The sequence below is a fragment of the Salvelinus alpinus genome, chromosome 24 (assembly GCF_045679555.1).
Source record: "Salvelinus alpinus chromosome 24, SLU_Salpinus.1, whole genome shotgun sequence".
Classification (NCBI taxonomy): domain Eukaryota; kingdom Metazoa; phylum Chordata; class Actinopteri; order Salmoniformes; family Salmonidae; genus Salvelinus; species Salvelinus alpinus.
Genome location: NC_092109.1, coordinates 2,641,401 through 2,704,821, shown reverse-complemented (window position 1 = coordinate 2,704,821; position 63,421 = coordinate 2,641,401). Strand labels below are relative to the sequence as shown.

At 43.2% G+C, this 63,421-nt stretch overlaps 1 protein-coding gene and 1 long non-coding RNA gene across 2 annotated transcripts; one reads left to right on the top strand and one right to left on the bottom strand.

Moving 5' to 3' along the window:
• The first annotated feature begins 30,202 nt into the window (after positions 1–30,202).
• Positions 30,203–51,402, top strand: LOC139552009 (uncharacterized). Its single transcript, XR_011670364.1, has 3 exons — positions 30,203–30,883; positions 31,030–31,126; positions 49,766–51,402. It is a non-coding gene; the product is annotated as an uncharacterized lncRNA (long non-coding RNA).
• Positions 51,403–52,214: 812 nt separating this feature from the next.
• LOC139552007 (immediate early response gene 5-like protein) lies at positions 52,215–54,542 on the bottom strand. Its single transcript, XM_071363343.1, has one exon. It carries the CDS (start codon positions 54,372–54,374, stop codon positions 53,451–53,453), a length of 924 nt encoding a protein of 307 aa, XP_071219444.1. The 5' UTR covers positions 54,375–54,542; the 3' UTR covers positions 52,215–53,450.
• Between the last annotated feature and the right edge of the window lie 8,879 nt (positions 54,543–63,421).

The following is a 63,421-nucleotide window of genomic DNA, read 5'->3' as shown; positions in this document are numbered from 1 at the left end:
GTTTTCCAATGGCATGTTGTGTTAGCTAATCCAAGTTTATAATTTAAAAGGCTAATTGATCAGAAAACCCTTTTGCAATTACGTTAGCACAGCTGACAACTGTTGTTCTGATTAAAGATGCAATCCAACTGGCTTCCTTTAGACTAGTTGAGTATCTGGAACATCAGCATTTGTGGGTTCGATTACAAGCTCAAAATGGCCAGAAACAAATAACTTTCTTCTGAAACTCATCAGTCTATTCTTGTTCTGAGAAATGAAGGTTATTCCATGCGAGAAATTGTCAAGAAACTGAAGACCTCACACAACGCTGTGTACTACTCCCTTCACAGAACAGTGCAAACTGGCTCTAACCAGAATAGAAAAAGGAGTGGGAGGCCCCTGTGCACACACCTCACAAGTCCTCAACTGGCAGCCTCATTAAAGCAGTGGTGGGCCGTCAGGGCCTGCAAGGCCTTCTCTGCTGGCCTAAACATCATCAGAATATATATATATATATTTTTTAAATATATTTTCCCACAAATATGTATTAAATTATTCCCCAGAGTAAGAGTTATACTCTTCATTTCATAGCTTTCCTCTTGGTTGCACTGCTTCCAGCCCCAGGTTGAGATTTGGAGGGCTGGTCTTTATGTTAGATCTTTTATCCAATCATATTCAGCCATCATGTGTTGCCAGGGGTCTAAAATCTGCCCTCAGGCCTTCAGAATCAACAGTGCGGGCGCTTGTAGCTTATAGTGAATGGAAATGAAAATTTAGTGTCAACCAATCAGCTTTAGAGTTGGCTATTGTACGCCTGCTAGCTGGCTCCAGTGTTACACAGGAGCCAGCTAGCAGGCGTAGTGCGTGCACGTCTTTTGATTGGATTACCAATATTGAGAGGCAGGTCCTATGGGCAGGTCTATGCAGATCTAGGAAACTGAATTTGATAAACGAATTAATTCACGTACTACTAAGCTGTTTTTTCAACCCACAATGGCGGAAGGAGGAGAAGATATCGATTTGGTCGAGGATATAATTATAACGCCATTCTCAAGACGAACTTTTCAAGAAAAGTTAGACATTGTAAGGAGAGGTCGCCCGACGCCACAAAGCCTGTCACAGGCGGGAAAGCCACTTTCAAAGTTTCAACTACGAGCGCTGTCAATGGCTCACAGGCTCCGAGAAGCACTGCAAACTGTACTGCTGGGAATGCCTATTATTTGCAAGTGATCGATTTGGTGTTTGGAGCCACACTGGCTTTGCAAACTTGAGTTGTCTAACCAAGGCAGCAACGAGACTCCAAAGTACGGCTGGGCACTTACAAGCAATTGTGCTTTTGAAAACTTTAGAGGACACCAGAGTGGATCTACAGCTCAAAAAACAAGCGCACAGGGCAACGGAGCTGCACAATGAAAAGGTGAAGGGAAATATTGAAAAGACTCATTGATTGTGTCATGTCAATTTGTCAATTTCAAGGTGACGCAACGCCTGGTTATACTGCGTTTCTGTCTAAATGTATAGTGTCTAGAGCCATGGCATCATAATGATGGTAATAAGAGGTGGATTATGTCACGATCGTGTGGAGGAGAGACGGACCAAAACGCAGCATGTGGAAAATAAGCCATCTTCTTTTATTAGAACGACGAAGATGAACATGAAACGAAACACTTATACAAACTATACAAAAACAACAAACGACCGTGAAGCTACAAACGCAAGTGCACACACAAACTACTTACGTTCAACATAGACAATTCCCCACAAACAGCTAAAGCCTATGGTTGCCTTAAATATGGCTCCCAATCAGAGACAACAATAACCAGCTGTCTCTAATTGAGACCCAATTCAGGCAACCATAGACTTTCCTAGATACCTACACTCAACCATAGACACAGCTAGACTACTATACTAAACATAAACCCAACTACTCTAATAAACCCCCTAAACCTTACAACCACCCTAGACACAACAAAAACCACATACATTCCACATGTCACACCCTGACCTAACCAAAATAATTAAGAAAACAAAGAATACTAAGGCCAGGGCGTGACATAACCCCCCCCTTAAGGTGCGAACTCCGGGCGCACCAGCACAAAGTCTAGGGGAGGGTCTGGGTGGGCGTCCGTCCACGGCGGCGGCTCCGGCACTGGTCGTGGTCCCCACCCCACCATAGTCACTACCCGCTTTCGTAGCCTCCTCCAAATGGCCACCCTCCACATTAACCCCACTGGATTAAGGGGCAGCACCGGACTAAGGGGCAGCACCGGACTAAGGGGCAGCACCGGACTAAGGGGCAGCACCGGGATAAGGGGCAGCACCGGGATAAGGGGCAGCACCGGGATAAGGGGCAGCACCGGGATAAGGGGCAGCACCAGGATAAGGGGCAGCACCGGGATAAGGGGCAGCACCAGGATAAGGGGCAGCACCAGGATAAGGGGCAGCACCAGGATAAGGGGCAGCACCAGGATAAGGGGCAGTTCCGGACTGAGGGACGGCAGCTCCGGACTGAGGGACGGATCCTGGCTGGATGACGGCTCTGGCGGATCCTGGCTGGACGGCTCATGGCTGGCTGACGGATCTGGCTGCTCATGGCTGGCTGACGGATCTGGCTGCTCATGGCTGGCTGACGGATCTGGCTGCTCATGGCTGGCTGACGGATCTGGCTGCTCATGGCTGGCTGACGGATCTGGCTGCTCATGGCTGGCTGACGGCTCTGGCTGCTCATGGCTGGCAGAAGGCTCTGGCTGATCCGGTCTGGCGGAAGGCTCTGGCTGATCCGGTCTGGCGGAAGGCTCTGGCTGATCCGGTCTGGCGGAAGGCTCTGGCTGATCCGGTCTGGCGGAAGGCTCTGGCTGATCCGGTCTGGCGGAAGGTTCTGGCTGATCCGGTCTGGCGGAAGGCTCTGGCTGATCCGGTCTGGCGGAAGGCTCTGGCTGATCCGGTCTGGCGGAAGGCTCTGGCTGATCCGGTCTGGCGGAAGGTTCTGGCTGATCCGGTCTGGCGGAAGGCTCTGGCTGATCCGGTCTGGCGGAAGGCTCTGGCTGATCCGGTCTGGCGGAAGGCTCTGGCTGATCCGGTCTGGCGGAAGGCTCTGGCTGATCCGGTCTGGCGGAAGGCTCTCGCGGCTCCTGTCTGGCGGACGGCTCTAGCGGCTCCTGTCTGGCGGACGGCTCTAGCGGCTCCTGTCTGGCGGACGGCTCTAGCGGCTCCTGTCTGGCGGACGGCTCTGTAGGCTCATGGCAGACGGGCGGCTTTGCAGGCTCATGGCAGACGGGCGGCTTTGAAGGCTCAATACAGACGGGCAGTTCATGCGGCGCTTGGCAGACGGACAGTTCAGACGGCGTTGGGCAGACGGGCAGTTCAGGCGCCGTTGGGCAGACGGGCAGTTCAGGCGCCGTTGGGCAGACGGGCAGTTCAGGCGCCGTTGGGCAGACGGGCAGTTCAGGCGCCGCTGGGCAGACGGGCAGTTCAGGCGCCGCTGGGCAGACGGGCAGTTCAGGCGCCGCTGGGCAGACGGGCAGTTCAGGCGCCGTTGGGCAGACGGCAAACTCTGGCCGGCTGAGACGCACTGTAGGCCTGGTGCGTGGTGCCGGAACTGGTGGTACCGGGCTGAGGGCACGCACAACAGGGCGAGTACGGGGAGAAGGAACAGTGCGTACAGGGCTCTGGAGACGCACATGAGGCTTGGTGCGTGATACCGGAACTGGTGGTACCGGACTGGAGACACGCACCTCAAGGCTAGTGCGGGGAGCAGGGACAGGGCACACAGTTCTCAAGGCGCACTATAGGACTGGTGCGTGGTACCAGAACTGGTGGTACTGGGCTGGGAACACACACCACAGGGCTAGTGCGAGGAGCAGTAACAGGACGCACAGGACTCTGGAGACGCACAGGAGGCCTTGTGCGTGCTGTAGGCACTGTCTTAACCAGACGGCTAGCACGCACCTCAGGACGAGTATGGAGAGCTGTTCCCGGTGACATTAAATCTCCAACACGTTCATTCGGACGGATGCCGTGCCTCATGCACCAAACCAATACATCCCTCATAACTCTCTCCTCCAATTTCTCCATTAACTCCTTTACTGTCTCTGCGTCACTCTCCTCCAAATCCGCCCTCACCGGCTCCTTACGGTAAGCAGGAGGAGTTGGCTCACGTCTCCCGACTGACCCAACTAAACTACCCGAGAGACTCCCCCCCCAAGAAATTTTTGGGTTTGACTTACGGGCTTCCAGCCTTGTTTCCTTGCTGCCTCCTCATATCTCCGCCTCTCTGCTTTCGCTGCCTCCAGCTCAGCTTTGGGGCGGTTATATTCTCCTGGTACTTCGCGGTCCAGAATTTCCTCCCAATTCCAATAGTCCTGTGTAGGTGGGTCCTGTTGTTGTTTCACACGCTGCTTGATCCGATTCTGGTGGGGAATTCTGTCACGATCGTGTGGAGGAGAGACGGACCAAAACGCAGCATGTGGAAAATAAGCCATCTTCTTTTATTAGAACGACGAAGATGAACATGAAACGAAACACTTATACAAACTATACAAAAACAACAAACGACCGTGAAGCTGCAAGTGCACACACAAACTACTTACGTTCAACATAGACAATTCCCCACAAACAGCTAAAGCCTATGGTTGCCTTAAATATGGCTCCCAATCAGAGACAACAATAACCAGCTGTCTCTAATTGAGACCCAATTCAGGCAACCATAGACTTTCCTAGATACCTACACTCAACCATAGACACAGCTAGACTACTATACTAAACATAAACCCAACTACTCTAATAAACCCCCTAAACCTTACAACCACCCTAGACACTACAAAAACCACATACATTCCCCATGTCACACCCTGACCTAACCAAAATAATTAAGAAAACAAAGAATACTAAGGCCAGGGCGTGACAGATTAATTCGGGCGGGACTTTGTAGTATCTCACTGAAGGCCCAGGCCCCAGGCCCACGGCACGCCACTGCATTAAAGAGTACCCGCAAAACACCCGTCTCAACATCAACAGTGAAGAGGCGACTCCGGGATGCTGTCCTTCTATAGTAGATATATAAAAGTATTATTCTCACTCTAACCAGCGAAGGGCAGCAATAAGCAAGATAGCGTCCAGTCTGCCGAAGAAGAAGAAAGTTGAAAGGTGATGTTATCAAAACCTCACTACAGAGTTTCTAAACCCAGAGACGCAACATCGTGAAACATCCGGGAATGTTTGCGAAGCAGTCCAAGTAGATCAGGCTGGGGGTTTGAGAAATCAAATCTAATTTTATTTGTCACATGCGCTGAATACAACAGGTGTAGACCTTACAGTGAAATGCTTACTTAAACTTCTTATGGCTGAGATCCCGCTAACGGGATCGATATGACAACAGCCAGTGAAAGTGCAGGGCGCCAAATTCAAACAACAGAAATCTCATAATCATAAATACATGTATCTTATACCATTTTAAAGGTAATCTTGTTGTTAATCCCACCAAAGTGTCCGATTTCAAATAGGATTTTCAGCGAAAGCACCACAAACGATTATGTTAGGTCATCACCAAGCCACAGACAAAACAGCCATTTTTCCAGCCAAAGATAGGAGTCACAAAAAGCACAAATACAGATAAAATGAATCACTAACCTTTGATGATCTTCATCAGATGACACTCATAGGACTTCATGTTACACAATACATGTATGTTTTGTTTGGTAAAATAATATTTATATAAAAAAATCTGAGTTTACATTGGTGTGTTACGTTCACTAGTTCCAAAAACATCCAGTGATTTTGCATAGCCACATCAATAGAAATATTCATCATAAATGTAGATGATAATACAAGTTATACACATGGAATTATAGATATACCTCTCTTTAATGCAACCGCTGTGTCAGATTTCAAAAAAACTTTACGGAAAAAGCAAACCATGCAATAATCTGAGACGGCGCTCAGAACAATAGTCAAATTAGCCGCCATGTTGGAGTCAACAGAAACCAGAAATTACATGATAAATATTCCCTTACCTTTGATGATATTCATCAGAATGCACTCCCAGGAATCCCAGGTCCACAATAAATGCTTGATTTGTTCGATAATGTCCGTTATTTATGTCCAATTAGCTACTTTTGTTAGCGCGTTTGGTACACCTATCCAAACGCTGGTGCTGGTTGACCATATCTTCGGACAAAAACTTCAAAAAGTTATATTACAAGTCGAAGAAACATTTCAAACTAAGTACAGAATCAATCATTAGGATGTTTTTATCAAAAATCTTCAATGAAGTTCCAACCGGAGAATTCCTTTGTGTCTTGAGGAGGAACGGTTTTGGCCTTTCTAGGGAGTTTTTCCTAGCCACCGTGCTTCTACACCTGCATTGCTTGCTGTTTGGGGTTTTAGGCTGGGTTTCTGTACAGCACTTCGAGATATTAGCTGATGTACGAAGGGCTATATAAAATAAACTTGATTGATTGATTGAACCGAACGCAGGAAGATATCATGTGGTATGCGCTTGACCGGGAAATGGATGACTGCCAGTAGTCTGACTCATTCCACTCTTATTCAGTCCCACAGCACAATATAAGCCTCATTCAAGTTTTTATAGATGGTTGACATCTAGTGAAAGCCCTAAGAAGTGAATCTTCATTCATATCCCAATGGGATTTCAATAGGGAATGGGTTGAAAATATACCAACCTCAGATTTCTCACTTCCTGTTTGGATTTCTTCTCAGATTTGTGCCTGCCATATGAGTTCTGTTATAATCACAGACATCATTCAAACAGTTTTAGAAACTTCATAGTGTTTTCTATCCAATACTAATACTATGCATATATTAGCAACTGAGACTGAGGAGCAGGCCGTTTACTCTGGGCACCTTTCATCCAAGCTACTCAATAGTGCCCCTTCAGCCATAAGATGTTAAAAGCCCTTAACCAACAATGCAGTTTTAAGAAAAATAAGTGTTAAGTAAAAAATAGATAAGTAAAACATAAAAAATAAAAAAATTAACTATGCATAGATAATAAACAGAGAGTAGTAGCAGCGTAAAAGAGGGGGGGAGGGGAATGAAAATAGTCCGGGTAGCTATTTGATTAATTTGGCACTCCAGTACCGCTTGCCTTGTGGTAGCAGAGAGAACAGTCTATGACTAGGGTGGCTGGAGTCTTTGATTTGTTTTAGGGCCCCAGTGGCAGGAGTTCTTGGATGGCAGGAAGCTTGGCCCCAGGGATGTACTGGGCCATATGCACTACCCTCTGTAGTGCCTTGCGGTCAGAGGCCGAGCAGTTGCCGTACCAGGCAGTGATGCAACCAGTCAGGATGCTCTCGATGTTGCAGCTGTAGAACTTTGGATCTGAGGACCCATGCCAAATTTGTTCAGTCTCCTGAGGGGGAATAGGCTGTGTCATGCCCTCTTCACGACTGTTTTGCTGTTTGGACCATTATAGCTTGTTGGTGATGTGGACACTAAGGAACTTGAAGCTCTCAATCTGCTCCACTACAGCCCCATCGATGAGAATGGGGGCGTGCTCGGTCCTCCTTTTCCTGTAGTTACAATCATCTCCTTTATCTTGATCACGTGGAGGGAGAGGTTGATATCCTGGCACCACACGGCCAGGTCTCTGACCTCCTCCCTATAGGCTGTCTTGTCGGTGATCAGGCCTACCACTGTTGTGTTGTCAGCGAAATTAATGATGGTGTTGGAGTCTTTCCTGGCCATGCAGTCATGGGTGAACAGGGAGTACAGGAAGGGACTGAGCACTCACCCCTGAGGAGCCCCCGTGTTGAGGATCAGTGTGGCAGATGTGTTGTTATCTACCCTTACCACCTAGGGACGGCCCGTCAGGAAGTCCAGTTGCAGAGGGAGGTGTTTAGTCCCAGGGTCTTTAGATTAGTGATGAGCTTTGAGGGCACTATGGTGTTGAACGCTGAGCTGTAGTCAATGAATAGCATTCTCACATAGGTGTTCCTTTTGTCCAGGTGTGAAAGGGCAGTGTGGAGTGCAATAGAGTTTGCATCATCTGTGGATCTGTTGGGGTGGTATGCAAATTGGAGGGGTCTAGGGTTTCTGAGATAATGGTGTTGATGTGAGCCGTGACCAGCATTTTAAAGCACTTCATGGCTACAGACGTGAGTGCTACGTGTCAGTAGTCATTTTGGCAGGTTACCTTAATGTTCTTGGGCACAGGGACTATGGTGGTGTGCTTGAAACATGTTGGTGTTACCGACTCAGTCAGGGACAAGTTGAAAATGTCAGTGAAGACACTTGCCGGTTGGTCAGCGCATCCTCAGAGTACACGTCCTGGTAATCCGTCTGGACCTGCGGTCTTGTGAATGTTGACCTGTTTAAAGGTCTTACTCACATCGGCTACAGAGAGCGTGATCACACAGTCGTCTGGAACAAATTATGCTCTCATGCATTTTTCAGTGTTGCTTGCCTCGAAGCGAGCATATAAGTATAAGTACGGCTCGTGTCACTGGGCAGCTCGCGGCTGTGCTTCCCTTTGTACTCTGTACTAGTTTGCAAGCCCTACCACATCCGACGAGAGTCGGAGACGGTGTAGTATGATTCAATCTTAGTCCTGTATTGATGCTTTGCCTATTTGTGTGTTCGTTGGAGGGCATAGCGGGATTTCTTATAAGCGTCCGGGTTAGAGTCCATCTCCTTGAAAGTGACAGCTCTACCTTTTAGCTCAGTGCGGATTTTGCCTGTAATCCATGGCTTCTGGTTGGGGTATGTACCTACGTTCACTGTGAGGATGACATCCTCGATGCAATTATTAATGAAGCCAGTGACTGATGTGGTGTACATCAGTACACAATGTCATCGGAAGAATCCCGGAACATATTCCAGTCCCTGCTAGCAAAACAGTCCTGTAGCTTAGCATCTGTATCATCTGACCACTGCTGTATTGAGCGAGTCACTTGTGCTTCCTGCTTTAGTTTTTGCTTGTAAGCAGGATTTAGGAGGATAGAATTATGGTCAGATTTGCCAAATGGAGGGCGAGGGAGAGCTTTCTGTTTGTGGAGTAAAGGTGGTCTCAAGTTTTTTTTCCTCTGGTTGCGCATTTAACATGCTGGTAGTAATGAGGTAAAACGGATTTAAGTTTCTCTGCATTAAAGGAGCGCTGCTTCTGGATGAGCGTTTTCTTGTTTGCTTATGGCCTTATACGGCTTGTTGAGTGCGGTCTTAGTGCCAGCATCAGTTTGTGATGGTAAATAGACAGCTACGAATAATATATATGAGAACTCTCTTTGTAAATAGTGTGGTCTACAGCTTATCATGAGATTCTCTACCTCAGGCGAGCAAATACCGCCTACCAAATAGAGCTATCTTCTGTACACCACCCCTACCTTGTCACAACAAATCTGATTGTCTCAAATGCACTAAGAAGGAAAGAAATGCCACAAGTTAACTTTTAACAAGCCATACCTGTTAACTGAAATGCATTCCAGGTCATCGGATCAGCTGGTCATCAGGTAGTCATGAAGCTGGTTGAGAGAATGCCAAGAGTGTGCAAAGCTCTCAAGGCAAAGGGTGGCTACTTTGAAGAATCTCAAATATAAATTATATTTTGATTTAACACTTTTTGGGTTACTACATGATTCCATATGTGTTATTTCATCGTTTTGATGTCTTTACTATTATTCTACAATGTAGAAAACAGTAAAAATGAAGAAAAACCTAAGTAATGAGTATGTGTGTCCAAACTGTGGACTGGTACTGTATTTTAGAGGGATCATGCAGATACAATGATTATTTCCTTTCTTTCTTTTTTTCTAGGCTGACACGGACAGCATTTAATAATTATCTTTCTCGGAATCACGAGTCTAACATAGTGCAGCATTAGAAGTAGGAGCAAAAGTTGGCTCAGCCGATACAGGATCAGATCGTTTGAAAACCCCGCAATGGTTGAAGTTAGGAGTGGGGATATTGTAACGGTTTTCTTCCTGGGATGAAGGAGAGGACCAAAACACAGCGCGGCTAATGTTCAACATGTTTAATAAAGAATAATAACGTGAACACTACAAGCTACAAAACAATAAAATGTGAAAACCGAAAACAGTCCTATCTGGTGCAGAACACAAAGACAGAAAACAATCACCCACAAACCAACAGTGCAAACAGGCTACCTTAATATGGTTCCCAATCAGAGACAATGACAAACACCTGCCTCTGATTGAGAACCATATTAGGCAAAACAACAAACCCAACATAGAAACACAAAACATAGAATGCCCACCCAGCTCATGTCCTGACCAACTAAACAAAGACTAAAGGAAATAAGGTCAGGAATGTGACAGATATGGTAATCTGACCCCGTGGTTAAGGGAAAGGGAACTCTAGCTATTGGGACACAGATGACATGCCTTGACAAGACTTGACTCGTCTCAACTTCTACTCTTCAGGCTCCTCCACGAAGATGATACACCACATATCCCTGTCAATCAGAACTTCATGGTGCCCAAAACGGAGATCAGGTACTCCACACCTATGATGCGTTTATAGGCTCAATTCTTAACCCCTATAGCCCCTAGGGTTTAGGCCTATTGCTAGGGTCTTGGAGACACCCACTACAGAGACTCCCTAGCCTTGTCCAGTAAGACACTCTTTTTAGTTTTCCATTGCAAAATGTTTTCACGTGTCTTCCGTTGCATACCCTAAAGAACACAACCCAGGTAATCAGCATGCCTCAGTTCATCTTCATGTAGATACGTCTTTATTATCCCAACCCGAGTAAACAAAGGGTACATTTGCAATCTCTCAGGTCCTCCAGAGTATTGACTTGCCATTGTCTCTCTCTTTTTCTCTCTGTGTCTGTGTGTGTGTGTGTGAAGGCGTACACTGATTACGTGGGATTCATTCTGATGCTGAACAAATGAGCGCAGGGGAAAAACACGCACGTTACTATTGTGTCGCCTTCTCGTCAGTTATTGAGTTGTTTGGGAGGTGAAGGGGGAAGGGCAGCTGCAGCCATAGCGAAGCTGTCTATCAGTCAGTGTGAAGATGGCCAATGCCCCCCTATAAAGGGTCTCATAATTGTGTTCTTTCCATCGTCAGGTTGACAGAGGGAGAAATGGGGAGAATGGGGTCATATTATGCCATAATGCCTTTGGCTGTTGTTGGTGAGCAAACAACCATTCGCTACAGAGTTCACACCCTTTGTGTTCTTTTCAGATTTCCTGCCCAAGACTGGTGTCAATACATGGTGAAAGCACCTTAGGCAGCAATTACAGCTTTAAGTCTTTTTGGATAGGTCTCCACTAACTTTGCATGTCACCTCAATAATAATTGCCCATCCTTCTTGGCAAAATTGCACAAGTGCTAATAAGAATCAAACATACCCAAAGAAAAACAGTTGGAGGGTTTGTTTTTGGGTTTGTTTTTGAGGTGTTATGTGTTTATGTTCTCATTTCAGACCATAGAGAAGCTTCTGGCTCTGTTGGAGACTCTGGCCGCTGGATAGATGAGACCCCTCCTAAAGACCAGCTCTCTCGCCCGGGCGACAAGGCCTACAGTGCCTGGCACGCCAATTTCGACCAGGTGAGTGCACGCACACACACCCATGCACACACAGAGAAAGAAAATAAAATAAAGACTACCTTCGTCTTCATTGTTTTTTGCATAAGTGGGAAGCACGCAGGTTCCTTGGATAATGTACATTGAGACAGGGGGTTTCCCTTATATCTAGCTCTTCAGCATAGAAATAATACACACAGTCATAAACACACACACACACACACACATACACACACACACACACACACACACACACACACAGGGTTCATCCTATCCACAGGTGTTTTAATAAAATATGAAGAATTTAAATTGTGTGTGTGTTGAAGATTTTGATGTGGTATGTGGTTGTTTTGCCTTCTTTCGTTAAATACGGTGATTGTAAGTTGCTCTGAGTATCTGCTATATGTAGTGTGTGTGAGAAGGAAGCAGAGGCCCTGGTTGCAGCAGTCTTCCCAGAAAACAAGGCTGCTGCAGCTCCAGAGATAGCTGTGTATTTGAAGGAGGCGGTGGGCAACTCCACCAGGATAGACTACGGAACAGGTAATAATGATACACACACACTAGGGTTTATTATGTTCTAGAGAATCTACCATCTAAGTGCTTGTTTAAAAGCATATAATACCAGCGAAAATGATGCCACTGTAAATGGAGAAATATACACATCAATATAATGTTTCCTTTTTTTGCAATTTAATCAACTTAAAGTTCTGTCACCATACTATTTTGTTGATGTAGTGTTGTTTTAAGGTAGCCTAGGCCTAAGAAGCACTGTTGGCCGACTGGTAAAATATTCTGATTTCTAGTGAAAGTTACATTAGTTTTAGAGTACCTTGACTGAAAAATGTCAGGCAGCTTGTTGGTGCTTTTCTCTCCACTTGCACCTGACTATCGGGGAATTTTGGGAGGTTGTGGCTATTTTTACTTCATCCTAAGCCACTTATTGTGGTGAATGTCAAATAGAACATCAGATTATCCGCTAAACAAACAGGCCTAGGGTAGCGCAGAATCAGCACAATGGACAGCTCAGTTGAGCAATTGCCCGCAAATCTGTCCAGTAGCCCACCATGCCAGTGTTTTCCACAAGCCCATGGAGGAGCCAGCCGAATAGAAAAAGTAGCTAGACCGGCTCCCCCGGGCTAGGGAGGTCCCCCTGGCTTAAAACATTTTTTGCCGAACAAGCTCTATTTTGGTAGCCTCTGGTAGATTCTATTGCTGGAATGTATTTTCAACTAGCAACTATCAGGACATGACACTGATCACGTGTTCACACTTTTACAGTGTTAGTTTCATCAGCTGTTGTACAATATGATATAAAACACAGAAAAACGTAATTTTAACTGCACTGGGACTTAAAAGAATCCCGTAAGAGTCTTCCACAGGCTTCAAGCTTCCTTTTTAGAGGCATTTTCTCAGCTTTTTGCAATACAGGTAGGATTGAAGAATGAAGCAGGTGTTAAACATGGGCTTTACTCCACAGAAAGCAGCAATTACTACATTGTCAACACTTTGATTAAATCAGTAGACATATATCAATATCTTTAATGATGCCATATAAATATGATTAGCTTTTAAAACAATTCAATCTGTTTCCTTTTATCATATTTTGAACCAAAGTGAGGCAGTCTGTCCACTTGCTTACCTATTGTTCCTGCAGTGAGGTGGATTTACCATCTTCTTGGAATGTTTTCATAATTGTATCTGCACATAATCGCTAAAAAGCCTACCAGTATGCATATTAGGGAGCCAAATGAACAGCTCTTGACGATGCAATTTGGTAGGAAACTGACGAGTCACTCACTTTAATACGTCACTGTCTGGCAAGTCCTGATGTATTTCATATCGGAAAAAATAAAAATGAGATCTTTAGTTTACTTGTCCGGATGCGATACCATGGACATGTAATTATGTTGAATGATTTATGAATGGCAAGGATATGTGATATCAACTTTATTCAGTCAGTTCAACACCTTTTATAAATCTAGTCAAGCTCGTTGTTCATCAGCCCGCTTGGGCCAGTTGGCCAAAAATCTACTGGTCTGAACAGATGTTCTACTGGCCCGGACATTGTGTAGTTCTTAAATGCATTGGGGTCATATGTTGGCATGCTTTCTCTATATATTTAGCTATTAATAGGCTACATTTGGTTATTATAATATGTATTCAACATCTGTGTAATATAATTTAGCAAAGCAAGACATTACTCTATTCTTTAGAATTGCATTGTATTAATGTCATTGTCAGAGATTTTCAAGATTTGAAAATGGGACGCTGACCCTTTTTAAGACAGGCATTCCAAAATAGATATCAACATGGCTACAGTCGGCCAGCCAAGATGAACTCTAGGTGTCTTTTTGTAGACTATCAACAGTAGCCAACATATTGCTAGTCTGTTCACTATTGAAATATTACTTTTGCAAATCACTTTCTCTAAAATAAATAAGCTCAGCGAGTAGATTGATGGGCACTTCCTTTTGCTCTGGACAACTTGCGTGTGCTGTGCGAAGGCATCAACTCATGTACTGCTCGGGTGCTCGAGAAGTCATGACTTGCGGGAGCGTGTGGTACTTAAATGAATGGCCAATCATATTGCTCAAAAACAAATAGCATGACATACGAGTGTAGTCTTTAGTGGTTTTCAGTGGTTGACTGCGACAAAGCAGGTAAATGTTGAACTGGAATGAAAAATGGCTACCGGGTCAGTGACTAACGAGATCCACTGGCCCAACTGACACGTTTTTACTGACCGCGAGCCATCGTTAATGTCGAACCCTGCACCCGATGAATGTGCCAGAAAACAATGGATTTTTTTTACTGACCGCGAGCCATCGTTAATGTCGGACCCTGCACCCGATGAATGTGCCAGAAACAATGGATTTTTTAAGTGGATTTTGACTCATCGTTACCACATTATATGTATGGGATGTGCAAATTCATGCTCCCTCCCTCAGTGTAACTGAAATTTGACCGCAAACACCCAGGTACCGAGAGGCGGGACAACCAGTAGACTGTCAAACCAGCAGTGTTTCCCTGTCATCGGTCACTTTGTGCCTGACAGGCTCCTATCCTATCAATAGATTGCTAGAAGATGTATATCGTTCATTCTAGCGGGAGAGGGCTCTGAAGACTTTTTTTCTGACTAGCGAATTGAAAAGTAGCCTAGTTAATTTAAGTGGAAAAAGTACTCGGCTGAAAATGTGTCTGTAATCGGCCTTATAGCCGGCGCTAGTGGAAAACACTGCCATGCCCCCACTTTTGTTAGCGTAGTATCGTGAAACAATGTTGTGGACACTGTGTATTAGCCGTTTTGTGGTTAGCAACAGTTTATATTTGAGCCTCTGTCAGAGATTTTAATGTGAGATGGAGGTTGAGATTGGACATTGTCTACCGTAACTGCGTCGAGCGGTCGCGTGTGGCCTGCAATTACAGTAGCCTAAGAAAATCAATGTATAGAAGCCATGCAAAAAGCCTAAGGCAGGAATCATCAACTAGATTTTTGTCTTGAGTGGGTGTTCAGGGGGATGGAACATAATGACAAATAATTTGTATACTGCAAAATGACCTCAAGAAGCCCAAAAAGATAAATGATTATGTTTTAGTCAAATATTTTAAAACCTTGCTTACATTTTGTATACGATCATATGTTATGCATGGAAATACAGTGCATTCGGAAAGTATTCAGACCCCTTGACTTTTTCCACATTTTTTCCATTATGACCTTATTCTAAAATGTATTCAATATATTTTTACCTCAAATCTACACACAACACCCTACGATGACAAAGCAAAAACAGTTTTTTTGAATTTTTTGCACCCCCCCTCTAAAATAACACATTTTACATAAGTATTCAGACCCTTTCCTCAGTACTTGGTTGAAGCCCCTTTAGCAGCGATTACAGCCTTGAGTATTCTTGGGTATGACGCTACAAGCTTGGCACACCTGTATTTGGAGAGTTTCTCTCATTCTTCTCTGCAGATCCTCCCCAGCTCTGTCAGGCTGGATGGGGAGCGTCGCTGCACAGCTATATTCAGGTTTCTCCAGAGATGTTCGATCGGGTTCAAGTCCGGGCTCTGGCTGGACCACTCAAGGACATTCAGAGACTTGTCCCGAAGCTACTCCTGCGTTGTCTTGGCTGTGTGCTTAGTGTTGTTGTCCTGTTGGAAGGTGAACCTTCACCCCAGTTTGAGGTCCTGAGCACTCTGGTGCAGGTTTTCATCAAGGATCTCTCTATACTTTGCTCTGTTCATCTTTCCCTCGTTCCTGACTAGTCTCCCAGTCCCTGCCTCTGAAAAACATCCCCACAGCATGATGATGCCACCACCATGCTTCACCGTAGGGATTAGGGTCCTTTAGGTGCCTTTTGGCAAACTCCAAGTGGGCTGTCATGTGCCTTTTACTGAGGAGTGGCTTCCATCTGGCCACTCTACCATAAAGGCCTGATTGGTGGAGTGCTGCAGAGATGGTTGTCCTTCTGGAAGGTTCTCCCATCTCCACAGAGGAACTCTGGAGCTCTGTCAGAGTGACCATCGGGTTCTTGGTCACCTCCCTGACCAAGGCCCTTTTCCCCGATTGCTCAGTTTTGCCAGGTGGCCAACTCTAGGAAGAGTCTTGGTGGTTCCAAACTTCTTCCATTTAAGAATGATGTAAGTCACTGTGTTCCTGGGGACCTTCAATGCTGCAGATATTTTTTGGCAACCCTTCCCCAGATCTGTGCCTCAAAACAATCCTGTCTCGGAGCTCTACGGACAATTTCTTCGACCTCGTGGCTTGGTTTTTGCTCTGATATGCACTGTCAACTGTGGGACCTTATATAGATAGGTGTGTGCCTTTATAAATCATGTCCAATCAATTGAATTTACCACAGGTGGACTCCAATCAAGTTGTAGAAACATCTCAAGGATGATCAATGGAAACAGGATGCACCTGAACTCAATTTCAAGTCTCATAGCATAAGGTATTTCTGTTTCCTATTTTGTATAAATTTACAAATATTTCAAAAAATCTGTTTTTGCTTTGTCGTTATGGGGTATTCTGTGTAGATTGATGAGGGGAAATGTTTTATTCAATCAATTTCAGAATAAGCCTGTAACGTAACAAAATTTGGAAAAAGTCAGGGGGTCTGAATGCTTTCTGATTGCCCTGTACTTTGGAACAGATTTTCAAAATTAAAATCAGTTGGAGCTGATTGGCTGGTGTTTCGACAGTAAATAAAGAAATATAAAAGCATATACATTTTGCTCAGAAAATGTTGGGGGTCAAATGACCCTGCTTTCTATTGGGGATTTTATGTTGAGTAAATATGGCAGGTTGCTAGCGTTGTGATGACTGGTCTAATGTATGAATGAAGCCAGAGAGTTGATATGTCACACGTGCATATTTTATATTTTTGCATCTCAGCTAATTTACCTTCATCTTTCTTGGCATATCCTCTCACCAGTTTTGATATGTTCGAGGGATTCTTGGGGAGGGTAGGCTATAGCCATCTTTTTTTTCTCTGATCTAGGCCTACTTGCTGTTTGTAATGGAACGGGAACACGTCGAATGCAGAGCTTTGAATTCATGCAGACTTTGTGTAAGTAAATAGGTCTACGATAAGCAACAACAGCACACACACACTCACTGAACGTTAATGATTGATTATGCAAAAAGCAGAGAAGGCCGCAGAGAAGCCTGATTTTAGACTTTGTATATCATTTAACATTTCACGTCTCCCTGTTCATATAAATTAGGGCTAGACAGTCAAAAAAATTAATATTATTTAGCAGTATTGATTTTGTTATGTTTAAGCAAAATAACACAGCATTTAGCCATAGCAAAATGCATAGAATTGCAGGAAATTAGCTTTAAAACTCCAAAAATGTCTCTCTGCTCCATGGAGAAATGTGTAGAATTGCAGCAAATTGGCTTAAAAATGCAAAAATGGCTCTATACCGCCAAGATGAAAGACTCTAAAATTCAGCCGCACCGACAGGCCGAACCAAACCCATTACCACGCCCCTGCTAAGTTTTCTGGAGCTGCACCCACCCCATGCCAGCCACATCAATACTGAGCCCCACCCGATCAGGACAGGTTATTCTCCGGAAACTGACTCACCCGCATACAGTTGTTCCGAGAGCCAATTCACTATCCCCCATTTAACATACATTTATTTAATTGTTTTTATGACTCCAGAGTAGTAGACTTTATTGTTATTATTATGATTAGTATTATTAGGCTATTATTATTTTATTTATAATAAAGTATTATATTTTTCTATTTAACAAGGCAAGTCAGTTAAAACCTCACTAGGGTACGCTAGCGTCCCACCTGGCCAACATCCAGTGAATTTGCAGAACGCCAAATTCAAAAACAGAAATACTCATTTTAAAAATTCTGAAAACATACAATATTATACATAGGTTTAAAGATTAACTTCTTGTGAATCCAACCACGGTGTCAGATTTCAAAAAGGCTTTACGGCGAAAGCATACCTTACGATTATTGGAGAACATTGCACAGCAGACAAATCATTACAGAGTTACACAAGTCAGAAATAGAGATAAAATTAATCACTTACCTTTGATGATCTTCATATGGTTGCACTCAGAAGACATTCATTTACTCAATAAATGTTTGTTTTGTTCGATAAAGTCTCTCTTTATATCCAAAAACCTCAGTTTTGTTCGCGCGTTTTCTTCAGTAATCCACAGGCTCAAACTCAGTCACAACAGGCAGATAAAAAAATCTAAATTGTATCCGTAAAGTTCATAGAAACATGTCAAATGATGTTTATATTGAATCCTCAGGTTGTTTTTAGCCTAAATAAATCGCTAAAAGTTCAACCGGACAATAACGTCGTCAATATAAAAGGTAAACAAGAAAGGTACTCTCTCGGTCGTGCGCATGAAAAAGCTCTGTGACACTTCATTCAGACTGCTCTTACTCCCTCATTTTTCAGAATACAAGCCTGAAACAATTTCTAAAGACTGTTAGTGGAAGGAATAGGAACTGCAATTTGAGTCCTAAGTCAATGGATACTTTAATGGCATTGAATAGAAAACTACAAAACAAAACAAAATCCTACTTCCTGGATGGATTTTTCTCAGATTTGTTTTTGAGTTGCAGGCAGTTTAATTTGGCCACGCTTTTCATACGGAGGTGAAAATAGTGCCCCCTACCCTAGAGAAGTTTAAGAATAAATTATTATTTACAATGATGGCCTACCCCGGCCAAACCCTAACCACGCTGGACCAATTGTACACCGCCCTGTGGGACTCCCAATCATGGCCGGTTGTGATACAGCCTGGAATCAAACCAGGGTGTCTGTAGAGATGCCTCTAGCACTGAGATGCAGTGCCTTAGATCGCTGTGCCACTCAGGAGCCCCTACATTAACCAAACTGAGCCAAATTTTGGTTCACATAACTCATTTTGGAGCTAGAGGAATTGGACTTGCTATGTACACTACATATATTTTTTCTTGCCCATACACACTCTTATCCCAGAGGCTGCTCCAAGATGCCGCCGGCGGAGAAGAGGTATTTGAGGTGGACTTCTAGTACGACTCAGGAGGCATGCACACCCTCCACCGCTTCCGAGTATATTACTCGCTAATGTTCAGTCTCTGGACAATAAAGTGGATGAGCTCAGGGCGAGAATCTCCTTCCAGAGAGACATCAGGGACTGTAACATACTCTGTTTCACGGAATCATAGCTCTTTGGGATATACTGTCCCCGTCCATACAGCCAGCTGGGTTCACAGTACATCACTTAGATTGGAGTAAAGAACTCTCCGGAAAGAAGATGGTGGTGTATGTTTCATGATTAACTACTCATGGTGTGATTGTGATAACGTACAGAAACTCATTTTCTTCACCCGACCTAGAATACCTCACAATGCCATACGTATTATCTCCCAAGATAATTATCTTTGGTTAAAGTCACAGCTGTATATATTCCCCCTCAAGCCGATACCATGACGGCTCTCAAGGAACTACACTGGACTTTGTGCAAACTGGAAACCACAGTCATGTGGCCACATTCATTGTAGCTGTGGATTTTAACAAAGCAAATTTGAGGAAAACGCTACTGAAGTTCTATCAAAACATTGACTGTAGTACTCTCGCTGCTAAAACACTGGACCACTGCTACCTCCAACTTCCTGGATGCCTACAAAGCCCTCCCCCGCCCTCCCTTCGGCAAATCAGATCATGACTCCATTTCGCTCCTACCTTCCTATAGGCAGAAACTCAAACAGGAAGCAACCGCGATAAGGTCTATTCAACACTGGTCTGACCAATCGAAATCCATGCTTCAAGATTGTTTTGATCACGTTGTCATGACGTTGGCCTGTGGGTAAGGTTTATGACCCCCCCATAAATACCTTTCTCCCTTCCCTCTCTCTTGACTCTACTGAGGGACTCTTAAATAGCCTTTGTTAAACATAGAGAGTCTGGGAACATCAAACAAGTTGAGGGAAGGGAACCATATTTCGGTAATATAACCAGTTGAAAATATGTGTTGGTACTTAATGAATATGATGTCAGTTCGGTTGTCATCTGAGACATTATGACTGATGACAGGACGACATAAACTGTATCTGGGAAAGTCTACAAATTATAGTTATCAGATTCACTTGGAATTGTTGTGCAATTTAAATGCAATTTAAATGAAACTATTTGTGAAAAGATTAAATGTAATTTTATCTTCCAAATTAGAAAATTGGGATTTCATAAGATTAGAGCTCTGCTCAATCAGTGGCCCACCCCTGTGAAGAGACATGGGTTATAAACTATGAAACACACCCTTCTCTCCCTCCACTATATAAGCCCTTGACGGAAATGTAACCTCCTGTTCCGGGTACATTAGGATGACGGTCCAATGTCAGAAGGATTCAGATAATAACTACAGAACGAAGCCAACCTCAGCGTGAGCTTTGGTTGCGAATGGTATGAACTTTGAAATCTTATTCGCTACAGAAGTGATACCTCCTTGCCGTTGAGTTAGTAAACGTGGGCTAGGAGAGGATAGACAGAGTATCCCGTCTACCACCCAACGACGACACTACAACGTATACCGTTCATCACCAGAGGCACTCTTCAAAGGACAAAAGGACTCTGTTGGGCAACACGGCCTTCCATCTACCACCAACCTATTGAAGCGCAGCTCAGAGTAAATATTTATTGCATTTTCCTTTTCCAAATGGGCGGTAATTTAGAATGCATAGGATACTGTATTTACGAGACATAGCTTCTCCCTTTGTTCCTCAAGTCTTCCCGCTCTTTCACCCAACCCCCTTTCTTTGTGTACCAGCTGTCATATCTGTTCCGTCCGCTAGGGACGTTTTCCTTTATGACATAATTTGTAATCAATGTATGATTCATTCTGTGTATATGTAATTCTGTGTGATTAGTCAGGTATTTAGTAAATAAATAATTAAATCCAATTTTGTATTGCTGATTCAACTTGTTCGCCAGTGTTCGTGAAGATAACCAAGAATTTATAACTTTCAGATGAGACTGAAATAAGGTGACGATTAATATTGACTGCTATTGATGTAAAATATTACTAGGTCTTTAAGAGTTTATTCGGAAGATAGCAGCTCTATAAATATTATTTTGTGGTGCCCCGACTTTCTAGTTAATTACATTTACATGATTAGCTCAATCAGGTAATATGAATTACAGAGAAAGGATTTTATAGAATAGCATGTCATATCACTTAATCCGGCATAGCCAAAGACACGACAATGTGGACTGGGATATATTCCGTGTAGCCTTTGAGAATAACATCAACGTATACACTGACACGGTGACTGAGTTCATCAGGAAGTGTATAGCGGATGTTGTTCCTACTGTGACTATTAAAACCTACCCTAATCAGAAACCGTGGATAGATGGCAGATTTTGCGCAAAAATGAAAGTGCAAATCACCGCATTTAACCATGGCAAGGTGACTGGGAATATGGTTGAATACAAACAGTGCAGTTATTCCCTCCGTAAGGCAGGCAATCAAAGCAAAACATCAGAACAGAGACCAAGTGGAGTCGCAATTCAACGGCTTAGACACGAGACATATGTGGCAAGGTCTACAGACAATCATGGATAATAAAAGGAAAACCAGACGTAACGGACACCGACATCTTGCTCCCGGACAAGCTAAACACCACCTTCGCACACTTTGAGGATACCACAGTGCCCCTGCCATGGCCCACAACCAAGGACTGTGGGCTCTCGTTCTCTGTGGCCAATGTGAATAAGACATTTTAACGTGTTAACCCTCGCAAGGCTGCTAGCTCAGATGGCATCCCTAGCCGCATCCTCAGAGCATGCACAGACCAACTGGCTGGACTGTTCACGGACATATTCAATCTCTCCCTAGCCCAGTCTGCTGTCCCCACTTGCTTCAAGATGCCCACCATTGTTCCTGTACCCAAGAAAGCAAAGTTACCTCAACTAAATGACTATCGCCCATAGCACTACCTTCCGTCATCATGAAGTTCTGTGAGAGGCTAGTTAAGGAGCATATCACCTCTGCCTTACCTGACACCCTAAACCCACTCCAATTTGCATACCGCCCCAATAGAACCACAGACAATAACATCACCATCGCATTGCCCTATCCCATCAGGACAAGAGGAATACCTATGTAAGAATGCTGTTCATTGAATATAGCTCAGCCTTTCAGCACCATAGTACCCTCCAAGTTCATCATTAAGCTTGGGGCCCTGGGTCTGAACACCGCCCTGAGCAACTGGGTCCTGAACTTCCTGACGGGCCGCCCTCAGGTGGTGAAGGTAGAAAATAACACCTCCACTTCGCTGATCCTCAACACGGGGGCCCCACAAGGGTGTGTGCTCATCCCCCTCCTGTACTCCCTGTTCACCCATGACTGCGTGGCCACCCATTCCTCCAACTCAATTATCAAGTTTGCAGAAAACACAACAGTTGTAGGCCTGAATACCAACAATGACGAGACAGCCTACAGGGAGGAGGTGAGGGCCCTGGCAGAGTGGTTCCAGGAAAATACCCTCTCCCTCAACTTCAACAAAATGAAGGAGCTGATTGTGGACTTCAGGAAACAGCTGAGAGAGCACCACCTTATCTACATTGACGGGACCGCAGTGGACAAGGTGAAAAGCTTCAAGTTCCTCGGCGTACACATCACCGACAATCTGAAATGGTCCACCCACACAGACAGTGTGGTGAAGAAGGCGCAACAGCGTCTCTTCAACCTCAGGAGGCTGTCGAAATTCGTTAACACCCTCACAATCTTTTACAGATGCACAATTGAGAGCATCCTATTGGGCTGTATCACTGCCTTGTACGGCAACTGCACTGCTCGCAACCGCAGGGCTCTCCAGAGGTTGGTTCTGTCTGCCAAACGCATCATCGGGGGCACACTGCCTGCCCTCCAGGACACCTACATCACCCGATGTCACAGGAAGGCCAAAAATATCATCAAGGACATCAACCACCAGAGCCACGGCCTGTTCACCCCGCTACCATCCAGAAGGCGAGGTCAGTACAGGTGCATCAAAGCTGGGACCGAGAGACTAAAAAACTGCTTTTATCTCAAGGCCATCAGACTGTTAAATAGCCATCACTAGCCGGCTACCACCCGGTTTCTCAACCCTGCACCTTAGAGGCTGCTGCCCTATAGACATGGAACACTAGTCACTTTAATTATGTTTACACAATACTTTACTCATTTCATATGTAAATCCTGTATTCTATTCTTGTTATGGGATTTTGATGAATAATGACTAAATTATGTATACATTTAGCTTAAAACTATAACTAAACAGAATACTACTATGTTACTGTATGGATGTATGAACATTATTCTAATCATAGTGCTGAATATAATGTGTGTAATTTTAATAAAGAATTAGAACAAGGACTCTCTGTTCCTTGTTAGAAACGAATGGAGTTATCGTCAGACAGGCTGGAATGCTGTGTTCCTTACAGGACATTCTGTCTCTACCCAGGGAGGGGAGAGACCTTGGGCTGGTAGTAGATTGTTTAACAGGTGGCAGACAATGTGGGAAGGCTTGTAAACTATATTGCCATTGTATCCGAGAGGAGGAAGGACATTTTAAAACCTATGACGTAATTTTTATTATATAACCTGATGTAATTTGTACTATGATGAGTACTCTCGAGAATAAACGCTATTGATTGATTGATTTTGAGACTGGTTTCTGTCCATTTTATGCAAATAAGTATCTTACAAATTATTAGAATTGGACAGAGTGTTTTAACTGAATTGGTTGATGAACATATAGGAATAAAATACCTTTAACAATTCTACTGTATTTTAGTCAATCCCACTCCGACATTGCTCATCCTAATATTTATATATTTTTAACTCCATTCTTTTACATTAGTTTTGTGTGTACTGTTGTGAATTCTTAGATATTACTGCACTGTTGGAGCTAGGAACCCAAGCATTTCACTGCACCCGCAATAACATCCGCTAAATATGTGTTTGTGACCAATACAATTTGATTTGATTTGAATGGCACACAATCACAATCTGTCTCAATTGTCTCAAAGCTTAAAAATCCTTCTTTAACCTGTCTCCTCCCCTTCAACTACACTGATTTGAAGTGGATTTAACAGGTGACATCAATAATGGATCATTGGATTCACCTGGTCAGTTTATGTCATGTTTCCAATGTTTTGTACACTCAGTGAATATTTAGATTTGGATCTGTTTTTACATTTTAGTCCTTTAGCAGACACACGACTGACAGTTTATTCATCTTAAAGGGGAAGTGCAGTTAACGTGATTTCCTTGTTTTCTTTATGATATTTACACACTGTGGTTGAAATAACATTCTGAAATTGTGAAAAGGATAATGCCCTTTTTGTGTTTGAAAAAAATGCATGGAATTCAGCCTGTTCAGGTGGGATGGAACTTTTAGCCCACTTCATGTGTTCTGATTATAATAGACCAACGACTGTTCATCTCGGCTCTAGACTAGGGATGGGTAACTGACGGCCTGCGCCCAATTTTTGTAAGCCCGCGGACCGATTAAAAAAATTAAAAGGGGACTCAATTTACTGTTGAGAGTTAGAATAATAGAATGCCCAAGGTGCAATTTCGAAATTGTTGTGCGTCAGCAGCCACTCAATTAGTCTATGTCAGCTATTTTTTTAAATTTAATGTTAAGTTAGTCTAGCGGCCAGTTACCTAAACTTGTAGTAAGGATGATCAAATTACCGACCACCCATTGATCATCAGTTGTCATATTAAAAACTGCAAACATTTGCCTCCACCCTATGGATAAAATGAGTAGAATTGCATGAAATTAGTTATAAAATTGCACAATCTTCTCTCTGCCCCATGGAAAAATGTGTAGAATTGCAGGAAATGTACTTTATTACAAAGACTGCATGGGGGCTTTAAGGTAGCTAGGTATAACAACCACATCTCACAGTCATAGGTAGGTAGGTATAACAACCACATCTCACAGTCATAGTGAGTCAAACTTTCTTCAATAAAGCAGCTACCAGCAAAAGTCAGTGCTCGTTTGAAAAGGCAAGTGTTAGTGCAAGCAAGGTAAGGACTGATTATATTGGACTGATTTCTGTATGCTACCGACAAGACACAACCACACACACAATACCTTATATCCAGTTTTTACATTTTTTTAAAATTTAACTAGGCAAGTCAGTTAAAGAACAAATTCGTATTTACAATGACGTCCTACCACGGCCAAACCCTAACCCGGATGACGCTGGGCCGATTGTGTGCTGCCCTATGGGACTCCCAATCACGGCCGGCTGTGATACAGCCTGGAATCGAACCAGGGTCTGTAGTGACGCCTCTAGCACTGAGATGCAGTGCCTTAGACCATTGCCCCACTCGGGAGCCAGGAAACCTGACCAAAAGAGTCAAGGGTGTGTGGGGTGGAGTGGAGGAGAGAGGGGAGTTTGGTTTTGAGATTGTGGAAGAAAAGGAGGGGAGGGAAGTAGGGAAAGAGCTGCAGCTATGTCCCCCCCCCCCCCCCCCCCCCGAATAACAGGCTGAGCCAAGAAAGGATGCTGCAGCTGTGCTGAGGGGGCCTCCCTCTCTCGCTCTCTCTTTCTGTCTGTACTCTCTCTTTCTGTTTCTTTCTCTCCTTCCCGCTCTCTCTTTCTCTCCATCTTTCTGTCGGTACTCTGTCTCGCTGTCAGTCTGTGTGTCGGTCCCTCTTTCTCTTTTTTCTCTGTCGGTTGTTCTGACTCAGTTTCCCAGAGCCAAGGGGAGGAGAAAGGAAAGGGAGGGGGAAGAGGGCTGCAGGGAGAGGGGGAGAAGAAGTGGAAGGCCCTGCCTCAGACCGAATCATTTACTGAATCCAATCGTTCTCCCTATCTGTCTCTCTTTGTCTCTATCTTACTTGCCTTATGTGAAGAGGCCGAAGATATTACTTTATCAGTGTGTATGTGTTGTGTAGATGCAAGTCTCTTATGCCTTTTTAGTTCTACAGCTCCACCATCTTTTTTTTATGGATTTGTGCATTTAGCACATTCCACTCTTTTCTTTCTCTCCCTCTTTAGCATTTGTATGCCTGTGTATTTTATCTTTCTGTAAACCACCGTTTCACACATACCTACAGTTTGTATGCTCGCGTATTTTGTCTCTTACTACACACATGCTCTTGCACACACTGCACTCTCTCTTCCATGCTCACACGCTGGTCACTTTAATAATGTTTACATGTTTACTGTTTTTCCTTATATGTATATACTGTATTCTAGTCGAGGCTCATCCTATACCGCTGTACACACCTTTTCTATTCATTTTGGTATTTGGTATTTTATTAGGATCCCCATTAGCTGTTGCAAAAGCAGCAGCTACTCTTGTTGGGGTCCACACAAAACATGAAACATGACATAACACAGAACATTAATAGACAAGAACAGCTCAAGGACCACACTATATATGTTTTTCTTTTAAAAGGCTATATATCAATGCATACACACAAACTATCGAGGCCAAATAAGGGACAGGCGTTGTTCCGTGAGGTGTTGCTTTATCTGTTTTTTGAAACCAGGTTTGCTGGTTATTTGAACAATATGAGAAGGAAGGGAGCTCCATGCAATAAGGGCTCTATATAATACTGTACGCTTTCTTGAATTTGTTCTGGATTGTGGGACTGTGAATAGACCACAGGTGGCATGTCTGATGGGGTAAGTATGTGTGTGTCAGAGCTGTGTGTAAGTTGACTATGCAAACACTTTGGGATTTTCAACACATTTATGTTTCTTATAAATAGGAAGGAGTGACGCAGTCAGTCAACTGTTACCCAAGAGAGACTGGCATGCACAGGATTTATATTCATATACTGTCCATACTGTGTATTCCCGCCATTATATACTGTGCCTTCAGAAAGTATTCAAACAGAAAGTATTCAAATATAATTCTCACAAAATAGCCCATGATGGCAGTAAAATCATGTTTTTAAGACATTTTTGCACATTTATTGAAAATTAAATATAAAAATATCTCATTGACATAAGTATTCACACCCCTGAGTCAATACTTTGTAGAATCACATTTGGCAGTGATTACAGCTGTGTGTCTTTCTGGGTAAGTCTCTAAGAGCTTTCCACACCTGGAATCTTTTCAAAAATGTTCAAGTTCAATCAAATTTATTGTTAAGGATTGCTAAACAACCATTCTCAAATTCACTAAACAAAAATATAAATGCAACGTAAAGTGTTGGTCCCATGTTTCATTAGCTGAAATAAAAGATCCCAGAAATGTTCATACGCACAAAAAGCTTATTTCTTTGAAATGTTGTGCACACATTTGCTTACGTCCCTGAGCATTTCAGGTGTGGCATATCAAGAAGTAGATTAAACAGCATGATCATTACACAGGTGCACCTTGTGCTGGGGACAATAAAAGGCCACTCTAAAATGTGCAGTTTTGTCACACAACACAATGCCACAGATGTCTCAAGTTTTGAGGGAGGGTGCAATTGGCATGCTGACTACAGGAATGTCCACCAGAGCTGTTGCCAGAATTGAATGTTAATTTCCCTACCATAAGCCGCCTTGGTCATTTTAGAGAATTTGGCAGTACGTCCAACCAGCCTCACAAACACATACCGTGTGTATGGTGTCGTTGTGAACAGAGTGCCCCATTGTGGCGGTTTATTGCATTTTATCGATGCCTATTTGAATGCACAGATACCGTCATGAGATCTTGAGGCCCATTGTTGTGCCATTCATCCGCTACCATCACCTTATGTCTCAGTATAATAATGCACGGCCCCATGTCACAAGGATCTGTACACAATTCCTGGAAGCTGAAAGTGTCCCAGTTCTTCCATGGCTTGCATACTCACCAGACATGTCACCCATTGAGCATGTTTGGGATGATCTGGATCGACAAGTATGACAGCGTGTTCCAGTTCCCACCAACATCCAACAACTTCGCACAGCCATTGAAGAGGAGTGGGGCAACATTCCACAGGCAACAATCAACAGCCTGATCAACTCTATACAAAAGAGATGTCACGCTGCATGAGGCTAATGATGGTTACACCAGATACTGACTGGTTTTCTGATCCACACCCATACCTTTTTGTTTAAAGGTATTTCACAGACATGTGCAATCCATAGATTAGGGCCTAATTAATTTATTTAAATTGACTGATTTCTTTATATGAACTGTAACTCAGTAAAATCTTTCAAATTGTTGCATGTTGCGTTTTTTGTTCAGTATAGACTAAACTGTAACTCGGCCACTCAGGAACATTCACTGTTTTCTTGGTAAGCAATTCCAGCGTAGATTTTGCCTTGTGTTTTAGGTTATTTTCCTGCTGAAAGGTGGATTCATCTCCCAGTGTCTGGTGGAAAGCAGACAGAACCAGGATTTCCTTTAGGATTTTGCCTGTGCTTAGCTCCATTCCGTTTCTTTTCATACTGAAAAACTCTCTAGTCCTTAACGATTACAAGCATACCCATAACATGATGCAGCCACAACTATGCTTGAAAATATGGAGAGTGGTACTCAATAATGGCTTATATTGGATTTTCCCCAGAAATAACAGTTTGTATTCAGGACAAAAAGTGAATTGCTTAGTCACATTTTTTGCAGTATTACTTTGGTGCCTTTTTGCAAACAGGATGCATGTTTTGGAATATTTTTATTCTGTACAAGCTTTCTACTTTTCACTCTGTAAATTAGGTTATAATTGTGTTGTAACTACTATGTTGCTGATGCATCCTTCGTTTTCACCTATCACTGCCGTTAACCTCCGTAAAAAAATGGTGTGGTTTATTGTGCAATTTGTTTTTACGATCTTGGTCTCATCGCTGCAACTCCCCAATGAGCTCGGGAGAGTCAACGGTTGAGACGCGTTATCCAAAACATGACCCGCCAAGCTGCGCTGCTTCTTAACACACTGCTCACTTGACCCAGAAGCCAGCCTCCCCAATGTGTCAGAGGAAAACACATTCAACACTTGCAGGCACCCAGCCTGCCACAAGGAGTCACTAGAGCGCAATGAGCCAAGGAAAGCAGCTTAGCCAAACTCTCCCCTAACCTGGAGGGAGCTGGGCCAAATGTCTGTCGTCCTATGGGGCTCCCGGTAACAGGATCGAAACCCCAGGCCCTAGTGGCGCCACTCAGGAGGCTCAACTCTGTAACTGTTTTAAAATCGCCATTGACCTCATGATGAAATCCCTGAGCGGTTTCCTTCCTCTCCGGCAACTGGGTTAGGACTGGGTGTATTGATACAACATCCAAAGTGAAATTAATAACTTCACCATGATCTAAGAGATATTCAATGTCTTCTTTTTTGTTGTTGTTGACCCATCTAGCAATAGGTGCCCTTCTTCGCAAGGCATTGGAAAACCTCGGTGGTCTTTGTGGTTTAATCTGTGTTTGAAATCCCCTGCTCGACAGAGGGACCTTACAGCTGATTGTATGTGTGGGGTACAGAGATGAGGTAGTCATTCAAAAATCATGTTAAAGACTATTGCACACAGAGTGAGTCCATATAACTTATGTGACTTGTTAAGCACATTTTATTTAGGGTTGCCATAACAAAGGGTTTGAATACTTATAGACTCAAGACATTTCAGCTTTTCACTTTTTGCTAATTTGTAAAAATTTGAAAACATAATTCCACTTTGACATTACAATTTGTGAATACTTTCTGAAGGCACTGTACATGTATGTTTATATTCTGGACTCTGACATTGCTCGTTCTGATATTTCTTAATTTCATTCCTTAAATTGTTTGGATTTGTGTTTCTTTGGTGTATTTTCTTGTTTTTTAGTATATACATTTTTTCTTTCTTTATTTTATTTTCAGAAGGTAGATCAGCTTTAATAGGGCACCTGAGTGGCGCAGCGGTCTAAGGCACTGCATCTCAGTGCTAGAGGCGTCACTACAGTCCCTGGTTCGATTCCAGGCTGTATCATATCCGGCCGTGATTGGGAGTTCCATAGGGCGGCGCACAATTGGCCCAGCGTCATCCAGGTTTGGCTGGGGTAGACCGTCATTGTAAATAAGAATTTGTTCTTAACTGACTTGACTAGTTAAATAAAGGTTAAATAATATTGCAGATAGATTGTAGCTTCCATCAATGTAATTGTCTGCATCACTTCCAATCCGCCACATATTTCATTGCAAATATATATATATATATGTATATACATATATATACATATATATATATTTTTTTTTTTTCCAAATATATGTTCCTTTATTACCCTCCAACCCTACCACCCCTCCCCATTTATGTTTATGTTCCGGACTATCAGAACGACATTTCTCGTTCTGATATTTCTTATTTTCATTAATTCAATCTTGGGGATTTGTGTTTATTGTGTTGTATTGCTAGGTATTACTGCACTGTTGGAGCTGGCAACATAAGCATTTCGCTGCACCTGTGATGACATCTGCAAAATATGTGTATACAACTAATAAAATGTGATTTGACACGCACATAGAGACACACACACGCTCTTACACACAGTCTCAGCCTCTCTCTGGGAGGTTGTGTGTAGTGTACTAAGCTCACATGAGTCATTTCCTTCCCCACATGCTGTTGTGAATCACTCTTTCCCCCAAGGGACCCTTGCTCGACCCCATCCCTTTCTCCTTCCCCCTCTCTCCTTCTCCCTTCCCTCCTCATGTGAGGCTGGAAAGTCTTGTGTAGTGTCTCTCTCTCCTGTGTGCATCTCCTGTGTCTCTCTCTCCTGTGTGTGTGAGAGAGTGTGAGTTTGTGTGTGTGTTTGGGGGGGTGCAGCAAGGTGCTGGAAAATGAATGGGGGAGCTGTGGAGGGAGTGTCCAGACACTACCACTACATCCATTAATTAATTTATTTCTTCATTCATTCAAGGGCCTCTCTCTCTCTCTCTCCCCATCTCTCTTTCTTCTCTTAGGGCAAATATAAGGATATGCACACAAGGTAATTCACTCACCTCACTGGCACCCCAAAAAGTATGAGATAGACAGTAGGACAACTGTTGACCTGCCTACCATAAGGTCATAATATCTAAGGCCTATATCTTCCATTAAACTCCTATTATTTTATTTATCTCTCTCTCTTTCCAGATGAAAATGGGCCCATATGCTGAGCACTCCAATCAGCTGTGGAACATCAGTTGTTACGCTCGTTGAAAGATGAAGACCAAGGTGCCACGTGGTAGATGTACGTAAAGCTATATGCAGTGCAGAAAGCAACTACACACAAACAAGATCCCACAACTGAAGGTGGGAAAAAGGGCTGCCTAAGTATGATCCCCAATCAGAGACAACGATAGACAGCTGCCTCTGATTGGGAACCATACCCGGCCAACAAAGAAATAGACAAACTAGAATGCCCACGCAAATCACACCCTGACCTAACCAAATAGAGAAATAAAAAGTCTCTCTAAGGTCAGGGCGTGACATCAGTGCTGTCCCCAACTGTTCCAAAGTCAACCAGAGCCTGAACCGAATGTACAAGGCAGAGCTAAGAGGACACACACCCACAGAGTGAAAACACTCTAAATCTAACACTTTAAGGTGCACTTTGTAAGATGATGATGATGATGACATTTTAACATGGAAGCTAAATAACTTATATGCGTGCTTCGAGGCAAGCAACACTGAAGCATGCATGAGAGCATCAGCTGCTCCGGACGACTGTGTGATCACGCTCTCCGACCACGAGCTGACCAACTGGCAAGTGTATTCACTGACATGTTCAACCTGTTCCTGACTGAGTCTGTAATATCAACATGTTTCAAGCAGTTCCTACGTGACGCTTAAAATTCAGGCCAAAGAATTCAATCTTGGTTTCATCAGACCAGAGAATCTTGTTTCTCATGGTCTGAGAGTATTTTAGGTGCCTTTAGGCAAACTCCAAGTGGGTTGTCAAGTGCCTGTTACTGAGGAGTGGCTTCCGTTTGGCCACTCTACCATAAAGGCCTGATTGATGGAGTGCTGCAGACACGGTCGTCCTTCTGGAAGGTTCTCCCATCTCCACAGAGGAACTCTGGAGCTCTGTCAGAGTGACCATCAGGTGTTTGATCGCCTCCCTGACCAATGCCCTTCTTCCCTGATTGCTCAGTTTGGCCGGGCGGCAAGCTCTAGGAAGAGTCTTGGTGGTTCCAAAATTCTTCCATTTAAGAATAATGGAGGTCACTGTGTTCTTAAGGACCCTGCAGAACTTTTTTGGTACCCTTCCCCAGATCTGTGCCTCGAAACAATCCAGTCTTGGAGCTCTAAGGACAATTCCTTCAACCCCATGGCTTGGTTTTTGCTCTGACATGCGTTGACAACTGTGGGACCTTATATGGACAGGTGTGTGCCTTTCCAATGTAAGGGCTGTCTCTCTCCTCATCCTCGGACGAGGAGAGGAGAGAAGGATCATCAGACCAAAATGCAGCAGTAGGGAAATAGGCCATCTCTTTATTTGAAAAAACTATGATGGCAACACGAAAGAAACAAAACACTTTCAAAAATACAAAACAAGAAAACGACGTTGACGAAACCTGAACATAAACTTACATAACTAAACGTAAACTCACGGACAGGAAACAGACGACATCAAAATAAACGAACAGCCAAACAGTCCCGTATGGTACATACATTCGACGACACAGGAGACAATCACCCACAAACAAACAGTGAGAACACCCTACCTAAATATGACTCTTAATTAGAGGAGAACGCAAAACACCTGCCTCTAATTAAGAGCCATACCAGGCAACCACAACCAACATAGAAACAGATAACATAGACTGCCCACCCAAAACACATGCCCTGACCTAAACACATACAAAAACAACATAAAACAGGTCAGGACCGTTACAGAACCCCCCCCTCAAGGTGCGAACGCCGGGCGCACCAGCACAAAGTCCAGGGGAGGGTCTGGGTGGGCAGTTGACCACGGTGGTGGCTCCGGCTCTGGACGCTGTCCCCACACCACCATAGTCACTCCCCGCTTCTGTCTTCCCCTCCCAATGACCACCCTAAAACTAACATCCCCTAAATGAACGGCCAGCACCGGGAGAAGGGGCAGCACCGGGACAAGGGGCAGCACCGGGACAAGGGGCAGCACCGGGACAAGGGGCAGCACCGGGACAAGGGGCAGCACCGGGACAAGGGGCAGCACCGGGATAAGGACCAGCACCGGGATAAGGGGCAGCACCGGGATAAGGGGCAGCACCGGGATAAGGGGCAGCACCGGGACAAGGGGCAGCACCGGGATAAGGGGCAGCACCGGGACAAGGGGCAGCACCGGGACAAGGGGCAGCACCGGGACAAGGGGCAGCACCGGGACAAGGGGCAGCACCGGGACAAGGGGCAGGTCCCGGCTGAGGGACTCTGGCAGATCCCGGCTGAGGGACTCTGGCAGATCCCGGCTGAGGGACTCTGGCAGATCCCGGCTGAGGGACTCTGGCAGATCCCGGCTGAGGGACTCTGGCAGGTCCCGGCTGAGGGACTCTGGCAGGTCCCGGCTGAGGGACTCTGGCAGGTCCCGGCTGAGGGACTCTGGCAGGTCCCGGCTGAGGGACTCTGGCAGGTCCCGGCTGGACGGCTCTGGCAGGTCCCGGCTGGACGGCTCTGGCAGGTCCCGGCTGGACGGCTCTGGCAGGTCCCGGCTGGACGGCTCTGGCAGGTCCCGGCTGGACGGCTCTGGCAGGTCCCGGCTGGACGGCTCTGGCAGGTCCCGGCTGGACGGCTCTGGCAGGTCATAGCAGGACGGCTCTGGCAGGTCATAGCAGGACGGCTCTGGCAGGTCATAGCAGGACGGCTCTGGCAGGTCATAGCAGGACGGCTCTGGCTGGTCATGGCAGGACGGCTCTGGCTGGTCATGGCAGGACGGCTCTGGCTGGTCATGGCAGGACGGCTCTGGCTGGTCATGGCAGGACAGCTCTGGCTGGTCATGGCAGGACGGCTCTGTAGGGAGGAGAAGGAGAGACAGCCTGGTGCGTGGTCTAGGCACTGGCTGCGCTGGAGAGGAGGAAACAGCTGGAGAGAGAACCCGGAGAGACAGCCTGGTACGGGGGGCTGCCACCGGAGGACTGGTACATGGAGGTGGCACCGGGTCTACCGGACCGTGAAGGAGGACACGTGCTCTTGAGCACCGAGCCTGCCCAACCTTACCAGGTTGAATGGTGCCCGTAGCCCTACCAGTGCGGCGAGGTGGAATAGCCCGCACTGGGCTATACTGGCAAACCGGGGACACCACTCGTAAGGCTGGTGCCATGTATGCCGGCCCGAGGAGACGTACTGGAGGCCAGATACGTTGGGCCGGCTTCATGACATCCAGCTCGATGCCCAACTTAGCCCTCCCAGTGCGGCAAGGTGGAATAGCCCGCACTGGGCTAAGCACGCGTACTGGGGACACCGTGCGCTTTACCGCATAACACGGTGTCTTACCAGTACGACGCCTTCTACCTCCACGGTAAGCACGGGGAGTTGGCTCGGGTATCCTACCCGGCTTTGCCACACTCCTCGTGTCCCCCCCCCCAAGAAATTTTTGGGTCTGACTCACGGGCTCCCAACCGCGTCGACGCGCTGCCTCCTCATACCAGCGCCTCTCAGCCTTCGCTGCTTCCAACTCCTCCTTGGGACGGCGATATTCCCCTGGCTGAGCCCAAGGTCCTCTACCATCCAGGATCTCCTCCCAAGTCCAGGAGTCCTTGTTGCTCTGTTGAGCATTCCCTTGCCGCTTGGTCTTAGCGTGGTGGGTGATTCTGTAAGGGCTGTCTCTCTCCTCATCCTCGGACGAGGAGAGGAGAGAAGGATCATCAGACCAAAATGCAGCAGTAGGGAAATAGGCCATCTCTTTATTTGAAAAAACTATGATGGCAACACGAAAGAAACAAAACACTTTCAAAAATACAAAACAAGAAAACGACGTTGACGAAACCTGAACATAAACTTACATAACTAAACGTAAACTCACGGACAGGAAACAGACGACATCAAAATAAACGAACAGCCAAACAGTCCCGTATGGTACATACATTCGACGACACAGGAGACAATCACCCACAAACAAACAGTGAGAACACCCTACCTAAATATGACTCTTAATTAGAGGAGAACGCAAAACACCTGCCTCTAATTAAGAGCCATACCAGGCAACCACAACCAACATAGAAACAGATAACATAGACTGCCCACCCAAAACACATGCCCTGACCTAAACACATACAAAAACAACATAAAACAGGTCAGGACCGTTACATCCAAATTATGGAGGGCCAGTAGGAGGCACTCTTTCCTCTGGTCTAAACAAAGATCCCAATGCCCCAGGGCAGTGATTGGGGACACTGCTCTGTGTAGGGTGCCGTCTTTCGGATGGGACGTTAAACGGGTGTCCTGACTCTCTGAGGTCATTAAAGATCCCATGGCACTTATCGTAAGAGTAGGGGTGTTAACCCCGGTGTCCTGGCTAAATTCCCAATCTGGCCCTCAACCATCACGGTCACCTAATAATCCCCAGTTTACAATTGGCTCATTCATCCCCCTCCTCTCCCCTGTAACTATTCCCCAGGTCGTTGCTGCAAATGAGAACGTGTTCTCAGTCAACTTACCTGGTAAAATAACGGTAAAATAAAAATAAAAAAATAATGTCGAATCAATTGAATTTACCACAGGTGGAGTCCAATTAAGTTGTAGAAACATCTCAAGGATGATCAATGGAAACAGGATGCACCTGAGCTCAATTTTTGAGTTTCATTGCAAAGGGTCTTAAAACTTGTCTAAATAAACTATTTCAACAAAAATAAATGTTGCTTTGTCATTATGGGGTATTGCGTGGAGATTGACGAGTAAAATACTTATTTTTAAATCCATTTTAGAATAAGGCTGTAACGTAACAAAATGTGGAAAAGGGAAAGGGATCTGAATACATTCTGATTGCACCGTAGGTTTTTAAAGGACCAAAAAGTTTGGTCTGCATGGTGTTATTCGTTTTGCCATGGTAAAGATATTGCGATACTGGTATCATCTCAGCCCTAGTTTAGACAAGGTCATTCAAACAGAAGTGTAGTCCTCCCGAGTGGAAAGAAAGGAATGAGAAAAGATCAATAAAATGTTGTTTATTAATACTCTCTCAAATACGACTTTGTGTATGTCAGTATACAGTACCAGTCAACAGTTTGGACACATCTACGCATTCAAGGGTTTTTCTTTATTTTGACACTTTTCTACATTGTAGAATAATAGTGATGACATCAAAACTATGAAATAACACATATGGAATCATGTAGTAACCAAAAAAGTGTTAACGTCTTATGGCTGGGGGCAGTATTGAGTAGCTTAGATGAATAAGGTGCCCAGAGTAAACTGCCTGCTACTCAGTCCCAGAAGCTAAGATATGAATAGTATTAGTAGATTTGGATAGAAAACATGCTGAAGTTTCTAAAACTGTTTGAATGATGTCTGTGAGTATAACAGAACTTATATGGAAGGCAAAAACCTGAGAAAAGATCCAACCAAGAAGTGGGAAATCTGAGGTTTGTAGGTTTGCCTATCCAATATACAGTGTCTTTGGGGTCCTATTGCACTTCCTAAGGCTTCCAATAGATGTCAACCATCTTCAGAACCTTTGTTTGATGCTTCTACTGTGAAGAATGAGGGAAGGAGAGCTCTTTGAGTCAGCTGTCTGGCATGAGCTGGTCACGTGCGCTCACGTGAGAGCGACCTGCGTTCCATCGCATTTCTGAAGACAAAGGAATTCTCCGGTTGGAACATTATTGAAGATTTATGTTAAAAACATAAAAAACATAGATTGATTATATACATCGTTTGACATGTTTCTACAAACTGTAATGGAATTTTTTGACTATTCGTCTGACTTGCATGTCATCAATTTGGATTTTGGAACTAAACGCGCAAACAAAAAGGAGGTATTTGGACATAAATTATGGACATTATCGAACAAAACAAACATTTATTGTGGAACTGGGATTCCTGGGAGTGTATTCTGATGAAGATCATCAAAGGTAAGTGAATATTTATAATACTATTTCTGACTTCTGTTGACTCCACAACATGGCGGATATCTGTATGGCTTGTTTGGGCTCTGAGCGCTGTACTCAGATTATAGCATGGTGTGCTTTTTCCGTAACGTTATTTTAAAATCTGACACAGCGGTTGAATTAAGGAGAAGTTTATCTAAAGTTCCATGTATAATACTTGTATCTTTTATCAATGTTTATTATGAGTATTTCTGTAAATTGATGTGGCTCTCTGCAAAATCACCGGATGTTTTGGAGGCAAAACATTACTGAACATAATGAGCCAATGTAAACTAAGATTTTTTTATATAAATATGAACTTTATCGAACAAAACATACATGTGTTGTGTCACATGAAATCCTATGAGTGTCATCTGATGAAGATCATCAAAGGTTAGTGATTAATTTTATCTCTATTTCTGCTTTTTGTGACTCCTCTCTTTGGCTGGAAAATGGCTGTGTTTTTCTGTGACTAGGTACTGACACTAACATAATCGTTTGGTGTGCATTCATCGTAAAGCTTTTTTGAAATCGGACACTAAAATGGTGTAAAATACTTGTATGTTTGAGGAATTGTAATTATGAGATTTCTGTTGATTGAATTTGGCGCCCTGCACTTTCACTGGCTGTTGTCAAGTCGATCCGGGATCTCAGCCATAAGAAGTTTTTAAACAATCAAAATATATATTTCATATTTGAGATTCTCCAAAGTAGCCACCCTTTGCCTTTATGACAGCATTGCATACTCTTGGAATTCTCTCAACCAGCTTCACCTGGAATGCTTTTCCAACAGTCTGCAGAGTTACCATATATGCTGAGCACTGGTTGGCTGCTTTTCCTTCACTCTGCGGTCTAACTCATCCTAAATCATCTCAAATGAGTTGAGGTTGGGTGATTGTGAAGGCCAGGTCATCTGACGCAGCACTCCATCACTCTCCTTCTTGGTCAAATAGCCCTTACACAGCCTAGAGGTGTGTTTTGGGTCATTGTCCTGTTGGATTCTAATTAAATCACTGACAGTGTCACCAGCAAAGCACCCCCACACCATCACACCTCCTTCTCACATGTGGAGATCATATGTTCACCTACTCTGCGTCTCACAAAGACACAGCCTTTGGAACCAAAAATCTCACATTTAGACTCATCAGACCAAAGGACAGATTTCACCGGTTTAATGTCCATTGATCGTGTTTCTTGGCCCAAGCAAGTCTCTTCTTCTTATTGGTGTCCTTTAGTAGTGGTTTCTTTGCAGTAATTAGACCACGAAGGCCTGATTCCGTATTGACTGAGATTCATGTCTTAAAGTAATGATGGACTGTAATTTCTCTTTGCTTATTTTAGCTGTTCTTGCCATAATATGGACTTGGTCTTTTACCAAATAGGCCTATCTTCTGTATACCACCCTTACCTTGTCAAAACACAACTGATAGGCTCAAATGCACTAAGAAGGAAAACAATTCCACAAGTTAACTTTTAACAAGGCACACCTGTTAATGGAAATGCATTCCAGGTGACTACCTTATGACGCTGGTTGAGAGAATGCCAAGAGTGTGCAAAGCTGTCATCAAGGAAAAGGGTGGCTACTTTGAAGAATCTCAAATATAACATATACAGTGGGGAGAACAAGTATTTGATACACTGCCGATTTTGCAGGTTTTCCTACTTACAAAGCATGTAGAGGTCTGTAATTTTTATCATAGGTACACTTCAACTGTGAGAGACGGAATGTAAAACAAAAATCCAGAAAATCACATTGTATGATTTTTAAGTAATTAATTTGCATTTTATTGCATGACATAAGTATTTGATCACCTACCAACCAGTAAGAATTCCGGCTCTCACAGACCTGTTAGTTTTTCTTTAAGAAGCCCTCCTGTTCTCCACTCATTACCTGTATTAACTGCACCAGTTTGAACTCGTTACCTGTATAAAAGACACCTGTCCACACACTCAATCCAACAGACTCCAACCTCTCCACAATGGCCAAGACCAGAGAGCTGTGTAAGGATACAATTGTAGACCTGCACAAGGCTGGGATGTGCTACAGGACAATAGGCAAGCAGCTTGGTGAGAAGGCAACAACTGTTGGCGCAATTATTAGAAAATGGAAGAAGTTCAAGATGACGGTCAATCACCCTCGGTCTGGGGCTCCATGCAAGATCTCACCTCGTGGGGCATCAATGATCATGAGGAAGGTGAGGGATGAGCCCAGAACTACACGGCAGGACCTGGTCAATGACCTGAAGAGAGCTGGGACCACAGTCTCAAAGAAATTCATTAGTAACACACTACGCCGTCATGGATTAAAATCCTGCAGCGCACGCAAGGTCCCCCTGCTCAAGCCAGCGCATGTCCAGGCCCGTCTGAAGTTTGCCAATGACTATCTGGATGATCCAGAGGAGGAATGGGAGAAGGTCATGTGGTCTGATGAGACAAAAATAGAGCTTTTTGGTCTAAACTCCACTCGCCGTGTTTGGAGGAAGAAGAAGGATGAGTACAACCCCAAGAACACCATCCCAACCGTGAAGCATGGAGGTGGAAACATCATTCTTTGGGGATGCTTTTCTGCAAAGGGGACAGGACGACTGCACCGTATTGAGGGGAGGATGGATGGGGCCATGTATCGCGAGATCTTGGCCAACAACCTCCTTCCCTCAGTAAGAGCATTGAAGATGGGTCGTGGCTGGGTCTTCCAGCATGACAACGACCCGAAACACACAGCCAGGGCAACTAAAGAGTGGCTCCGTAAGAAGCATCTCAAGGTCCTGGAGTGGCCTAGCCAGTCTCCAGACCTGAACCCAATAGAAAATCTTTGGAGGGAGCTGAAAGTCCGTATTGCCCAGCGACAGCCCCAAAACCTGAAGGATCTGGAGAAGGTCTGTATAGAGGAGTGGGCCAAAATCCCTGCTGCAGTGTGTGCAAACCTGGTCAAGAACTACAGGAAACGTATGATCTCTGTAATTGCAAACAAAGGTTTCTGTACCAAATATTAAGTTCTGCTTTTCTGATGTATCAAATACTTATGTCATGCAATAAAATGCAAATTCATTACTTAAAAATCATACAATGTGATTTTCTGGATTTTTGTTTTAGATTCCGTCTCTCACAGTTGAAGTGTACCTATGATAAAAATTACAGACCTCTATATGCTTTGTAAGTAGGAAAACCTGCCAAATCGGCAGTGTATCAAATACTTGTTCTCCCCACTGTATGTTGATTTGTTTAACACTTTTGGTTAATACATGATTCCATATGTGTTATTTCACATGTTATTTCACATGTGATGTCTTCACTATTATTCTACAATGTAGAAAATTGTAAAAAAATATAGAAAAACCCTGGAATGAGTAGGTGTGTCCAAACGTTTGACTGGTGCTGTAGATTTGAATCATGTCCTATCTTGTGGTGCTATTATAAGTACAAATTTGTGAGGAAGAGAGATGGCTAATGATTCTATTGACAAGTCAGAGAGAGGCAGTCAAGGGTTAAACGAGAGAGACTCTGAGAGTGCAGAACTGTGTGTGTGTGTGTGTGTGTGTGTGTGTGTGTGTGTGTGTGTGTGTGTGTGTGTGTGTGTGTGTGTGTGTGTGTGTGTGTGTGTGTGTGTGTGTGTGTGCGTGTGCAGCGCTGGCCCCACCCCCTTCTCCTGCCTGATCCCACATCCTGTGTTTTTGAGAGCGGGCCTGCAAGTCCTCCCAGAGCAGAGGGGCCAAGCTGTCTGCTAACTCTCTCCCCCTCCTCCATCCTCCCCCTCTCTCTCTCTCTATCTGTCCCAGGCTGGAGCAGCCATCAGCGGCTCGCATTCCACTCTCCCTCCCCCGGCCCCACATAGGGAATCTGCTCCATGTTCTGTGTCTCTCGCCCTCTTTTTTTCTCAGTTTCTCTCTACCCCTACCCTGCCTATAGCCTCCTGCTAGCTTCCCTCGTCAGTCCTTTTGCAATCTCTTCACCTCTGCCAGGGCTCAACAATAAAACATGCAACTCCCAGAAAATATGTTCTGTTGAAAAGTTTATCCTGACACTGGCGTGGGTGTTTTTTTGGTGTGTTAATTTACAGACTTTATAAAGTCAATTGACAAAGACTGAACAAATGCTGATTGAACAAATACTTACTTTAGATACCTCTGATACTGGGTACCAGTATACTGTTTTATGAACCACAAAGAAACATTTTTTTTTTTAATTGTGTATTGTTATGTAATACCTTTTAATATTGAAGTAAGTACCAGGTAAATACTGTAAAATAAAGTGTTACCCAAGGTTGTGCACCAATAATTTTGACTCACATCTAAATATTTTGTGAATTTTTGGGGAAAAAGTCTCACCTAGCCAATTGCTGTGGATTCACATTGTTTATTACTTTGAGCCACCTAACTTCCTAACTAATTTCTTTCAGAAATAAGTCATTTCCAATGGAAGGAGGCACAAGGAGACATTGAATGATTTGACTCTTGGTGACGTCAGATGTTGTGTATACAAATAAAGTCACACACTATATATGCTCCCAACAATCTAATGGGTAAACCAATGTTTCAGCACACAGTGTGCCTTCTGAAGTGTTAACTAGACATTTTGTGACCAGTGTCACATTTTGTGACTTTGTGCTAGCAATTAGCTGATGAAAACTCTCGCTAGCAAGCTTTGACAGTGCTAGATAGACAATCAACCAACTTGCTATTGTAACGATGTTCGTCTGAGGAAGAAGGATGAGGAGTGGACCAAAGCGCCCTGGATCACCACTGGAGGCTTCTTGCCATGGATCATCACTGGAGGCTTCGTGCCATGGATCATCACTGGAGGCTTCTTGCCATGGATCATCACTGAAGGCTTCGTGCCATGGATCACCACTGGAGGCTTCTTGCCATGGATCATCACTGGAGGCTTCGTGCCATGGATCATCACTGGAGGCTTCTTGCCATGGATCATCACTGAAGGCTTCGTGCCATGGATCACCACTGGAGGCTTCTTGCCATGGATCATCACTGGAGGCTTCGTGCCATGGATCATCACTGGAGGCTTCTTGCCATGGATCATTACTGGAGGCTTCGTGCCATGGATCACCACTGGAGGCCTCTTGCCATGGGTCATTACTGGAGTGGAGAGACACACAGGAGGTCTGGCTCTGGGAGAAGGCACAGGACTCAGCAGGCTGGGGAGACATGCAGGAGGGTTAGGGCTTAGCACAGGCACAGGACTCACCAGGCTGGGGAGACATGCAGGAGGCCTCTTCCTTGGCCGAGGCACCAGATACACTGGGCCGTGGAGGCGCACTGGCGGTCTCAAGCACAGAGCTAGCACAACTCGTCCTGGCTGGATACCCCCTGTAGCCCGGCAAGTGCGGGGAGCTGGAACAGGCCGCACTGGGGACCGGGGACACTGTGCGTAGGGCTGGTGCAGGATAACCCAGGCCGAGGAGACGCACTGGAGGCCAGATGCGCTGCGCCGGCACCATCCCTCCTGGCTCGATGCCCACTCTAGCCCGGCCGATGCGAGGAGCTGCGATGTGGCGCACCGGGCTATGAGTGCGCACTGGGGACACCTTGCGCGTCACCGCATAACACGGTGCCTGCCCGGTCAATCTCTTCCCACGGCAAACACGAGGAGTTGGCTCAGGTCTATGACCTGACTCCGCCAATCTCCCCGTGAGCCTCCCCCCAAAAAAATTATCTCGTGCACAACTCCTTGAGCCAACTCCTCGTAGCGTCGCCGCTCCGCCTTAGCTGCCTCCAGCTCCGCCTTAGCTGCCTCCAGCTCCTCTTTAGGACGGCGATACTCTCCCGTCTGTGCCAAGGGTCCCTTGCCGTCCAGGATTTCCTCCCATGTCCAGGAGTCCATTACACCACGCTGCTTGGTCCTTTGGTGGTGGGTGGTTCTGTAACGATGTTCGCTTGAGGAAGAAGGATGAGGAGTGGACCAAAGCGCAGCGTGGTACGTGTTCATGATTTTTATTGAACTCAGAACACTATGATCAAAAATAACAACGAGACAAACGAACAGTTCTGTCAGGTAACCAAACTAAATAGAAAACAACTACCCACAAAACCAACATGGAAAATGGCAAACTAAATAGGGTCCCCAATCAGAGACAACGAGAATCAGCTGTCTCTGATTGGGAACCAACTCAGGCCACCATAAACCTAAAAACACCTAGACCATACAAAATCCCCATAGACAAACAAAAACCCTAGACAAAACAAAAAACCCTAGACAATACAAAAACTAAACAAACCACCCTTGTCACACCCTGACCTAACCAAAAAACAAAGAAAACAAATATAACTAAAGTCAGGGCGTGACAGCTATTTCACAGGCTGTTCGGAAGTAACGCCAATGAGGGGAGATGTTGGCAATGTCGTACTACAAAGTAGTAAGCAGAAGCAATGTAAATCATCCGTTAGAGGGCACCATATTGCTGATACCCACCCAACTGTTTCAGATCAACAATAACTCGGGGCTAGTGGTCAATTTGGAACTGGGGGGTATCCATATAATTGTTTTCAATGGCAATCACACGATTGTAGAAACGGGATTGCATTTGAGCATAAAAAGGACTACACTCGAAAAACTCACATTTTATTTATCAAAGTTTCATATGCCAATGATCTGAGTGTGAAGTTGGCTGGTTTATAAATCTGCACAAGACTTCAAATGAAAGAGCACAATTTCACACCAACATTTAAAGAGTAGAGCGTTGACAGGAGGAATATGAATGTTTTTTGCCTACCACATGGTTAGCCTACCGATCAAGTACACTATACCAACTTGGTTATAATTTACTGCTAAAGAGAGCACCTTAGCTAGTGCAAATAAAATGGAGAGTAATTTGCAGATTATTTGAATGTCTTTTGGTCATGCATCGCTCACCGTTGTGGGAATAGACATGAAAGTAAAAAATAGCGCTTTGCATTACGCAGAATTGCTAATCTAATGGGATCGATATGTGCGCTTGCACATCTATCGACTGAAGTATTGCAGAAGCAACGCTTGATCTGCAAGTAAAAAGAGAAACTCAAGTCTTGCAAAAAATCCAAACTAAAACAACAATTGATCCAACGCACTGCAAATGTAGTCTGAAAAACGTCCCACTTCAATGCCTTTGAGACATCCAATCCATTGAGAGTATAAATATAAATGTCTCGTTGGGTGTGAAAGTGTCTAGCTAGCTACACGAAAGGCAGATACAATACTCAATGTTTAGACAAATGTAAATACGACCAAATTGTAACAGTCAGAGGTAATTGAGCTGCGGACGGCAGCTGTGGAGGCAATGAACGGTGAGCTGATAACGGCTAATGCTAGCAACCCTGTGGTATCTCCAGTCGCTAAAGCCATACTTGTTCATGCTAACACTACTCTCCCCTTGTGTTATCTTACCTGGACCAAACCATCGAATGGTTAATGGTTCTGAATGGCCTACAATCTATAGATATTGCTTTGGCTGGTATGGAAAACCAAAATCGGGCTAGAGTAAAGAGCAGACTGTACCACTTGCTCTCTGTTCTCATTAGGCATTTCTCATGTATTTCTCCCTCTCCTCATCTCTCTTGATGCCCCATCTCCCTCTTTCTTTTTAATCTCCCCATGTTTATTTTTCTTATTTATTTTATCTTCTTTTTATCTCTATTAATTATTGTAATCCCCCTCCTTTCTTTCTCCTCCTCTCATTCTAGTGCTTGGAGAAGTTCCCTGTCATTCAGCACTTTAAGTTTGGCCGTCTCAAATTCCCAACAATCCTTGTGGAGGAATGTTCCACCATGTTTCACACAACCCCCCCCCCCCCCCCCCCAATTCATCCCCAATATTAGCACACACACCAATGCCAAAGCTGCCTTTAGATAAGAAATTCCTTGGCCAAATTGCTAATGATGCCAAAACAATAATCAGTGACTCGATTTGGTTTTGTTCTCTCCCCTGAAGTTTGAAGCATCCAGAAACTATTTGTTTGTAAATGGAGGAAAAATGTAATATGAATTTCATATGTCTAGTATAAAGTCTTTTAGTTAACTGAAAACAATAATGACACATTGGATAATCTCTCGCTACTCATTACAAGTGCGTACATTACGGAAAGCTGTCAGTCATACTCAATGCAATACTGAAAGGGTGTGCACCTTTACCAGTGTGTCTATTTATTTCTGTAAATGTAAAAATGCTGATCGGGTCGAGTTCATTAGGCTCCAGATGGAGGAAAACAGATAAAGAGGGAGGAACTACCTGGACTTAAAAGAATAAGAAACGTTCATTTTCATTTTCCGTTGTGTAATATTTTTTATGTTTTCCAATATATAAGGTGCCCAGAGTAAACTGCCTGCTACTCATGTCCAGTTGCTAATATATGCATATTATTAGTAGATTTGAATAGAAAACACTCTGAAGTTTCTAAAACTGTTTGAATGATGTCTGAGTATAACAGAACTCATATGGCAGGCAAAAACCTGAGAAAAAATCCAACCAGGAAGTGGGAAATCTGAGGTTTGTAGGTTTTCAACTCATCGCCTATCGAAGATACAGTGGGATATTGGTCATTTTGCACTTCCTAAGGCTTCCACTAGATGTCAACAGTCTTTAGAACTTTGTTTGATGCTTCTACTGTGAATGAGGGGGGAATGAGGGCTCTTTGAGTCATGGGTCTGGCAGAGTGCCATGAGCTGACCAGGCACGTTCACGTGAGAGAGTTAGCTTGCGTTCCATTGCATTTCTGAAGACAAAGGAATTCTCCGGTTGGAACATTATTGAAGATTTATGTTAAAAACATCCTAAAGATTGATTCTATACTTCGTTTGACATGTTTCTACGAACTGTAATATGACTTTTCGTCTGAACTTTCGCATGGACTTGCCCGCGCGTCGTGAGTTTGGATTGTGGAATTTTTTGACTTTTCGTCTGACTTGCGTGTCATCAATTTGGATTTTGGAACTAAACGCGCGAACAAAAAGGAGGTTTTTGGACATAAATTATGGGCTTTATGGAACAAATCAAACATTTATTGTGGAACTGGGATTCCTGGGAGTGCATTCTGATGAAGATCATCAAAGGTAAGTGAATATTTATAATGCTATTCTGACAACTGTTGACTCCACAACATGGCGCATATCTTCATGGCCTGTTTTGGCTCTGAGCGCTGTACTCAGATTATAGCATGGTGTGCTTTTTCCGTAACGTTTTTTGGAAATCTGACACAGCGGTTGCATTAAGGAGAGGTTTATCTAAAGTTCCATGTATAATACTTGTATCTTTTATCAATGTTTATTATGAGTATTTCTGTAAATTGATGTGGCTCTCTGCAAAATCACCGGATGTTTTGGAGGCAAAACATTACTGAACATAATGAGCCAATGTAAACTAAGATTTTTTTATATAAATATGAACTTTATCGAACAAAACATACATGTGTTGTGTCACATGAAATCCTATGAGTGTCATCTGATGAAGATCATCAAAGGTTAGTGATTAATTTTATCTCTATTTCTGCTTTTTGTGACTCCTCTTTTTGGCTGGAAAAATGGCTGTGTTATTATGTGAATAGGTGCTGACCTAACATAATTATATGTTGTGCTTTCGTCATAAAGCCTTTTTGAAATCGGACACTGTGGTGGGATTAATCATTTTGGTGTTCGGTTATTATTTCATGGAACTAGAAGCTGGTGGTTGGTTTTGAAAATGTCAACATGGTTCTCAACGAATTTATTCAACCGCAATAGGGTTACAAATTAAAAAGGAAATGAATATTCCCTTTGCACATTACAGTGCATTCGAAAGTATTCCGACCCCTTGGCTTTTTACACATGTTGATACGTTGCATCCTTATTCTGAAATGGATTTTAAAAATCCACATCAATCTACACATAATAGCACATAATGACAAAGGAAAAACATTTTTTTTTACATTTTTGCCAATGTATTAATAATAAAAAACTGAAATACCTTATTTACATAAGTATTCAGACTCTGCCATGAGACACTACATTTAGCTCAGGTGCATCCTGTTTCAATTGATCATGCCCAAAATATTTCTACAACTTGATTGGAGTCCACCTGTGGTAAATTCAATTGACTGGACATGATTTGGAAAGGCACACACATGTCTTTATAAGATCCCACAGTTGACAATGCATGTCAGAGCAAAAACCAAGCCATGAGGTCAAAGGAATTGTCCGTAGACCTCCGAAACAGGATTGTGTCAAGGCACAGATCTGGGTAAGGGTACCAAAAATGTCTGCAGCATTGAAGGTACCCGAGAACACAGTGGCCTCCATCACTCATGAATGGAAGAGGTTTGGAACCACCAAGACTCTTCCTAGAGCTGCTTTCTGAGGTCTTGGCTGATTTCTTTTGATTTTCCCATGATGTCAAGCAAAGAGGCACTGAGTTTAAAGGTAGGCCTTGAAATACATCCACTAGTACACCTCCAATTGACTCAAATGATGTCAATTAGCCTACCAGAAGCTTCTAAAGCCATGACATAATTTTTTTGAATTTTCCAAGCTGTTTAAAGGCACAGTCAACTTAGTGTATGTAAACTTCTGACCCATTGGAATTGTGATACATTGAATTATAAGTGAAATAATCTGTCTGTAAACAATTGATGGAAAAAGTACTTGTGTCAATGAACAAAGAAGATGTCTTAACTAACTTGCCAAAACTATAGTTTGTGAACAAGGAATTTGTGTAGGGGTTGAAAACGAGTTTTAATGACTCCAACCTAAGTGTATGTAAACTTCCGACTTCAACTCTATATCCCAACCAGAAGCCATGGATTACAGGCAACATCCGCACTGAGCTAAAGTCTAGTGCTGCTGCTTTCAAGGAAAGGGACACTAATCTGGACGCTTAAAATAAATCCCGCTATGCCCTCAGACGAACCAACAAACTGGCAAAACGTCAGCACAGGACTAAGATTGAATCCTACTACACCGGCTCTGATGCTCGTTGGATGTGGCAGGGCTTGCAAACTATTACGGACTACAAAGGGAAACACAGCCGCGAGCTGCCCAGTAACGCGAGCCTACCAGATGGGCTAAAAGCCTTTTATGCTCTCTTCCAGATAGAGCAATACTGAAGCACGCATGAGAGCACCATCTGTTCCGGACGACTGTGTTCACGCTCTACGTAGCCGATGTGAGCAAGACCTTTAAACAGATCAACATTCACAAGGCCACGGGGCCAGACGGATTACCAGGACATGTACTCAGAGCATGCACTGACCAATTGGCAAGTGTCTTTACTGAAATGTTCAACCTCTCCCTGACTGAGTCTGTAACACCTACATGTTTCAAGCAGACCACCTGTTCCCAAGAAAGTGAAGATAACCTGCCTAAATGACTTCCGCCCGTAACACTTACGCCAGTAGCCATGAAGTGCTTTGAAAGGTTGGTCATGGCTCACATCAACATCATCATTCCTGAAACCATTGACCCACTCCAATTCACATACCGCCCCAACAGATCCACAGATGACGCTAACTCCACACTGCCCTTTCCCACCTGGACAAAAGGAACACCTACGTGATAATGCTGTTCATTGACTACAGCTTAGTGGTCAACACCATAGTGCCCACAAAGCTCATCACTAAGCTAAGGATCCTGGGACAAAACACCTCCCTCAGCAACTGGATTCTGGATTTCGTAACGGGCCGCACCCATGTGGTAAGGGTAGTTAACAACACATCTGCCACGCTGATCCTCAACTCGGAGGGCCCCTCAGGGGTGCGTGCTCTGTCCCCTCCTGTACTCCCTGTTCACCCACGACTGCGTGGCCAAGCACGACTCCAACACCATCATTAAGTTTGCTGACGACACCAACAACAACGAGACAGGCTATTGGGAGGAGGTCAGAGACCTGGCAGTGTGGTGCCAGGACAACAAACTCTCCCTCAACGTGAGCAAGACAAAGGAGATGACTAAAGGAAAAGGATGGCCGAACATGCCCCCATTCACATCAATGGGTCTGTAGTGGAGCGAGTCGAGTTTCAAGTTCCTTGGTGTCCACATCACCAACAAACTATCATGTTCCAAACACACCAAGAAAGTTGTGAAGAGGGCACGACAATGCCTTTTTCCCCCCAGGAGGCTGAAAGATTTGGCATGGGTAACACAGATCCTCAAAAAGTTCTATAGCTGCACCATCAAGAGCATCCTGGCCGGTTGCATCACAGCCTTGTATGGCAACTGCTCGGCATCCAACAGTTACAGTGAGTAGGTCGTACAGCCCAGTACATCACTGGAGCCAAGCTTCCTGCCATCCAGGACCTATATGCTAGGCGGTGTCAGAGGAATGTCCAAAAAATTGTCAAAGGCTCCTGTAACCCAAGTCATTGACTGTTCTCTCTGCTACCGTGCGGCAAACGGTACAGCAGCGCAAAGTCTAGGTCTAAATGGCTCCTTAACATCTTCTACCCCCAAGAGTGCTGAACAATTAATAAAATGGCCACCCAGATTATTTACATTTGTTTTTACACTACTGCTACTCACTGTTTATTATCTATGCATAGTTACTTCACACCTACCTACATGTACAAATTACCTCGACTAACATGTACCCCCGCACATTGACTCAGTACCGGTACCCCCTGTATATAGCCTCATTATTGTTATGTTATTTTTTACTTTAGTTTATTTAGTAAATATTTTCTTAACTCTATTTCTTGAACTGCATTGTTGGTTTGTAAGTAAGCATTTCACGGTAAGGTCTACACCTGTTGTATTTGGCGCATGTGACACCAAGGATATATAGGGATACAGATAGGTCCAGCCAGTTATTCCTAAGTTTATAGTTAAATGTAAACATTCAACATTAATTCACTCTTTCTCTTTTTCCAACCTCTGCAGCTAATCTGAATTCTCCACGCAAATTCGTTCTCAATTTTTGCCTCACCACTGTCGGGTTGTGCACAGAAGAGTGGCCCCTGAAATGTGTGCGGCTTGCTGCTGACTAATTAAAGCGAGGAGGCTGAGCAGAGCGGTCGGCATCACCTTATATTCACCCCTACCTATTGGAGCGACTGCTGTGCTGTGATCATCAACGCCGATGACACCAATAAGGATGAGGAGGGTGGAGGGGTTTTAGACCATGCACTCGGGTAAAGCGGCCTTCTGTCAGGGTAGCGTTAAGTTCACACAGCTGGTCTGACCAAGTGATCTAATGGCCTGATCATGTGGCCTGCCAAGAGACAAAGATTTGTTTACCTCAACTTCATCCCAGCACAGCTGTACATGTTAGCTAGCCATTGCAACATAAATCTTAAATGTTTAATTTGCGTATCTACCAGCTAGCTGCCTTATCTTTTTGTTGTGGTGTCTTATTGTTCACCTGGCACAAAAATGTTTGTACAAAGTTAACTGGATGAACCTTCACCTGCCTGTCCGTGATCCACATCCTTTGCATAGAAATGGCAACCAGAGGGTTAATGGACAAAATCTGTGATCGCACTATTGCCAAAAATACTTATTTAAATATGCCTTCGCTGTGTGTGAAATTTGGTGTCTCTATCATGAAGTCCACAATTTGTTCAGGTAGCTGATGGAATATGGTCAAAATAACCTCAACATGCCCCCTATTAAGGTCTTAAGAGTACTTTACTATCCAAATGATTGTATATATTATCTGTGGGGTTCATTTAGTGTGTAGATAACATTACAAAGTCATTTTGATACTGTTTGGAACGATTTTACCCTATTTTCTTCCAGAAGGGAATCCGGATGGCAGCCATTTTATTAAAATGGCCGCCCTGGTTGACTGACAGGCTTCCCAGACTGTCTCCAATCTTTAAAATGTTCCTTAATGTATCTAGTAGTAGTGTACCAAGTTTGATACTTGTACCATAAAATGGAAAATAATTTAATCTTTCAACTGGACTAATGAGGATCCAAATAAAAAATAAATAAATAATAAGGCCAGTTGTGTCATTGTAACCTGAAACCACATTCTCTGACAGCACCAATCTTTAGAATTATTTATGCGATAGATGCTATTCCTTTGGAATCCACGCGGAGGAGCTCGCTCTACACCACTAAACGAATCCTCATTTGTTACAGTGGGAGAAGAACACTCATTTTAAAGGTTTATTATATACAATTATTTTCCATCATCGCTTTCTGGAGATGAAACCCGTCTATAGCGACCTAATGCTCCAAATAATAAAAAAGCACAATCAAATGTCCATTAACAGTTTGTCAAAAATATCTAAATTAACTGTAACCTATAGTCTATAAAAAGCATTGTAGATCTTCCATTATTTGTCGTAGTTTCGTCAAATCATGCTAAATAATAGTCTAATGTAAGAAAACCGACGCGCAGAGTTAGTTAAGCTTTCTATTTACGACCTACCTATACCAAATTAATATGCCCAAAGGCTAATGGCAAACAGTGCCAGCAACGGAGACTTGAAAGAGTAGGTTAGGCTAAACCATAGCTGCGTTGACGAGTTGGACGTACTGCGGTATGTTAAATTGAGAGGAGTCGAGAGGTTTCGGGTTGGAATAAAAACGAGGGAGACAGGAGGAGGGGTGGGAAGCGGGGTGGATGACTGTTGGGGGGAGGGGTGGCGAGGGAGGAGAAGCAGCGAAGCCGAGGTCAGCCCGAGGTGCCGCTACAAAGGCTTTCTAATACCTTCATTCATTGATTTCGAAGAACACCACCAAGTGGCATATAGCAGAGATAACACGACTGCAAGTTTGGGGGAAATGTCGGGCAAAAAATGTGCACGCGCACAGCAGAGTCCCAGCCAGCTAGAGCGTGCACCAACTAACCAAGCACAGACAGTCCTATGTGAGTTTGGGACTAGAAATTAGCCACAGCTTTTTCTCAAGAAATCCAGTTTAAAAAACGATCTCTATTAGATATTAAATATCCTTCATTGTTCTTACAGCATTGCACCCCACATGGTTGTAACAACCAAGTTGCAACGTTGTAACAACTCATAGCAGGCTACTTTTCTTTTTCTTTTTTTACATTTAAACATGGTTGCCCCATCAATAACAGTAATGCTGTAAATAATAGTCCAAAAAGGTCTAGCTATACAAAAGTGTTGGCTATACTATGAGTTTCTTGGAATTAAATGTAGTATCCCAAAATACATGATATATTTCATGGATATCTTTGTGTTGATAACCAGGTCTTCCTGGTCTACAATGATGTGAGAAGATAATGTGGTGTAGGCCTATGCAACATATCAGTTCTTTTGTAACACTGGTTACCAAATAGGCCAACCTCACTCCCTTATAGGAAATAACATTTGACCAGCATGTGCCATTCAAACAATAAATCAAGGAGAGTTGATTGTTTTCCATTTTTTATTAAGATTATAAATTTAACAAATATGTTCTTAAACAGTTTTACCCGGTGATATACAATTTAATATGCACAAAAATACAAGAATACAAACAAAATATGAAGAGGACGTCTGGAAACATCTTTCAGTACACATAGTGCTTATAATGTGTGGATGTATGGCTAAATCAGGAGCTTGCCTTTTTAGAACAAAAGGTCATACGACTTAAGAAAATAAAACAAAAACTCACAAACCCAAGCCATGTTGGCATCATGAATTACTGTGAAGGCTTGATCAATAACTTTTTGTTATAGGTTAAGTGGGAGGGGGGCGCTCAACAACCAAAACTGTCAAAAACTACCTGGATTTATTAGATTACACATGCACTCTGGGAGTTGGAGTGACCTAATTAATGGTTCTGATCAGAGGTGAGGTGGGACGTTGGGTACAACTACCAGATCGATGGAGACACAGCAAGCTGGTTCAGAGTTAATGCACCCAGGAGTTTGATAGGGAAATTTAAGTCTGAACCATTGCGCCTTCACCTGTCAATGTATATGTGGTCAGAATGTACCACATAGTTCCCATGTAACATAGCCTACCACTGATGTGCTTAGAATAAGAGTTTCTATACACAAGGTTTAAATATCAACCCAGAGATAGCGACATGATAACCAAGTACAACACAACCGTGCTTGTGTATACATAGCCTGTTACAGCTTTCTGTTAGTTATTTGCCGAATGAAACCTCGACGCACAACAAAAGCATTTTGCAAAGCCATCCATGGCCACACTTTTCCAGTTAGGTTGAGCTGGGGCTACATTATATGATTGCTATTCAGTCACACTACTTGTGTAGTGTCTTTAAAACGAGACATTGTGTTCAAAACTGTTCTGGAGTGATCAACAACATAATCCGCGATCTAGACATTCAACCACTTTCAATGTTAGCAACAACAGCTACCAGTACCAGCTACCAGGCGTTGGGTTTAAGGCAACGAAATCAACTTCGTTAGATAAAATGCACAACTATTATGTAAAATGTGTTATGTAGACATTTTCGGTTTAAAATTAAAGCTTGCCCATCACATGCGGCAACAACCTTTCTCTCCCTCCCTTTGAAAACGAAAGTCAACAAACAAACGGTTCAATGTTTAAATACCCTTTCCTGCAAAAAAATAAAGCCGATTTGATTTATACTTTGTACAATTTCATAAAGTGTTTCATTCTAGTTTCCCATGGAGTCAAAAAGCTACTATAGCTCTAGTCCATGCCCCAAGACTCGATAGGGCTTGTTTGCTACAGAACTGTCCGTTCAAGGCTAAGGCTTGCTCTAAGTCCGCCTGTCTGCTCACCAGCCCCGAAAGCCCCGAACCGAAGATCGAGATCAGATTGGAAATGTTCGAAGTGTCCAAGTGTTCCGAATTTGCATAGGAACAATCCTCAAATTTCGCTCTTTTACACGGCGTAAAATCCGGTACCTCCTCAATATCGGATATATAATATTCAAAGTCAACCTTGCGTTTCTTGCCTGAGTACTGTGCGCCCTGACAGCACTGTTGGAGAGACGCGCAGCAGTCCTGGTGAAGGTACCCATTCTCCACAGTAGTCACTACGTGCGTGTCCAAATCGAGCACCGTCGTTTTGTTGCAGTGTAAGTTGTTCACCGGGGAAAACTCGCAATTCGATACAGGGTAAGCCTCCGCACAACAGCTCTGGTAAAACGAGGGCTCTGTCTCCTTGCAGACCTCGTCGCTTTGGAGAGAGAGAGGCGCGGAGCAGGCGGAGGGGGTTTGCATATGCGCTGACTGCACTGCTACTAGTTGGCTCACTGGCAGCAGAGCGCAACACAGACTCGCCGGCTCGCTCACCCCGCCGTTGCCGCAGCAGTCCCCCCTCTGCTCCTCACAATCCTCGGCCAAATCCAGCGGGTTTAACTCCTGGATCTCGTTGCAGACGGTCATCACCTCTTCGTACTGCTGCATCCTGTAAATCTCCGCGTACTTCTCGTTCATGTAGACCTGCCTGGCGTTCCTCAACACATAGGACACCAGGAGGTTTTTGTGCAGCTTGATGCCTCCTCTCTGCGTCCTGGAGTTGTGGATCTTCCGTAAGGAAATAGATATTAGACTTTGTGCATCCACTGCACACTCCATCGTGTTGATCATGATGGTGATCTAGTCGTTTCCCTCTCCTCTCTGACGCAGAAAAGCGACTTTCTCTCAGTGGAAGTCACGATATTTCTATTGGGGGCGAAGGCTAAGTCAGCTCTGTGGTGAAACATTGAACACGGCTGTCCGCTTCCCTCTGTAAGCGAGCAAGAAATCATTTGCTAGGCACACATTGCCGGAGTATATATATTTCGAGGAGTCTGCCCACAACGGCTTGCGCCAATAGGGACCCGCGTTCGCCATTGATTGACATGCAAACTCCACCCATATGAGATGATCAGGCCCTATCAGACAGAGGCGGTTCTTCTGTGCTATTCAAATTCCAAACTGACTTTACCAAACTGGAATGCTCTCATGAGACTCACTGGGCTAAAGCGCCCGGTCAAATAGTACATGCGTGTCTTTGTGACAAGCCTACAACATGGGGGAAACTATTTCTGTCTTAAAAATGTCTGTAATATTGAGGATATTAATCTTCGTCAAATTATTTTCTGATCTGAATTCTGTACCAAACAAAAATAAAGTCTAGGGCACTTAAACATGAGTTTTAGTGTTTAGAATAAGAACATATTGAATATTTGTCTATGCACATGATATTAATTTCTCATTTGATTGATGGATTGATTCTTAAACTACCTCTGAATTATTCTGATTACATTTTAATATATATACACTTATCAGGTGTAAATAAAATGTGTGTACATTTTAAAAGCCAACTGCTCCATCATGTATATAAGGGCTATACACTACAATCAGGAAACAGTGGAAATATGAACTATTTTGCTATTGAACTATTTTGCTATAAAAACAAGAAATGACATTGACAAATAGACAAACAAATAACATATCATTTTGTTGTTGTGCTATGTCATTATTTACTTATTGTATTCTATCCATTAGGTTATGTTAGTCACACATTGGTCTCACAATAGCTTCCAATGTGTTGAGTAGAAATCCAGTTCCACTGGTCAATGTGAGAATTAGGATCCCCATTAGCTGTTGCAAAAACAGCAACTACTCTTCCTGGGGTCCATACAAAACATAAAACGTGACATAATACAGGACAATAATAGACAAGAACAGCTCAAGGACAGAACTACATACATTTAAAGGGACACTAGTCTCCCCCTAATTTAACACCGGATTTGCTTAACAAAAGGCACATCTCTATAGGTGGTTCAGGTATGTCATGACATCGCACAAGTGGAGGGGCCGGGGGGGGGTTGCTCTTTTGATCTATGTTGCTCCTCTATTGTTCCTCAAGCAAGGGCGTGGCCGATGACATCACGGATTCCCATCAGACCAACCCCTTGAAGTTTGCAGTTGTCTAAAAAAAAAACTATTTTGCTCAACAAAAAAAAAATTCTTTACACTTTAGTGTGTGTACTTTGATATATTTAAATTTGGGATATTCCCTTTTTAAAGTAAAAAAAAAGATTTCTGAAGGACATCTTTAAAATAAGAATCTAGAAAAAACTGCTCCTGCACAGACAAAACAATGAGAAAAAAGAGAGACCTATACTATTGGCCTACATTCAGTCACATCTATCAATTTACTGTTTTCTTGCATATCAGTTGACATATACTGTACATACAAGTTATTTGTATGTAGTGCATGTGTTATAACATGCATGCAATGTAGTGCACGACTATCCAATGTAGAGTATGTCTGATTGTCAAACCACAAAGCTATTTATCTATTGCATCCCTTTCATAGTAAACATATTTCTGTTTAATATTGTAAATCATTTCAAAATTATCCACCTGATTCACACCTCAGACCCCTACACTCTCTCTCTCTCTAAATTCAATTGTCAATTTAAAGGGCTTCATTGGCATAGGAGAACTATGTTTACATTGCCAAAGCAAGTGAAATACATAATAAACAAAAGTGAAAAAAACAATTCAAAAAATGCACAGTAAACATTACACTCACACAAATTCCAAAAGAATAAAACATTTCAAATGTCATATTATGTCTATATACAGTGTTGTAAAGATGTGCAAATAGTTAAGGGAAAATAAATAAACATATGGGTTGAATTTACAATGGTGTTTGTTCGTCACTGGTTGCCCTTTTGTGGCAACATGAATGATTGCACCCTGTGGTATTTCGCCCAATAGATATGAGCTTTTCAAAATTGGATTTGTTTTTCAAATTCTTTGTGGTTCTGTGTAATCTGGGGGAAATATGTGTCTCTAGTATGGTCATACATTTGGCAAGAGGTCAGGAAGTGCAGCTCAATTTCCACCTCATTTTGTGGGCAGTGTGCACATAGCCTGTCTTCTCTTGAGGGAGAGAGAGCCTGTCTGTCTACGGCGGCCTTTCTCAATAGCAAGGCTATCTTACTGGGTCTGTACATAGTCAAGGCTTTCATTAATTTGAGGTATTCTGCCACTGTGTACCAAAGGGCCAAAAAGCATTGTAGTTTGCTCAGTTTTTTTGTGAATTCTTTCCAATGTGTCAAGTAATTATCTTTTTGTTTTCTCATTATTTGGTTGGATCTATTGTGATGCTGTTGCTGTCCTGGGGCTCTGTGGAGGTCTGTGTTTATGAACAGAGCCACAGGACCAGCTTGCTTAGTGGACTTTTCTCTAGGTTAATCTCTCTGTAGGTGATGGCTTTGGTATGGTAGGTTTGGGAATCGCTTCCTCTTAGGTGGTTGTATAATATAACAGTTATTTTCTGGATTTGGATAATTAGCGGCTATTAGCCTAATTCTGCTCTGCATGCATTATTTGGTGTGTTATGCTGTACATGGAGGATATTTTAGCAAAATTCTGCATGCAGTCTCTCTTTCTCACACACACCTCACCAAGCTACCTCTACGCCCTCCCTTTCTTCTCCACTCTCCCTCCCTCCCCACCTCAGCTTGGAAGTGGTGTGGAAGGGAGTGATGGGAGAATCATGCAGATATAGCAGATCTAAGGCAGCACAGCTATTGCAGCGCTGTCTCAGATGTTCTGCCTGCTCGGCTCTCCTCAGAAGGAGAGAGAAGCGCCGCTGCATCTTAACAATGCCTGGGAAGCCAGGCCGCTTCTTTTCTCTTCTCTTAGCTATGTATTGAGAGCAGTGGAGGCTCCTGAGAGGAGGAAGGAGAGGACCATCCTCCTAAGTGAATTTCATTTTTTTTTAAAAGTTAAACATTGAAAAAGTTATCATTTTTACATAAAACTATACTAAATATATTCACATAACCAAATAATAAATTAAAACACTGCTTTGCAATGAAGGTCGACAGTAGCCTCAACAGCACTCTGTAGGGTGGCACCATGGTGTAGCCGGGGGACAGCTAGCTTCCGTCCTCTTGGTACATTGACTTCAATACAAAACCTAGGAGGCTTCTTGGTTCTCACCCCGATCCATAGACTTACACAGTAATTATGAGAACGTCCAGAGGACGTCCTCCGACCTATCAGAGCTCTTGCAGCATGAACTGATATTTTGTTCACCCATTCAAAGGATCAGATAATGAATATAGTCCTGAAAGCATAAGCAACAGCTAGCTAGCACTGGAGTGCATACAATGTGGTAAGTAGTTGACTCAAAGAGAGAGAAAGACAATTGTTGAACATTTTTGAACAAATTAATTTCTTCAAAAATGAAGGAGAAGCAAGAGAGTGATTTCATCAAATCTTTTCACTTTCAGTTTCACTTAGCTAGCAAATGCAGCTGGCTTGTTTAACCTACTCAAACACCCGGCTCAAACAGAGGGATGCTATGTTAGCTAACGCACAGTTGCACATCGCACTGTAACGTACAATTTACCTTATTTTAGTGCCCCAAAAAAACGGAATCCAGGTCAACTGTAATATGAATACCATTGTAAAGCACAATTTCTCCCCTTTCAAGCAAAATCAATGACGAGCCCTTGATGATGCCCGTCTCTGCATGATTCAAGGCAATGAGCTCCGTCGGGTCTTTTTAAAAATGGCGGGTGGGGAAGCGAAACCTATTAGGGTTTCGGGGAGGGAAAGGGGGAGATGAGCCATGTGGGGAAACAACTTTTCTCACCCGATCTGTCCAACTTTTCACCTCTAAAATGTAAATAAAACACTATAAAGAGTTTATATAATGTGTCATTACATACCTATTTGAAAGTTTGTGTCGAATTTGAATCAGGTTTTTAGGGTGGCGCTAAAGTTATCTTCAGAAGTAAACAGCGGCTGTTGCAGCTTTTGAGAGTCATGATGCCTTGCAGTGAAAAAAATGTATGCATTCAAGTTGTACATTTGACTAGGTATCCCTCCTGTCCCTGTCCGTTTTTTGTTTTTAATCTGCGAGAGAAGCGCTACACCTGGTGGAGAGAGGCTATACGACACAGAATGAGTTGCTTTATGCGTGCTGCATGTTACGTCATGACACGTCACAATTTAACGTACAGCGTCGGAGAGGTCAGTTTTTTCAACTTTTCTCCAATACTATCGTGCCATTACCATGTCAATCAATGCTTGAATAGAAACGTAGTTCACACCCCAGATTTTGATGCCAACACAGTTGCTACAGTCCCATTAGTTTTCGTTGCAGCCTCGTTTGAATGCCGCGGTATTGCAAATTGTACAGAATGGGGTTAGTCAACAGTAGCTGGCTATGACTATCGAACACAACACTGGAACTTTTCCAAGTCAAGGTAAGCTTTTGGTTTTATTAATTTATTGCCACCGCTGTTGTAACTGCTTGCTGACTATACACTGTAACTTTACTGCATGATTATAGTGGGTTTACTAACACCTTAGTTCTATTAGCTATGTTGACTAGGACGTTACTTTAGCAAATATGGGGACAATGATGTAGGCTGTGTGTAGCGGTTATGACATGGTTTGGCTTGGAAAGGTTTTCGCCTGGTCACCATACAGCTGAGGTGTTGTGCATTGTATTCCACAAATGAAGGGAAAAGGTGACAGGAGTAGAGTGCATTGAGGCGAGAAGAAATACAACGTGGCTACTATGAAAGTGAACAGTGTTTATGCGTGATCAGGGGTGTATTCATTCGGATGATTCTGTTGAAAAAACATTTCTTAAACGGAAGAAAACGAAACAGTGATAGAAATACCTGAATTTGTCCAATAGAAACTCTCGTTTGCAACTGTTGGACTAATGATTACACCCTAGATAAGCTAGATGCAGGCAAGAGTGTGCAAGGTGGTATTGAATGTGTCACTGTCTGTCCATGTGTCACTGTATGTCATCTCACATGTTTCTCTCGACCTACGTTGTAAACATTCATTCATAGGCTAGGTTGAGTATCATGTAGTAGCCTAAACCTATCGATTTTATATTGAACCGGGTGAATGGAATATGAATGAGTCATCCAACATACTGTAATAGACATAAGGCCATGCTCATGAAAATAAAAAAATCGTCCTCCCTCATTATAAACGATACTGACCGCCACTGATTGAGAGAGGGGAGGGAGGGAAGAAATCAATAACCACATGTGTAACTAAGACAGCCTACCAAACTGGAATGGTGACCACATTGAGATGGTGTGTGCATGTGTGATGGTGTTTGTGAGAGTGTGTGTTTATTGGGGGAAAGAAAGAGAGAGTGTTTATGTGGGGATAGAAAGTGTGTGACATAACAAGAGTGTGTGCAGGGCCGGTTCCAGGCATAAGCGACATAAGCGCTTTTAAATTTTTGGGGGAACTCAGTCGGGGTCTCAACTTAACACTGAATGTAAGAATAGTAGAATACACCAGGTGTCATTTTGAAATTTTGTTGTGCATCAGCAGTTTCTTTTTTTTCAGCTATCTAAACTTGTAGTAAACATGTCCGAATACCGACCGGGCACGCAGAGCACGTGCCCAGGGGCCCTGACTTCCAGGGGGCCCCCATTGATTTTGTCAGTCATTCTCACTACGATATGATATTTTTTATTTTATTTCACCAGGTGGGCCAGTTCAGAACAAGTTGTCATTTACAACTGCGACCTGGCCAAGATAAAGCAAAGCAGTGCGACAAAAATAACAACACAGTGTTGCACATAAACAAACGTACAGTCAATAACACAAAAGAAAAGAAAAATAGAAATATCTATGTACAGTGTGTGCAAATGTAGAAGAGTAGGCAATAAAAAGACCATAGAGGCTAAAATAATTACAAGGTATCATTAATACTGGAGTGATAGATGTGCAGATGATGATGTGCAATTAGAGATACTGGGGTGCAAAAGAGCAAGAGGGTAAGTAATAATATGGGGATATGGTAGTTGGGTGTGCTACTTACAGATTGGCTGTGTACAGGTACAGTGATCGGTAAGCTGCTCTGAGGGCTGATGCTTAAAGTTAGAGAGGGATATACAAGACTCCAGCTTCAGATATTCTGCAATTCGTTCCAGTCATTAGCAGCAGAGAACTGGAAGGAAAGGCGGCCAAAGGAAGTGTTAGCTTTGGGGATGACCAGTGCAATATACCTGCTGGAGAGCGTGCTACGGGTGGATGTTGCTATGGTGACCAGTGAGCTGAGATAAGGCAAGGCTTACCTGGGAGGCGGGACTGGGAGACTAGTCTGGATCAACGGAAAAATGAACGGAGCAAAGTACAGAGGGATCCTTGATGAAAACCTGCTCCAGAGCGCTCAGGACCTCAGACGTGGGTGAAGGTTCACCTTCCAACAGGACAACAACCCTAAGCACACAGTGAAGACAACGCAGGAGTGGCTTCGGGACAAGTCTCTGAATGTCCTTGAGTGGCTCAGCCAGAGCCCGGACTTGAACCCGATCGAACATCTCTGGAGAGACCTGAAAATAGCTGTACAGCGATGCTCAACATCCAACCTGACAGAGCTTGAGCGGATCTGAAGAGAAGAATGGGAGAAACTCCCCAAATACAGGTTTGCCAAGCTTGTAGCGTCATACCCAAGAATACTCAAGGATGTAATCGCTGCCGAAGGTGCTTCAACAAAGTACTGAATAAAGGGTCTGAATACTTATGTAAATGTGATATTATATTTTCTTATTTTTAATTAAATTTGCAAACATTTCTAAAATCAGATTTTTGCTTTGTCATTCTGGGGTATTGTGTGTAGATTGATGAGGAAAATAAACAATTTAATATATGTTTTAGAATAAGGCTGTAACGTAACAAAATGTATAGTATAATAATTGATCAACCCTACAAGCAATACAAGACTCTATTATTATGGTGGGAGATTCTAAAATGGTTTTAAATACCTCTATGGGTCTCACACTACAAAGGATCACCCTCAAGCAGTTAAGGAAATCACAAATGTCATGGATATATTGGAACTAGTGGATATATGGAGGCTTAAATATCCTGACATAGTGAGATATAAATGGCGGAGGCTCAATCAAGCTTGTCGTCTTTTTTACCTTCATATGTCATTCTCTCTGGTACCAAAAGTTTTAAAAGTGTTGATAGGGGACAGAATGCGGTCGGACCATCACATAATTGGCATATATATTACTCTTACAGAATTTCCACATGGGCGAGGATATTGAAAATGTAATCAAATAATTTACAACTGACTTTTCCGGACATAACATAGGTACAGCAGATCCCCTTATTGTATGGGACACTTTTGAATGTGAATGTGCCCAAGCAATTCAGTACTCATCTCTAAAACAAAAGCATTTAGGTGAAAATAGTCCATATTAACACAGGAAATTGAAGGACTAACAGTACAGATAGATAGCAATAAAAACTGTACCACAGAGGCTCAGAATAAGTTAGAGGAAAAACAAAAAGAAATGGAGGAACTTATTTAAGAAAGATCCAGTGTAATATATTATAAAAACAAAGCAAACTGGATGGAATATGGGGAAAAATGCACCAAAATTGTTTTTTAATCTTCAACATAAATATGCTACCAAAAATAATTTACTGAAACTTGTTACAAATGACGGAGTTACCCATGATTCACCAAACAATATTTTGAAAAAGGAAGTAAAGTACTTTAAGCATATGTTTTAGTTTCAGTCTCCTCCATCTCCACTAACCGAAACTAATTGTATGGATTTTTTCCTCATAATAATGTAAAATTAACATCTGTTCAGGAAGACTCATGTGGAGCCCAAATTACAGAGGAAGAACTTATTGATGCAATTAAATCTTTAAGTCTGTGAAAACTCCAGGGCTGGATGGCATACCAGTGGAAGTATACCAAACCTTTTTTGATGTACTCAGAGGACCGTTATAGCATGTTTTAACCACTCCTACATAAATGGTAGATTATCAGACACTCAACAAGGTCTGATTTCATTATTACTGAAACAGGATCCAAGTTGTACATTTAAAGATCCAATCCATAAAAAAAATTGGAGGCCTCTTACACTTCAGTGGTGTTATGCAAAAATTCTAGCAAAATGGTTAGCGCATAGAATTCAAAAGGTATTGTCAGATATTATTCATCCTAATCTGACAGGTTTTTTACATAGACGATACATTGTAGATAATATAAGACAAGTACTGTAAACAATAGAAAACTATGAAAAGTCTGTGAAACTTGTGATTTTGTAGAATCTCTTATAAAATGGATTAAAGTTATGTATAGTACCCTAGGTGTAAAATAGTAAAGAATGGCTACTTCTCAGAAAGTTTTAAACTGTCAAGAGGAGTAAAACAAAGTTGTCCACTATCGGCATATCTATTTATTATTGCCATCGAAATGTTAATTGTTAAAATCAGATCCAACAATAATATTAATGGGTTAGAAATCCAGGTGTCATTGTACGCTGATGATTCATGTTTCCTTATAAATCCACAATTTGAATTCCTCCACAGCCTCATAGAGAATCTAGTTACTTTTTCTAACCTCTCTGGATTAAAACCAAATTATGATAAGTGTACTATATTACGTATTGGATCACTAGAAAACACAACTTTTCCATTACTGTGTAATTGTCTGACGGGGATGTGGACATACTAGGTATACATATCCCAAAAGAAAGAAATGATCACACTCCAGTAAATTTTAAAAGAAAATTAGCAAAAATATATAAGATACTGCTACCATGGAAAAGACAATAACTGTCTATTGTGGAATAATCACCCTGATTAACTCTTTAGTCATATGCCAGTTTAAC

What these genes read in the sequence shown, in the direction of transcription:
- LOC139552007 (XM_071363343.1), bottom strand. Translation starts at nt 54,374, where the DNA reads ATGATCAACACGATGGAGTGTGCAGTGGATGCACAAAGTCTAATATCT.